Source organism: Lathamus discolor, chromosome 10, assembly GCF_037157495.1.
Source record: "Lathamus discolor isolate bLatDis1 chromosome 10, bLatDis1.hap1, whole genome shotgun sequence".
NCBI classification, from domain to species: Eukaryota; Metazoa; Chordata; class Aves; order Psittaciformes; family Psittacidae; genus Lathamus; species Lathamus discolor.
This window is the reverse complement of record NC_088893.1, coordinates 14,062,893-14,132,415: the sequence shown is the minus strand read 5'-3', so window position 1 is coordinate 14,132,415 and position 69,523 is coordinate 14,062,893. Positions and strand designations below refer to the sequence as shown.

General features: G+C 43.6%; 4 protein-coding genes across 11 annotated transcripts; 2 read left to right on the top strand and 2 right to left on the bottom strand.

The window, feature by feature from the left end:
• Positions 1-46: 46 nt before the first annotated feature.
• On the bottom strand, positions 47-12,775 carry FAXDC2 (fatty acid hydroxylase domain containing 2). 7 transcript variants are annotated; one of them, XM_065690917.1, is made up of 12 exons: positions 12,113-12,605; positions 10,764-10,929; positions 9,674-9,772; positions 9,430-9,494; positions 8,319-8,366; positions 5,712-5,800; positions 5,508-5,611; positions 4,672-4,793; positions 4,149-4,354; positions 3,160-3,265; positions 2,414-2,580; positions 47-1,496 (listed from the first exon to the last, which is right to left on the bottom strand). In XM_065690917.1, exons 5-12 carry the CDS (start codon positions 8,364-8,366, stop codon positions 1,340-1,342), a joined length of 999 nt encoding a protein of 332 aa, XP_065546989.1. In that variant the 5' UTR covers positions 9,430-9,494; positions 9,674-9,772; positions 10,764-10,929; positions 12,113-12,605; the 3' UTR covers positions 47-1,339. The 7 variants fall into 7 exon arrangements, with proteins under 7 accessions (XP_065546989.1, XP_065546985.1, XP_065546990.1 ...); XM_065690913.1 differs by lacking the exon at positions 9,674-9,772 and having other exon boundaries at positions 12,113-12,710; XM_065690918.1 differs by lacking the exon at positions 10,764-10,929.
• A 3,909-nt stretch (positions 12,776-16,684) lies between these two features.
• Positions 16,685-24,795, top strand: CNOT8 (CCR4-NOT transcription complex subunit 8). 2 transcript variants are annotated; one of them, XM_065690772.1, is made up of 7 exons: positions 16,685-16,783; positions 17,975-18,172; positions 19,767-19,960; positions 21,332-21,493; positions 22,304-22,448; positions 23,060-23,170; positions 23,500-24,795. In XM_065690772.1, the coding sequence occupies exons 2-7, from the start codon at positions 18,056-18,058 to the stop codon at positions 23,647-23,649; spliced, it is 879 nt and encodes a 292-aa protein (XP_065546844.1). In that variant the 5' UTR covers positions 16,685-16,783; positions 17,975-18,055; the 3' UTR covers positions 23,650-24,795. The 2 variants fall into 2 exon arrangements, with proteins under 2 accessions (XP_065546844.1, XP_065546845.1); XM_065690773.1 differs by lacking the exon at positions 16,685-16,783 and adding an exon at positions 16,831-16,909.
• Positions 24,796-25,977: 1,182 nt separating this feature from the next.
• On the bottom strand, positions 25,978-42,948 carry GEMIN5 (gem nuclear organelle associated protein 5). The gene is made up of 28 exons (XM_065690974.1): positions 42,767-42,948; positions 42,439-42,593; positions 41,578-41,759; positions 40,934-41,085; positions 40,585-40,716; positions 40,267-40,399; positions 39,634-39,793; positions 38,820-39,032; positions 38,113-38,198; positions 37,525-37,619; positions 36,859-36,995; positions 36,316-36,389; positions 35,151-35,332; positions 34,917-35,056; positions 34,323-34,494; positions 33,885-34,112; positions 33,314-33,427; positions 32,830-32,958; positions 32,166-32,261; positions 31,895-32,032; positions 31,294-31,441; positions 31,069-31,188; positions 30,047-30,257; positions 29,561-29,818; positions 28,781-28,943; positions 27,817-28,390; positions 27,267-27,363; positions 25,978-26,581 (listed from the first exon to the last, which is right to left on the bottom strand). The coding sequence occupies exons 1-28, from the start codon at positions 42,924-42,926 to the stop codon at positions 26,426-26,428; spliced, it is 4,605 nt and encodes a 1,534-aa protein (XP_065547046.1). The 5' UTR covers positions 42,927-42,948; the 3' UTR covers positions 25,978-26,425.
• MRPL22 (mitochondrial ribosomal protein L22) lies at positions 42,752-50,284 on the top strand. Its single transcript, XM_065690975.1, has 7 exons — positions 42,752-43,060; positions 43,149-43,194; positions 44,818-44,956; positions 46,763-46,828; positions 47,348-47,425; positions 48,264-48,333; positions 49,500-50,284. The coding sequence occupies exons 1-7, from the start codon at positions 43,033-43,035 to the stop codon at positions 49,709-49,711; spliced, it is 639 nt and encodes a 212-aa protein (XP_065547047.1). The 5' UTR covers positions 42,752-43,032; the 3' UTR covers positions 49,712-50,284.
• The last annotated feature ends 19,239 nt before the right edge of the window (positions 50,285-69,523 follow it).

Below are 69,523 nucleotides of genomic sequence, written 5' to 3'. Positions count from 1 at the left end.
ATCGTAGAGACAAACCTAAAATGACTCATCACAGACCATGTATCACTTGGGAGGAAAAATCTTGTTAATATGGCCCCGCTGTATATGATCCATCTTCTGTCGATAGTACATAATCTTTGACCCATGTGCTAGGATCATCATCACGTATAAAAGGAAAAGAGGAAAAAAAATGTAAAATACTTGAATGAGAGCTTGTATTATAACATTAATATTATTCAGAGTATCTGCTTTCTAGGCTGATGTGATTCATTATTCTAGTAATGCTTTAGTCCTTTGTAATTTGTGGTAATTATGCTTTTTCCTTTTTAATACAAAAAAAATGTATAAAAATAAAAACTTCAAAAGACAACAGAGCCTGAGCTGTGTTCTGCTGAGCTGGGGGGGGTGAGCAGTCTGCCCTGTGTGTGTGCCCCCGGGGGGCCTGGTCTGAAGATGGTGGGAGATTCATCACTGTTGTCCAAGGCCTCCGGACGGGATGGAGGCTTGAAAAGATCCTGGAGGGAACTGGCAGCATCTTGGCTGTGTAGCTACAAACTGATGTGCGTGAGGCTGTGTTCTGTCGGGTCCTTCCTTAGGGTTCCTCTGCTCTCCACCCATCTTCTTCCCTTGGCAAGTCTCTTTCCGTAGGTTGTCACTGTACATTGGTTTGGGCTGTGTCTCCTTTCGGGGTGTGGGGAATGAGATGCGGCTCAGGAGGAGGCTTCTGCCATGTCGTGCGTCAGCTCCTGGCTCTCCTTCCCTGTCCCATGAGGGGAAACTTGCTGTTTGCAGGCATTGGTTTGTGGAGCACAGATGCGGATGTGATTGCCCTTCATTCAGAGCTGGCACAAAGAAACTGCTCAAGGGAAGTCAGGCCTCTGCATGTGCAGGGTAAAGTGTTTCTAAAGCCCCGTGCCTTCTCATGGGGTTGCATCCCACATCCCAGGCATCCTGACTGTCAGAGTAGAGGGTTTAATCCCGTGTAGTTACCATGATCTGGTTGGTATTTCTATAGAATGCTGCTGAGAGAGGCCAAAGCACGGCCCGTGAACACTGCAGTGTTAAAACCTTCATAATGAGAGCACCCCAGGAACTCCCCACGTGGCCCAGAACACATTGCCCCAGCGCAGGCAGCTGGAACCAAGCAACAGTGCAAGTAATGAAAACACTCAACTTTGTTTAAAAATAGCTTCCTAGAGCAGTGGTTTGTGCCTTGGGGAGAAAATAACAGCAGCAAAAGTGCAGTCATCTCAAGTAGCGTGTTTACATTCAGCTTTGGGCTCTGCTATGTGTGAACAATAACGGGTCCCAATGCAGATACTGTTTGGCACAAATCATTGTCTCTCGCTGCTGCCTTGGCTCACTCTGCCCTCCTGGGCGCGTCAGGAATGCTTTGGGAGAGCGGCGTGAGGCTGAGCAGGACCCTGTGTCTCTCGTAGGCTTTGGTCTGTCTGAACACTGTATCTGTTCCATGCAGGTAATCCAGCACTCCCAGCACTCCGTAGCACTGGTTGAACCTGGGAAACAGGGAATGAGCATCACTGGATGATACTGGGGTTACCCTGACCTCCCTATTTCCATCTCCATTCGGAGCCCTGATGATCCATGCAACTTCTGCCACCGAGAGCATCTCAGCTCTGCAGTGCTGACATGAGGTGAGCTTGAGGATAGGACTGGTAATGAGAACCAGCACTGTGGTGTGGGTGATGTCCAGCACTTGCGTGTTGACAGAGCTGCCACGCTGGCTCTTTCTGCAGGAGGTGCAAGCTGTTGGGGGGAATATGTCTGAACTGGGAGCACATGTGCGAGATGGGAACAGTTCTTGCACTGCTGTGGCATTATATCCCCAGAACAACCTGCTGGAACCCTGCTCTCTCCAGTGTAAGAGGTGGCCTGGAACCTCTGGGTTAACGGGGATTGCCTAAGCAAGGTGTTATCTGATCAGTGTTACTAATCCCCCTCTATGGGAAAGGGACAGAGAGGCTCCTGCAAATCTATTCCAGCTTTGTGGCTTGCCCTTGCTCTGTCTTCATTCTAGATCACATGCAGTTCTCCTGAACTCCTAGGAAGAGCCTTGCACAGAACTGTCTGCTCTATGCTCATGCTGGGGAAAGTCCAGTGGTAGCTGCTACTTCCACCCTACTACGTGCTTTGTTCCCGTATAATCTCCAGGAACTCGGAACACTAGCCTCAGCGTTCGTGCTTTGGAGGAGGTTTCAAAGTCAGCGGCTGGAGGAGGCTGGATGTCAATGAGGTACCCAGCAGCTGTAGGGCTGGAGTCCTCCAAAGCTCCGGTCTCTTTAACTGCTTTAGGAACCAACAGCATTCAGCCAGCTATCGGGATGGGGTAAGCTTCTCCTGTGCAAACCCATCTGACCCTCAGAAAGGAGCTTTGCAGGAGGGGGAGAGGGAGCCGAGCAGTGCCCAGACCTACTTGAGGTGGTGGAAGTCGTGGAACTCCGGTGAGGGCAGGAAGGGCAGGTGGTATCCGCAGTGTGAGATGCTCGTTGTTACCAGAGCGAGGGAGAACCACACTGTGATGGAAACAATGTGAGAGCCCATGAGCATCGGGCCGGTCATGACAGGCAACATGTTGGACAGCTAGAAATGAACAGCAAACTCAGCCTTATTAGTGGGTCCATGACAAGCAGGTTCAAACACCTTACTGAAATCACAGCAGCGTCAAAGAATTAGTGAGCTGAGTTTTACTAACATAGTCCCACCCCAAGCTCTAAACTTGTACTAGAAGTTAGACTTGAGATCAACCCACGGTTGTGAAGGCAGCGTCATTCCAGTAAATCCCCGTGGAGCCTGAGGTCTGAATTTCATCTTGGAATAATCTGAAGCTATTCTTGAGAAACCTCGGTGTAAAAGGGCAGAGCCTGTGGACATGTGCAACAGCATCAATGTGATGATCCGGCTGCATCACCTCATCGTGTCCTACCAGTGGCACAAATGGCTGTTGCTGCCCAGATTAATTATCTGTTGGAGGTCCTTGGATCTGTGCTCTTAAAGCATCCGGTATAAACAGATATTGCAACCCTTCTACAGCCAAGTAGCATTTGGCAGTGCAGCTGAATTTCCTAAGAAAGAAGTGCTGTTTAATTTGCTTCTTACCACTCGTCCTCATCCCATGGAAATCACACTCTATGCAGAGTGACCATGGGAGAATCCACTTACTATGTGCTCTACTGGGTGAGCATAAATGGAGACCACACCGATGGGGGCTGTCCATTCGTGGTGCTTCTTGTGAATGTGCTTATACAGGAGTGGGAGGTGAACAAGCCTAAGCAGAGAACACAGAGAAAGGCAGGGTTTGAGCTCTGCAGGAAAGGTACATAGAGTAACGTAACACAGAATTGCTGCTGGGGACTTGCTCATGCCCCTTCTAACATAACAATTTTGGGAGCAGTGGGAGTAAGAGTGTAGGAGTCCTGGTTTCCCTCTCTGTATTGTATATTGTGGCCTTACTCAACTGATGTGCCCACTGGCTGATGTTAAACTTAAGTCCAGATAAGTCCCATAAATCAGTCCCTGAATGACTCTTGCCCAACCCTGGGAGCATTCCTTAGGGAAAGACGTGCTTTTTATTTTCACTGTTCTGACTTTTCCTGCTGGCAGCTACCAGTCAGAAGTTCAGGTTCTGTGGGTTCTTTGTAAGAAACGGCTTTTTGAGGTTTTTATCTGCATTTGTCCAAAAGGGAAACCTATTGCTGAGAATGCTGCGCTTGCTTCTGCGCAGTCTTCTGCAGGCTCTTTTCTTCCTTGCTTTAGTGCTTAGAAAGCCTGCAGCATCAGGAGCCCTGTTCTGTAGGTGCCGTACAAGTGAACAGTACCTCAGTCATCGACCTCTTGAGCTTTTTTCTTTCAGGACAGTCTGTCTTGTTCTTCTCTTTTCAAGGAACACTGGGTCACAGCTTTGCTGTAAAGCTCTCTGGGCTGTTTCTTCCTTAGCCTTTAAGCTGCTCCACCTCTGTAATTTTACCCATTTTTCTTACTGTAGTTACTGGCAGCACCAAAGCCTCACATTGTAAGGGTGGATTTCAGGACTTGTAAGTCATCTCATATATATATATAAGACGGGTAGAAGAGGGGGGACTGGGACTGCGGCTGTGGTAAGAGATGGGTATGAGCTTAAAGGCATGGAGGAAACCATGTGCTCAGCTGACCTGTGTGTATAATAGAAGAGAATTTCCTCCACTATGGTAAAGACACTCATCTCCAGAAGGAACAAGCGGAAGGTGGGTAACTCCTTGCTGAAGGTGTTGCCCCACCATTTCAGGATGTAGAACATGGGCAGAAGCATGGGCAAGGAGATAAAGACCTGATTGCACAGCGCTGTGTAGAAGGCTTGGCACAACTTCTTTGTGTCCACCTGCAAAAGAGAATTCAGGATTTGAGGCTAAGTCAGGAGCAATGCACCTTTGAATGGGAAGGAGAAAGAGCTCTAAGTTTTGTAGGCAGTTCCCATGTTAGTTTTGTGATCAGCTTTTTAATGAGCAGCCAATTCAGAGCTGATCAGCAGCTTCATCACAAGAACTGCCTTCCTCTCTGCAGTACATATGGAAGATTCAGCTTGGTTATCCTTGAATCCTATCTGGTTGCAAGAGGAAAGCATAACAGGTTCTTCTCCCTGCTCCTAGCTTGAGAGACAGCAGGAAGTGTTTAGCAAGCAGAGTGAGAAATACTTACAGGATCATTCTTGCCCAGCTGAATGCGATAGCGAGTAATGAAAGTTGGCTTTCCTGTTACATCAGCCACCATAAGGATTCCATTGAAGCACCAGAAAGCAAGGGCAGGCACCAGTGCAGCCCCTGTGGCATGAGGAAAGGGCAGAGATGTGTAAATAAATTGAGGCTAAATCAAAAACAAAATACAGTGGCATTGTATCCAAAGGATCCTGCTAGGACCCAGATGTGCCAGATGCACATCCCCTGCACTGAGGTGCTTTAAAATGGAATATGGGTACATTCAGCATCCAAGTAAGACCTAGGAAATGGGAGAAGGTTATAGACAAATGCCTCATAGGTTGAAACGTGCCACAGCTGAGGCCAAGAAAGGGCTTTTCTGGGAGGCTGTGGGATCTTTGTCATGGGTGTTTTTAAATGCAAGTAGGAAAAGGTTGAGTTGGTCTATAGGACCTTTGCAAGATCCCTACCAGGCCTGTTCACCAGCTGTAATCACAGACAGAGAAGTTATATAGGTGCTATGGCAAGAGTGAAATTCACTGATTTTACCTCATTTTTCAGTAATTCTACTGAGTCATTCAGTTCTTACAGGAACAAAGCGTATCCACTTTATGAAGCCTTTTCAGCAGCAGCAGAAAGATCAACCTTTTGATCTGTATAGGGTGTCTAATCTGAAGAGTCCAAAGCCAGCACAGTGGCACTGTGTCAGCTCTGCCTCTCTTTGAAGCTTACGTGTGCTTTTCAGTGAGAGGATTAGTGAGTTTAGGCAGGCATGCCCACGTCCCCCTTTTAGATGTAACACAAGGATGGTTCCTACAGTAGAGAGCTGTTAAAACTCACCGAGTAAGAAGAGTATCGATTCCTTTCCCTCTAACAGGTAGTAGAGCTTTAGCCACGTTGTTTGCCAGAAATGGCCCAAAGTGTCCCAGGTATTCTGCACGTACCTGCAGGAATAAGTGTTCTTGGTTTCCCATCTTTTCATGATCCACTTCCCCTCTCCACAGAAAAGCTTCTCCTCAAGCCTCTTTGTTCAAAACATCTTACCAAGCAGAGCTCTCTAAGGCAGTGAATAGGAGCAGACCTGCTCCGAGGACATATGCAGTGACCTTCATGGCATCCCAGAGCTTCTCTTCCTGTGAGCAAGCAACAAGAGTGAGCATGTGCTGCTGTGCCCTGCACTAGCACTTTCTGTGTTTGAAATGCAGGCGATGAAGGCAGTCCTATGATGGGCTGTTTTGTTTCACAAACTCTCTAAAGAGCACAACAACAAAGCTGTTATGGGACACCGTGTGTGACTGAGCACAGGGGAAGTGCACACACATCCATCTGCCATGCTTACAGAGACCTGAAGGGTCTGACATGGAATTTCTCTGGAATAATCAAAGGGAGAGAAAGGGTCACTGATTTTTCCCTCTTTGTTTTCATCTGGCACACTTCCTGGTACCTGGAGGACTACAGTGTAAGGGGCTTCTGGATAACCACAAGCAGCTGGAAAGAAAGAAAAGGTAAAGAACACCACCTCAATAGCTCCTATCCTCTGTTATTTTCTCCCTCTCAGTATGCAGTTATGCTTCCTCCCTGTAGCAGTCAAGACCTGCTGTGCTCCAGTTAATCCAGAACTACTCCTCTCCACTTTCCTCTTTGCTTTGAAGACTGACTGTGAAGTCAGGCTCATGTGCCCAGAACCTTGCCTGTTCTTTTCCCCACAAGTGTAAGAGAGATTTAATACCTTTCCTTGCATAATGCACTTTGTGTGCCTTTAGGTCATCACAGGTACAACTAAGCTCTAGTACTGAGAGTACCACTTGGCTAATAAGTGCCATCTATATGGAACAGCTGCACACGAACAAGGAGCTAAAATATTCAAAAGTATAAAGTGCTCTAACTCCCTGCTCTCAGTCACAGAAATGTTATCTACTGAACAAGTATTCCTGTGTACAGCATAAGGACATAAAATGTGATGTTACTGTGACTTTTATCACAATAAGGATTTTAACTACAAAAAGCATCTTCAATGTGAGCATTTAAAGATCCAAACCCAAGTTGTTTAGCAAATATATGACAACTGTTTAATTAACTGTCTATCTTTTAGAGTAGCCCAAGGTGGAATTGGTTCTGGAGCTCAGCAATCTTAGTTTGGGTTTTCTTGGGTAGGTGTGCACTGTATTTATCTGCAGAACAAGTGTTTAAAAAGCAATCAGTGCACTTCTAACAGGCTATAGTGTACTAACCAGTGAGTGTCTGTTTCATTACTCTCTGCTTCCTGTTTTTAAACCGTGGTGTTGTGCTGCACAAACAGACTGGAGTAAAAATAGCATGATTCACAGTTGCTGTCCTGCTTGTCTCCTGTCAGAGGACAAACAGCTCACTAATAAATGCTAAATGCAGGTGGGTTTAGGGTAATGCAATATGGAGGAATCCTCTCTGCACAGCTTTCAGTGCTTTAAGATTCGGTAAGAGCTACAGAAGATTAAACACTGCCCACGACTTGTCAGCAATATCTGCCTGTGCCAGGACAGAACTTTGCTCATTAGCACTGAAACTTTCCCTGTTAAAACAAACAACCTTCATCTCTTATCATTCATTTTTAATCGAGTTAGGAACTGGGAGTAGTTTAAAGGACTCTTGCCCTACAGTTTGATGTTTGTGAACCCTGCAGTTTTACATTGGAAGCAATGCAATCAGTTGTCAGCATTATCACTGGTGTATTGAGCTACAGCTGCAAGGTGGGCAAAAGCCACCTATTCCTGCTTCAGAGGGTGTCTGCTGGATTCAGGGTTGGAGATTTGCTCTCTCAGCAGTTTCATACTTCCAATTGCATCTGTGTTATATCTTGTGTTTGCTGAAATAAGACTCTCTTAATCTCTAGACCCTGGAACACCAATTTCTTATTATCTGGAAAAAAGGTTACAAAAGCTATATAAAGCTTTTGTAACAGTCTTAAGGGAATGGTATCCATAAATCCTTCTTCTGGGATGAAGGAAGAACACACCAAAGAAAAAACCCTGGTGTCTTACAAGGTCAGGATTTTTAGTTAGACCAAATAGTATTTCAGCTACTTAGCACCTTCCAGCTGAAGAACTGAGTTTCAAAATCTATTAACTCCTAATGCTCAGCACTGTGTGTGTCCTGCTTTGAGACAGGACGGAGAGTGGCTGAAGCTCAGTACTTAAGCTATTTTAAAAGCCCTTTGGTTTGTTTTGAGGCTGTGTTTTTATTGCATGTGATGAAGTGATTATGTGAGTGAATCCCACACTGTGGAATTACATGAGCTGCAGGAGCATAGAAGTTTATATAGCAAAAAAAAATCTTGTTCATCAAGTCCCAGTGCTAACACTCTGTTTCTCTTCATGCCAACAGCTCCAGCACATTAGTTGCTGAACTTTGATCCATCTTGCCCTTAAAGGGCTTGTAGAAGTTGGAATATTCCTTAAGTGTAGAAGAGGGAAACATAGTTCAGCAGGACCACTTTGAGGACTGGGGTCAGTTAGGTGGCACAGCTTCTGGTTACAGGGAAGTGGTGTGGTCTCTTGCCATACAAGCAAAGATAACAGACCCTTTGGCTGCAGCACACTGGAAGGGAAAAATGCTGGGAAGCTGTTGCTGTAGTGGTAAGAGATGATACTTTAAAAGATAACCTTGAGTCTTTACCTGCTTCTGCTGCTCAGCCATGGTGGGATACCCAGAGACTCTTTTCATCTGAAATAAATGGTGATCTAAGTAAGTGAGCCTTGTACAGCTGGAAAGTGGAAGAATACACTGCTGACAACAGCAAACCCTCTCAGCTTCTAGTTCAGCTGCAAAACTGTCAAGTACTTAATCTCTGTGCTCTGTCCTGTCCCGCTCCCTCCTTCATCTTGGCTACCGAGCACACTGAGCTCTTGAGGAGAGAAATCCCCTTAAGTCCTGATGAGTATTGTCTGCAAGACTAACAGGGATGCAAGGGTAACAAAGACACATGGGAGAACAGCCAAACCCAAAGCCTGTGATCATGGCACTCGTGTGTTGTGGCACAGCTTCCTCCCCTGATCTGGCCCAGAATACATTGCACCCAGTGGGAAATCCAGCCCTTCACTGACTGCAGGGAAATGATACAGAACCTGTGCTCTTCCAGAATGGTGACATGTTGTTAAATTAACAAGGATGGAAACAAAAATCCAGCTACAACAAAGTGAGTTTGTGCCATGAAGAATTAACACAGTAGAGCCCCCCACAGCCTTCACTCTCATGGCAGAGGAACTGTAAGTTACAGCTTAAGAACATGGTAAAAAAATCATCTTTGCTTCAAGTCCTGCTATGGACAGTTTGGCAGTTTAAAGTCCTAAATGGACAAGATCTTGCAATAAATGTCCCTGCATTTGACCATTTGTTGCTGGTTTTGGTAAAAAATAAAATAGAATTAAAATACAACAAGCCCCAAGTGAAGCTGGGGCTTCACTGCTGGCCATGGCCATGGCAAGATCTCTGTATTTCAGGACCTGCTGTTGCTGTCCTAGGGATTATTGTGTAACTGTTTTGATATTGCTGCATTCTTACTATAAATTATAACTAGCAAACGCTAACAAAACATTCCTTAAAGTCTTCTTGGCTTCACCTGAACACAAACACATGAATTCTAATACGACGGCCAGATTACTCATGGCTGCAGAATTAAATACTTTTTGCTTTCCATACTCAGAAGAGTAGTCAAGCAGAGGCAAAATGTGTTACCTAAAGAGAAACAGTTGGAAATGTATTCATTAGAAAGATGATATTCCATTACCTTTCTGACGGTAGCAAGCCTCTTGGGAGTACTCCTCTTGCAGAGTTCCAGCGAGGAGGAATACACTGCCAAAAAGAAGTCCCTATGTTAGCTGAAAGGTTTACAATGATAGCTTTCTGGGTACATCCTTACAAATGCAAGTCAGTTTATTTACAGGAGTTTCCAGCTCTGTTTCCCTGTGTTCCCTATGTTATATCCCTATGTTACTATGCATGTCAAGGAGCATGAGACAAAAACTGGACACCTTCTTTCTGCTCGTATTCCTGTTTTCCCAAGGACAGAAAAGGATGAGGCCAGTCACCACACCACGTACTTCAGTGGAAGAAGCTGATGATAAACGGTTCTGAGAAGAAGAAATATAATTAGGCAAGAAGTGATTTGAAACCTGAAGCCACGGATCTGAACTCCCAACCCCCTATTTCGAAACAGGGCTCTATGTGCTCCTATGGGAAAAGCTCACTTTTGGTAGCAGCCTTGAAAAACATAAGTTAACTCTGCCTCCTTTGGCCAAAGCAGTAGTGAGAGAAGTGCCCTGAGGTGGTGTTGCTTAAAATGAGAATGTGTTAAGGAAGTCACAGTGTCCTAGGACTTCTCATGTTTCCTGAGATCTGGAGTTCCTCGCTATTGGACTTGTGAGCTATTGGAGCCAGTATGAGAGGTCTTCTGTGTATTTTATTTCTCCACTATATCAAGTTTGCCAACATAACCTGATTGAAAAAATATAGTTGGACTCTAAGATATCTTATGAGAAATACCTGAAAGTAGCAACCACAAATAGCTTGCCAGCCTGAACAGAACAGCATAAATCACTTGCCTCAGGACAAACAGATCTTACCGTCATTTCCAAGAGCCCTTCTGCTTGCAGTGATGCATTCACATTACAAAACACGCACTATACACCTATCTTGTCACACAGGGCCTCTCAATGCAGGTGTGCCCACTGCCTCCAAGAAAGCACTACTAATGCTCAAAACATGTCAAGCTTGAATAATCCATTCCTTTATGAGGCTTTGCTCCATTCCAGCTTTCTTAGCAGGTTGTTTGGAGCCCTGAACTGTTGAGTTCTGAGTGTCAGCATGGAGGGAGATTCCAAAGCTTCTCTGGGAAAACTGTCCAGGTATTTGACTACCTTTGCTCTGATTTCCCGCACGCAGTACCTAATCAGAATGTCCCTTGCCCTTTTGCTGTGTTGTCTGCTCTACCACCACCCAGGAGAGAGATGAAAACAGCAATATGTAATGATTCTGCTGACACAGTACAGCAAATAGCATTGTCACAGTTTTCTGTGGTTAAAGAGATTATTCAGCTCTGATAACCTTGTGGTACAACATTACCTCTCAGGGAGGCAGACATAAGAGGGGTATCTCAGCTAGCTCCTTGATGGAAGGCTACTGAAACTTTGCATGTGAATGAGCTCACAAGCAGAGCACAGCAGAGAATGTGATTCTGCTTTGAGGTTTTAGGAGGAGAAAGAGCCATTGCTTGACCGAGTCCCAGATTCTGTGAGTTTAGGAAAGAGTTAAAATTAGAAACATGTTTCTAGTAGTACTCCTTTTAAATAACCAAATTACGATGCAAAGACTTCCAGTTCAAAACAATCCTGTTCATCTCCTTACCCTCTCTCTCCCCAAAATCTCAGTCAAGTCATATTTACAGGATAGAAATTGACATTACGCGCCTTAAAACAAGATAAATTCAATGGATCAGGATTCCCAATACATATCATTGCCTACTTTCTTTTATTGTTGGAACATATCTCTTCTGATTCAGAATACACCAAATACATTAAAAAAGCATTGGTGTAACCAGGGCTCTTTCGGCAAACAAAAAAGCCATTCAGCTGCTTGGCACTGCTCTCATGTTGGCGTGTTACACAGCCCCGAATCAACCAGTGAAGATCTCAGCTGCCTGCAGCTATTTCCAAATATCAGCTAGAACTGCTGCGCACTTAAAGGGGGGTAAAAAAAGGTTCCTTTTTGGTTATTTCAAATTAGTTAACACAAAATTTGATTCAAACTAAATTTTCACCCCTAAAGTAACAGTTTTTCCAATCAGTGCCTTGATGTTAAAGCAGAAACAAAACATACATTGGTCCATAAAGAATTCCAATGCATTTTGTTTAATTATTTCCATTTATTTCATCACTTGTCCAACAGCTGTTCATTAAGTCACGGATGTATTTTCACTGAATTTTCCACTTCAGGTATCAGAAAAAGCCAGTTTGCCTGAGTCATGTTTTAAAATGCTCAACATCATCTGAAAAGGAAAAAACTGCCCTATATTTTATATTTGTTTTAACATTCACATTATTATTTATGTCTCATCTCTGCTGTCCCATCAATTTCTGTTGCCCCAAGCTAAGGCTTCTCCTCATATTGTACCCAGTACTGTGTCCTGACAGCAGCCAGACTATCCTGCTGCCGGCAGGCACAGCTCAGTAATACACTACACTAACACACAGTAATACACTACGCTCCTACTAAGTACATCGCTGTGATGGACTGCCTGCCCACCCCAGCTTCTTGCTATTCCTCCCTCCTGCTTGATTCTTCTGTTGTAAACCTTATTTCACTGGAATCAACCTTTACAGTGCCCAGACAGTGGAAAACAACCCACCTGAAAGGGAAAAAGGCTACAGCCATTCATGAAAGCATAGAAAGGGAAAAACATAAGGACAGCTTACCTGGTCACCCAAAGAGTTTCATATCAGCCATGCTATGTGGGCAGACACAGGACTAGACATAGTGATTGGTGGGTGTCTTGCTGTGCCAAGCACTGCACAGGTCTGAAGGCAGCCAGAGTTCCTAGAAGAGCTTACACTCATCCTTTACACAGACATACATTGCCTTTGAACGACTTCCTCAATGTTTCTATCACATCATTTCAAGCTGCTACGCCCCTGACTTCTGCCTGCCCGTTCTCCTGCTGACGGCAGCCTAGGAGAGGTCCTTTGTGCCCATTCAGAGCCTGGGGTTCAGCTCCTCACCTTTCATTACTGCTGTGGAAACTTTATGAGGGTTTAGGCAAAGGAGACGGGGGTGTGTTTCCAAGCTGTCCCCTCCCAGGCAAGTCATGTGAAGCCAGTGCCATGTCACTGTTACACTGGCAGCGTTCCCGGCGTGCATACACAAGCTGTCACTCGGTTAAGCATTACGCATACATCTCTGCAGGTAAGAGTCTTAATGGCTGTATCTGAGAATAAAAAAAACACCTAACCCTTAAAGATAAATAGTTTTTATAATGCACTAACTCATGTTTTGAGCACAAAATAGCCAGTGCAACTGAATGGGTCAAAAGTGTACTTGCTAAAAGCAATAAGGGTCACCTTGGAATTTGGCAGAACCCCAGCAGTCCAGTTTTCCTGGTGTCTACCAGTTATACCGATGCTGCTGCTATATGGTGTCCTCAACCAGCTACAGGTATAGTTTCCATCTGTAAGGACAAGATGCAAATAGGTTAGAGTGTGGTTGGGCTCAGTTGTCTTTAAATACAATGTTTACAGACCACAAAGTCTGTAATTATGCTGTTGCAAACAGCAAGATGGAATTTGCAGTAGCACTGGTCTTTATTATGCAAATGTGGCCCCAATCTCTGTTACTTACCTCATATACAGTGCTCTATTATGAATTAAGCATGGAGAATTGAGGGTGCTGCTTGCCATAACTTCTGAGATTTATTTTTTCACACAAGGAATAACAAGGAATACCACCTTGGCCTCACTCTCCTGTATGGCCATCCATAGGTGAAGCAACACCTCAAACTAGCACCAGCTATTGCTGTAGAGAGACCTGCAAGCATGAAGAACAGTGATGCCCCATTGCCCTTGTCCCTACCACTACTAACTTCTTTCTGGAAAGAGAGTATTCCCAGAACTCCCCTCACACTGTCCTCTTGGAATGGTAAACATTCGGTGTTGCTTCATTTCACATTTAAGATTGTGTTACTGTTTTATTCATCGCTTTCTCTTGACTAATCCTAACTATTCCCTAGTAGGAAAAGAGTTTGTAATTTTCTGCTGATGCTACCAATTGTTATTTATCATAAGACAGCAGACTCAATAGGCAGGAATGTGATTACTTCCAGCTATTTCCACACGTGCAGAGGGGGAAGTGGGAACTGGCATTTCAAGAGGGGTGCTGTATGAACGTTGTCCTGAGATGACCTTTCTTTGGGCTGGAGCTTGCACTGGGAGGACTGCTCATCCAATAGCCAAAAGTGGATGATAAGCCAGTGAATTTCAGAGAGGTCAGTGCTGCTTTTAAAGTGCTGTTTGATTCCGACATTGATTATGTCTGAAATATTTATACCCAACAGGAACAGGGAGCTCAGCGTATTAGTCATGAGGATGTGAACGTCATTTACCTTGTACTGCAAGTTTGTGTCTAGGGCAGGTGGGCAGCAATCTAAAAGCTGCCTCTGTCAGGTGGCTTGTGTCCTGCTCTGCTGTCTTCACTACAAACACTCCAACCTTAATGCTGAGGCATGCAAGAAGTCTGATCTCTTCTCAGCAGAAAGGCTTTTGGATCCAATGCTTCATAAAATAACTTCTCTTTGTTCACTCTCCATTTCAGCAATAGTCACTGTTTCACTGGTTGAAAAAATCATCAGAAGGATAAAACCTACGCTCTGTCTCTCAGGATTCTGAAAACCCAAACTGATGGCTCCTCTAACATGGAAGAGGAACCTGAACTGAGCACACCTCGCTTCATCATCAATCCCCTGTGTTCTCAACTGTATTCCTATCCAGGTGCCAGGGCAGATGTCTGCCACCACTCAGTACTGCAGTGGCAGGCTTTGGGAGCATCTCTGGGCAACAGAAAGGTTAGGAAAATGCAAATGATGGCTTTGTTGTTAGGGTTCAAACATGTTCAGCAATAGCTGCGTCTTTTAACTCTTTATTCACTTTTTAAGGTTTCCATAAGTAAGTTTTTTACCATTTGTGGTGCTGTTACTAAGCTCTAAAGGAAATGCAGAACTGTTTCAATAGGGCATGATCCAGGACATGGGGCTCCACATGGTGAATGTGAAAATATTGAGCTACAGCCCTTTATTCCACCTTATGATGTATTACATCTACATAAAGCATTTTAACTCTGATGCTAACTACAGATAGAATGGTGTGAGGGCTTTTCAGGAACGTGCTTTGGAGGCTGGACCTGAAAGCAAGTTTGGTTACTTCCAAATACAAGAATTATGGGACTTTCTTAAAGAGCAGGGTGCCTTTTCCTGCTATTCTTCATCCTCATTAGCAGTGATCAAAATTAGCCATGATTGAAACATTCTGATCTCCTTCAGTAAAATACATCCAGCTCTCCCCACCAGTGGTTCTAAACATAGAATCATAGAATCATAGAATAGTTAGGGTTGGAAAGGACCTTAAGATCATCAAGTTCCAACCCCCCTGCCGTGGGCAGGGACACCTCATACTAAACCATCTCACCCAAGGCTCTGTCCAACCTGGACTTGAACACCACCAGGGATGGAGCATTCACAACTTCCCTGGGCAACCCATTCCAGTGCCTCACCACCCTAACAGGAAAGAATTTCCTCCTTATATCCAATCTAAACTTCCCCTGTTTAAGTTTTAACCCATTACCCCTTGTCCTATCACTACGGTCCCTAATGAAGAGTCCCTCCCCAGCATCCTTATAGGCCCCCTTCAGATACTGGAAGGCTGCTACAAGGTCCCCACGCAGCCTTCTCTTCTCCAGGCTGAACAGCCCCAACTTTCTCAGCCTGTCTTCATACGCAAGGTGCATCCTTGAATAGCTTTTTTTCCAACTACGCACAAACTGTTAAACATTACAGGCGCAATTTATCCCAAGTGATTATTTCCTGCAATACATTTCTTATTACAGTAGCAAGGCACACATATTTTTCCTGTCCTGAGATGATCCATCCTCCCTTTTCCCCCTGGATTCACCATACCTTTAAGTGCTGAGTTTATGAGCAAGACAAATGATATCTATGTTTTGTTCTGAATTCTACAGGGAAAAACCCTAACCTTATACTTACAGAGTGCTGTAATCCAACCTGCTCTATGTACATGCTACCAACGTGTGTTTTCTTGCATGAAATCCCAACCTCAAGTGAGCACGGGAAGAAAGGCGATTACATTCTGCCAGTCCAGCAGAGTATTATTATTGCCTAATATATAAATTATGCAACACCAGAGACTGCAGAGCTAAGGTGAAATGGTGGCTATCTATCACCCATGAAGACAAACTGTGAATCAAAGTAGCGCTCAATAATGGGATGTCATAAGATGCTGACAGCACCAAGGTCACTTGATGGAGAGCAGCACATGGAAAAACCTCCTCTTTTCTAGAAGTTACATTTGTGCTGAGGGATGAACATTAAATGCGAGGCACTGAACTATGTCTGAAGGGTAAAAGATGCCACGATTTGGGTTTCCAGATACTTACATGAAAACAGTAGGCACGTAGCTGAGATGGCCAGTTCTGCATCAGTACCAGTACTGCATTATTTGATAGCAAATACAACCCTGTCCAGAACCCTGCACTCTCAAAGAAAGGAAATACTCTCTAAGCTTAATTATAGTAGACAAGCTTCCAAATAAATCGCGTATCTGCTGTCAGCATCAGCTAGCAAAGCAACCTTCCGCAGCTCTGTTACACAAGAAGTTATATTATGCTGCTTTATTGAATACAGACATCTGTGCTAATGTAATTTAAACAGCATTTAAATAGCCATTCAAATATTTAAATAGCAATTTAAATAGCAGTATCTGAACGAGGCATACAAGGATGCCGGGGAAGGACTGCTCATCAGGGACTGTAGTGATAGGATGAGGGGTGATGGTTCAAGCTTAAGCAGGGGAGATTTAGGCTGGATATAAGGGAGAAGCTCTTCCCTGTGTGGGTGGTGAGGCTCTGGCACAAGATGCCCAGAGAACCTGTGGCTGCCCCAGCCCTGGCAGTGTTCCCCAGGCAGAGGGGCACACCTACCACCCTTACCCCCCCCCCCCAAGTGCGGCGAATGGACTCGCCCGGGCTCCCTCTTCGGGAAACCCGGGCGATCCCATTACCCGCCCGGGGGGGTGCGCAGGGCTAGAAGGCTCGGCTGTGGGCAGGCGCACTGAGCGCACACCCCCGCGTGCCGTTCACCCCCCTCCCCTTTTCACCTCCGCGGGAACGCGCGCGCGCGGCCGCTACTCGGCCGCGCGCCACGGGGTGGCTTCCACGGAAGTCTCGCGAGAGGCAAACCAACTCCCCTCCCGCCGAAACCGGCCAAGCGGAACCCCGCCCTTTCCCCTCAGAGTGCTGAATGGGGAGGGGGGGAACGGGCGTATTGCGCATGCGCAGGGGCTGGTCGGGCCCGGGCTTCCGGGCAGGTAGGGGGGTGTGTGTGTAAGGCGGGGGGGGGGTGTGTTACGGATAGGGAATGGCGATGGGGAGCGGCGGAGCAGACGAGTCGCGGGGGGGACAGAGGGCTAGAGCGGCGCCCCGCGCGCGAGCAGGTGCGGGGAGGAGGCTGGACCGGGGCCTCCGCGGCTGGGGGAGAGCTGAGGGAGAGCTGGGGGAGAGCTGGGGGAGAGCTGAGGGAGAGCAGGGGGAGAGCTGGGGGAGAGCTGAGGGAGAGCTGAGGGAGAGCTGGGGGAGAGCTGAGGGAGAGCTGGGGGAGAGCTGAGGGAGAGCTGGGGGAGAGCTGAGGGAGAGCTGGGGGAGAGCTGAGGGAGAGCTGGGGGAGAGCTGGGGGAGAGCTGAGGGAGAGCTGGGGGAGAGCTGAGGGAGAGCTGAGGGAGAGCAGGGGGAGAGCTGGGGGAGAGCTGGGGGAGAGCTGGGGGAGAGCTGGGGGAGAGCTGAGGGAGAGCTGGGGGAGAGCTGGGGGAGAGCTGGGGGAGAGCTGAGGGAGAGCTGGGGGAGAGCGGGCACCAGCGCGGCTCCACCGTAAGCGTTGAGCCCCCCCCCGGCCTCATTGAACCCCCGCGGCCGCATTGTGTTCCCCTGGCAGCGTTGAGCTGCGCCCCGGCCTCATTGAGCTCCCTCCCTCCCGCCTATGACAGAGGCTGGCGTCGTTGTGCCCGTGTTGGTGCAGGGAATGGTGAACAGCCAGCGGTTTACCGCTGAAGCTGCCGTTAGTGTAAACTGAAAGACCTCACCTCGGCGTTTCCCGGGTTACGCCGGAGGAGGTGGTGTCTGTCAGTGCGGTCCGTAAGCGTTGTGTGGCTGTTTCTGAAAGCTGTTCCAGTAGGTGAATGTTAAACATCAGGATTCCCTGCTTGTACAGCTGATGGCCGCAAGTTTCTGATCTTATAACAGGAGAAATAGACGGGGAGAATGATTCTCTTGATGCATAGCTGCTCTGTTAATTGCACGTCTGCTCCTGTAACCTGAACGGATGCTCTAGATCTCTCTCAGTGTGTTTATGGGAGGCAATAAAAGCAAGAAAAAACATTGGTATAAACGTTAATGGGCTATTTTGAAGCTGAAAATGGAAGTGTGACTGACTCCAGCTGATAATTCATTCTTATATGTAGCTATTTCTTCGTATAAAGCATTATTTATTGATCTCTTTAACACAGCACACCGATAAGATCGCACAGTTTGCAATTCAACCCTTCATCTGAATTCAGCATCCTTCCCTTTCCTCCGGTCCCTGCAAGATGCCGGCAGCTCTGGCAGAGAACAGCCAGGTGATCTGTGAGGTGTGGGCAAACAACCTGGAGGAAGAGATGAGGAAAATCCGAGAGATTGTTCTGAGTTACAGCTACATTGCAATGGTAAGTGTTTTATACTGGATCTAGTTGCCTTAGTCAAGGGATTTTGGGGGTAGAGGAAGAAGTTGATTCTTGAGTGAGAAACTGAGTCAAACTGAGCTAGAAGTGGTAAGAAGGTAGAAAGCTGTTCAGTAGAAGCTTTCTGGAGTCTAATACAAGTAGTGCTGAGTATGGATTGAATGGAAGGGGAGAATTATACACCTTAAAAACATGAATTCACTCAATATTTATCTATTCATAATTTATGAGCTTGCACAGCAGAAAAATGAAATGGGCCAGATGTACAATTGCGTATAAATCTTTAGTTCTCCACCACTGTATTTGTCTTTTGAATGTCTTTCTCTGTTTGGTTGTGGGAGGTGCTGTGGTCCTGTAGGACAAAAAGTCTGGAAGTGACAGCTAGTCAGCTGGGCTGCTGACTAGTCAGCTGGGCTTTCAGTGAGCTCAGATGTTGATTCTTAGGGAAGAGAAACATTCTGGCTGTAAGTACAACAGCATGTTCAGAAAGGTCTGTTTAAGAAGACCGGAATCTCCCCCAGGTGGGAGGAATCTCTTCCTGCTCTTAAAGTCTTGGCTGGAGTCGGTTGTTTACATAGATAACTGGGGTTAGTTATGATACTGGAAGTTACACTAATTTTGCTTAGGAACACTAAACTTCAAGATATGAGAAGTCCTAAATAAAAGCATGGCATAAAACCTCATGCCAGCACAGAGTGTGTGGTATTTCAGAGTAGAACACAGCTGTGTAAGTGAATGTGATTTTTTTGTTACCATATGTCAGTGGGAAATGGGCTATCTTGCCTCTGTTTGATCTTGCTGAGAGTGTGCTTGTGACCTGTGTTAGCAGCTATGCTGCCAGAGTGGACACACAGAGATCTTGAACCTGGGAGAGATTTTGCCACATACACAGCACTGGATCCTTCATGAAAGATTTTGCACACACTCTAGTCAGTAGAAGTGACATGACCTCATCTGAGAGTAAAAATAGTGTGAAAATTGGGTTTTCAGCAAAGATAGCTCATGGTCACTGGCCAAGTAAAATGTTTTTCATCTGCTTGATGGTTGCTCTGTTGTTAAGGTCTGTTTTGATTGGTAGTAGTGTTTGTTCATGTAGGCATTGGCTGTTCCTCAAAACCAGGTGGGTTATCACCATCTGGACTGTCAAATGAAGATGGTCAGAGTGCTGAATTTAACTTGTATTTAGAACATGAAAGAACACTGAATAAGTAAGAGTCCATTTTAGTAGATTTAGGGAAAACGAGAGAGTCCTTTGCAAGAAAGGTGTTTAGATAATACAGTAGTGCATACTGGATGAGTTTGTAACATTTTTGTTGTGGAATAAAAACTGCAAGAACTATTACATGAATGGAATGGTTAACAAGTTGTGTGGGGTTTTTTTAGTGTCTGACATGTAGCAGTTTAAAACCTTTATGAATATGAAAAAAGGCTGGGGGGGTGGGGGAAGTGATTTTTACAAAACAATTCAGGGAATGCAGTGCTGAGACCTGTGAGTGTGGAACTGAGTAGACTCTGTATAGAGTGACAGTAATGACTCCTAGTAGAACAAGTGGTGCAATAAGCTTTTTCCTTCTCCTAGGACACGGAGTTTCCTGGAGTTGTTGTAAGGCCGATTGGGGAATTCCGCAGCTCCATAGACTATCAGTACCAGCTCCTTCGGTGTAACGTTGACCTGCTGAAAATTATCCAGCTTGGCCTGACTTTCACAAATGAGAAAGGAGAATATCCCTCCGGGATCAATACCTGGCAGTTCAACTTCAAATTCAACCTCACGTGAGTCTTCTGAGCTCTGGAATAATTGCCTTTTCTCTCCTGCTGAAGTGATGCTTTCCTTTGCAAATATAGGTGTCTGTGTGTTCATTACTGGCAGGTTCTAAGCAATAAATGTTCAGATTCTAACACAGATTTTTGTGGGAAACTGCTGTGGCATGAATGGAGTTTGCAGTATTTCTGGAAGCCAAAGCTGTGCCAGAATCCTATCCTTAATACCCTTTCCCTTGACACCCTTAATACCCTTTCCCTGTAGTTCTGTGTTCCTTAAATTTTTTTTCCAGAACACTGTTAAAGTCTGAAACTTTATATGTGTCGTATACGTATCTATATATGAATATATAGATAAATCTATCTCCTTCTGCTAAAAATACATGGATGTGCTGTTTTCAGCAGAAAGAAAAATACCTCTTTAAAGATCCTTGCTAAAATATAAACTGGGATCTAAAGAAGAATGTTGATCTAGTTGTCACACCAGATTCAGGAGAATGGGTCTTGCTCAATGGAGTGTGGCAGTTGTTCTTGTCTCCTCCATACTGCAATATCCTGGGTTTCAGTTGAAACAAGTTTCATTATCCCTGTCCCTGTAATTGTAAAGTAATTGTAAATTGTAAATTCGGCATAATTACCACTAGAGCTGCCTGGAAATAGAGGGCAAACCCACACATTTCTAGGAAATCAATCAGTGTTTTTATGGAACTGTCATTGGAGAACATGCCAAAACCTCATAGCTAGTGTGTGCTGATCATCTGGTTCTTGAACCCAACAGTTGCAATCTGTACTTCCACAAACTTGTGAGCCTCTTCAAGTATTGAAATCGCAGTGAAGTTTGCATAGTGTGATCACTTCATGTGACTCCATTATCATATTTGGCCTGAATTTTGCTGTGTGTTGTCACGTCCTTCCCTCCCCTAACCCTCGAATGAAACCAACCAGTGTGGAAGTTGGGTTCCTGCTCAGCTCTCCACCAAGCGTCTCATCACTCATCCCTGCCTTCCTTCCTGAGTCAAGTGTTAGGCAATTTTGTTTACTCACAGAGATAGAGCTGGAGATGATGATACGGTGCTGTGTGCTGTGAAGTGAAAAAGAAAAATGTAGACAGGAATGATGCTCAGTGCTTTGGAGTTGCACATCTGCCTACATGAGAGAATTCCCCTTTTCTTTGGGCTCTTATCTATGGTGCTTCCGTTTGTCATGCGGAAGTGACATTTCTCGAAGTCATTCAGTTCTACAGAGGAATCTTTGGAATTTCCAGTAGCAACAGAATTATTGACAGCAGAGCAGGTTGTTAGAGATGTAGGAGGCTGCAGCAGTGGTTTTAAAACTGATGAAATTTGGTAACACCTGAAGTGCAAAGCTGATTTTCTCCTTCAGGGAGGACATGTACTCTCAGGATTCCATAGACCTCCTCGCCAGCTCTGGGCTGCAGTTCCAGAAGCATGAAGAAGAAGGGATCGATACTCTTCATTTTGCTGAGTTGCTTATGACATCTGGGGTCGTGCTTAGTGACAGTGTGAAGTGGCTGTCCTTCCACAGGTAGGTCTGGGATGGTCACTGATGCTGGCAAATGGGAAATCTTTTTGATTGAAATGCTGCTGCTTTTGTCCATGGAGACTGACACAGATTCTAGGGAGAATTACCAGCTCTGCAGCTCTTAAAATGAGCTTAAAGATATGAAGGCCAAGTTTAAGAAGCCAAGGCAGTTGGCAGTTGATTTTTGTACTAGCACTTGCTCTGGTCTGGATTTTGTGTATGCATTGCTTGCAAATCCGTTTGCTGCTACAGTCTTCCTCTATGGAAGAAGCTGAAATACGATTTCTACGCTTAGTAACTTCTGTGCATTGTAAAGTAAGGGTTTTGTTTCTTCTTCCTTATAGTGTTGATGGTGTTCCCAACTTCCATCTTGTGTTTATGTAAATCTGTGTAGCTAAGATATCTTTCTTGTAGAGTTTCAAGCAACTTGATGACAAATCCTCTGGTCCTTGATACCATCGCAAGTGAAAGGACTTGAGAGAGGAGGAGATAGTGACAACAGATGCTTACAGCGTTTCCTGCTTTTCTCTTTTGCCCATAGTTACAGAAACTTGCAGTGTTGGGAAGAAAAGTTTGTTCTTCGCAGTGGCTTAGCTGTTCCACAAGAGGTTAGCGAGGCACCCAGGGAGCATTTGGAAGTCCTACATTGACATAGATGATCAGGGTGAATTCTGGCTCTGATCCAGAGAAGTTTTATGAATGTCAGAAAATGTGAAGGTCTGAAAGCTACAGCACTTAAAACTCTTGTGAAAAACGAGATATTGGTACCGAGTGTAGGTGTTTTCTGCTTATCTGGTTTCTTTTTGTTTTCAGTGGTTATGACTTTGGCTACATGGTGAAGTTGTTGACAGATTCCAGGTTACCAGAAGAGGAACATGAATTTTTCCATATCTTGAACCTTTTCTTCCCATCTATCTATGATGTAAAGTACTTAATGAAGAGCTGCAAAAACCTCAAGGTACTTGTATGTCCCTAGCAAGCAAGTGATGACAGGCATCAACCCTGTAAATTGTAAAGCCAAGTGACAGAACTGCTGCATATGTCATCCTTGAACTGGAATGTGTATAAATGCTCATAGTCACACATAAGCACCTATGACTAAGTTGGTATATCATAGATAATGCCTCTCTGGCTTTAGTCTTATCAATATGTATTTACATAGGGGATGTTCCCATAACCTTCCGGTTTGTGTATCAGTAATGTTAGAGACTAATTACAATGCAGCATTGCTTATCTTCCCCGTGCAAGGTGGAGTATTTCTTACATGAACTGCTCCATGACTTGATTAACTGGTAGACACTCAGAGGCTTGAAAATAACTTATCTACTGAATCACAGCCTTGTTTGAGGGAGGGGAGGGAGAGAGAGGGCCAGCGTTTATAACCTATGAATGTACCCACAGTCATCTCAAGTATCTGCAGCAGGAAAGCAAGGTTCCTGAATTTGGGATGAGTATGCATTCTTGAACAGTATTTACTACTGTGTTTCGCTCAGCACGCTTTGGAAAAGTGTGGCAATTCTGGTAAGAGATGGGTCTTCCAACATAAACACTGTCATGTTCTCATTGCAGGGTGGCCTTCAGGAGGTGGCGGATCAGCTGGATTTGCAGCGAATTGGACGACAGCACCAGGCAGGATCGGACTCTCTCCTCACGGGAATGGCATTCTTCAGAATGAAAGAGGTACTGTGGTGTTTTTCTGTACAATTTTCCTTTCTCCAGTTCCTATCCATAAATGTCAATGTGCACAACGTGGTTTTTCTTTTGGTTTTTTGAGGGGGGGGGGGTGCTTTTTTTTGAGCTTTGTGGCCATCACACTTCAAACTGTCAACAATAGGAAGTGTTGATATTGGGACACACTTGTTTACTCCTCTTTCATGTACCTCCTTTAATTCACATGCTGCATCGTAGAGGTGGCTGACTTCAAATAAGCTGTTTAATTTACATTGGGAGCTTTCTGATTTGCAGGCACAGCTAAACAACACCCATTTCTTCCTTTTCTTAACCTGCAGTTGTTTTTTGAGGATACAATTGATGATGCAAAGTACTGTGGGCGGCTGTATGGCCTCGGCACAGGAGTGGCTCAGAAACAGAATGAAGATGTGGACTCAGCCCAGGAGAAAATGAGCATTTTGGCTATTATCAACAACATGCAGCCATGATGAGCGGCATCCGTCAGCACAACGTGGTTTTACCATAGTGGCAGCTGCTGTCCTCAACCATTTTCCCTAATACTGTCTCAAACAAAAGGCATCTACAGCACATCCAGCCTGCACAAGGCCTGTAGTTCTGCTGAAGAGCAACATCTTCATTTGAAACCCACAAGAGAGTTGACTGAATTCCTAATGCCAGCATTTGTGGTTTGCCATCTTTTTAATACCAAGGGCAAAAGAACATACTGTATATACCTCTGTTTTTTTCCTCTTTATACTGTACAGAATCTGCAAGGAAGGGTAGAATATTGAGTAGGGCTGAGGGTATGGAAATGCAGTGAAAATGGACACAGACATGCACACAGATTTGTAAATTGTGCTTTATAAAGCTTATTTTAAAACTTCCGCATGTTGTGAGGGTGCTTCACCTCATGTGTTGCTTATTTTATCTTGGTGTAGTCTGTGGAAATGTCTCCCTTTGATCACTGCGGAGGTTTGGAAACAGTGACATTAAAAATGATCCTTGCAGCTAAAAATATTCAGAGATTTGCTTGAACAACATTGGGGATGGATATTCCTGGAACTGATTTGAGCAGCTCTCCGTAGTTTCTAATTCTGTGTGGTACAGGTTGACCCACACTGAGCCTCAGCTTAGTTCTTACGGGTATTAAGAAACTGTTCTGGAAATAGCTTGAGGCCTAGAAGTTTGCCTTTGGCAGAGACTTGGACCAATCCTTTGACTTTAGTTTTCACTTAACCTCCAAATTTTATTCTTCTCCTTGCAACACAAGAACTTCAGGATCAATACTTGTTCCTCTTCTCCAGCCCCTAATTTTACTGTCTGTCTGATTAACAACAAATGAAACAGCTCCCTTTCTTTTTATTATAAACATCTGAAGTCATTAGAGGATGAACAATTTGGGATTCTGACTTTTTAAACAATGAGCTATTCTATTTTCAACAGCTCTAATATTTCTTAAAAGCCCCTTTAACCCTTTTGGACATGGCAAGCTTAAAATGTGAAGACTTTATCTTGCATTTTAAACAAGCTTAACTGATCCATGAGTAGGAGATGAGGTTTAGAGCTAGTTTTTCAAATGCTTGTAAATACTACTTGTTTTTAATTTTTGTAAAATAAATTTTTTTTTAAACCAGGTTTTGGTTTGGATTTTCCATCAAGCACTGAAATTCCCAAAATTGAGTCTTTATCTGAAGTTGTGATACATGCTCAAAGATGCTCAACTTTCTTTTACCATTTATGATGTGTTGCTGTGGTAGTTCTTAGTAAAATCTGCTTTTGAGGTTATTGTACAGGAGCTGATGGAGGTTGAGCTCAAGCTCTCTTTGGGGAACTGGTGCTCTCTTCCTGCTCACCTTAGCACAGCTGGTGATGTTGAGTGTTCTTTCAGTGTAGTATTAGCCAAAGCTGTTTCACTCGTGTTCTGTGTGAAGTTCTTGTGCTCCCTCTAAATTTACTGCTTGAAGGGCAAGAGGCTGTTCGGTGAAGCACTGGCTCCCCCTCCTGGTTTGCAAATTCTTTGCACAGACTGTGGCAAGTTGAAGTTAGTGGCAGCAGTTTGCTGCATTAACACATCTTGTAGTATAACCCCCAGCATTCATCTACTGCTCTTCAGGTTGTTCTGAGGCTTTACTCAGCCTGGAGCAGGAAATTATCAGTAGCAAGTCTGCTGGAACAGGTCTTAATCTGATAAATCCATTCCTCCTACTCATATTGTACTTGGAAACCTTTTAGATTCATGACACCCCTTACCCCATCCTACCACATTTTTTTGCTGCATTTAAAAACTGGCTTCTAGAAATTACTAAGATATATGCTGTGGTCACTAAGGCTTATGCAGCCTTCTTCTTTTCTTAAGAAGAGTTAGTTTTGACAACAAGACAGGCAAAGCCCTCCAGGTAAGCTGTAAGAGTGGTTGAAATGTTGAATGGGCAAGACCCTCTAATCTAGGGTTGGTTTTGGCACTTCTAAACCAGCATCTTTTCTAGAGTACTTGATATAGTACCTTAAATTTACCACTGCTGGAGCAGCAAGCAGTTTGTTCAGCCATGGATGTTGCCAAAAGCAGGGACTTATCTTGACCTAGAAAAATCCCTTACCTTTTGCTAGTTGTGCTGGAAACAAATATAGATCTCACCCTCCCTGTTATGTTGCACAGGTGGCTTCACCATGCAAAGCTAAATCACAGCACTCTTGTCTTACCTACTTAACTTTGATTTTCAGAGTATGTTTAATAACAAAACCACCCCAGGCTTATTTTCAGTGCCTGTGCCTTTGACTGATACTGATTTCTATACATCAAATGAAATGCTAGTTCATGCTGGTAGAAGACTTTATTGAAAGGAGGGAAGATAAACTCACAATACTTTTAAGAACAATACTCAGGTAAGGGGTAGTTTGCTTACAGACACCATTGTTTTTCTTCAGGGTAGCTACTAATCCTTCTCTACTGAAAAACACATATAGCTGCTCCAAACTACTTCTCTTGCATGTCAGTAGTAAGAGCTTTCATTAGCATAACTTCCATCAGATAAAAAAGACTATACAAAACTCCTGTATACAGTTCAAGCCCACAACCTACTGCCTTGCAATTTGCTAACACAAACTCCTTAAGGAGTAGTAGTTGACTGCAAGTGAGTCTGTATACACCTGATCTATTGTGATTTTATCCAAAATTACCCCAGCCATCAAAACAAGCCTTCACTTGAAGAAAGAAGAGCTGTGGTAGTGTAGACAGCTCAAGGGAGACAGTGTGGTCTCAAGATGTCATGTCAAGAACCTCCTGCCACCTTTCCTGTAGGCACTGGCACTGCCATGTTTCCTAAGGAGATCCAGAGCCTGTTCCCACAGCTTAGGAGGACACTGGGACCCAGTGTGAAGGAACACAAGGCAGCACTCCAACACATCCGGGAAGGGGAAGATCTGCAAGACAACAAACATGAGGTGATGTCTTTCAATTATAATTGTTCAGCTATAACATACCTGAGGCAGCAGCTCTCTAAAGATACTGCTCTGCAGTTTAGAACAGATGGTCATAAATTGAATGTATTTTTGACTCTTCTTCCAGTGCATGAGCATTACCTGTAACCAGATTTGCCCCCTTTTGCACAATCACCATGATTACCTTTAGTTATAGTATAGACTAGAGAACAGAGGGGATGAGACAACCTAGGCAACACTGTTTTCAAACATGTGGTGTAGTTTTTATAGTTCCTAAAGGCCATTTTATACCTTAAATTTCTGATCTCACTGTTTATCACAATTATTTTGCTAACATAATTAATTCTAAGTAGCAAGGGATTACTTTTAAAATGCATGGGAGAGATTCATTTAGAATACCCTTCCACCACAAACCATTCTATGACTCTATCCCATTAAGTTTTTCCACGCAGGATCTTTACCTATACTTTCCAACTGCATGGAGAAACTCCGGCTTTAAAGAAAGTTACCACCCTGATGCCATGTGTCAATTCTCTCTCAAAACTGCCACAGGATCAGAAAGAAAGTCACTGTGTTCCTTACTTTCTGTATGAAAGGGATTCTATGAGGAGGCTGCCCTTACAAAAAGACTTTTTCCAGAACCACAATGCCTCTCCTGAAAACTTACCTTCAAATTGTCTGGAAATTCTGCTAGTTTGTCCTTTGCTTTCAGAAGTTGCTTTGTGAGCTCAGGTAGTGTAATTGGTTGCTTTACTTCATCCTTACTGTCAAGAAAAGAGGTACTGTGAGCAACTGGTTTGCTTAACTGACCACATCGCCTCTCCTTGTACAACAAGCACAGGAGAGAGCTGGACAAGTGTTAACATGCTCTAGCTCATTCTTGCCAAAGTCCTAAGTAACTGTTCAGCAAAGAGACAGACCTCTTAGATCACACTTGTCCTTTTCATTATCCCTCCCCTTTTCAGGCTGCCCTACGTGTTCACTGTAACAACAGACCCTGTGTATCAGGAAATTCTCCAGCTGCAGTAAGTGAATGCACATGGTGGCTGAGCCCCAGGAAAATGCAGGACTTCTGAAGTGTTGAAAGCTGTATGTTGAAGTGTCCCTGGGTGATGATCTTGAGATTAGAGGCAATCTGAGCTAAGCAAGAAATCTGCTGCACAAACACACACAAACAGCAAAATTTTCAATCCATTAATTCATGTTCTGAAGCTTACCCATTCAGCTGGTTGCTGTCAGAGCATGGTTTGTCTGATTCAGTCTCTGAACTTTGCTCCAGGTTACTTTCCTGGGTGCTTCCAGTTGTGTTTTCCTGGAGATTATTCCTCTCCTGCTGATGCTGACGGATCATATCTGCTAAAATCTGCTGGACCTCAGCTATATCTCTCTGGGTGTTCTGTAAAGCAGCAATCTCATCTACAAGAAGCACTTTGCAGCCATTCACTTCTGACTGTCTGTCTACTAAATCAACCGAGGTAGTTCTTGAGTCACTTTCTGCCTCACTTCTCCGAACAGTTGTATGGCAGCAAGTTTCATCCGTCTGAACTGCACTTTGATCAGAAGTTTCTTCAGAGGAGGACTGACCTGAAACGTAACTCTTCTCAAGACCTGTTTGCTCACTGGGCCACAGCACAGGACCCAAACCAGCCTTTTGTGAGGCAAGGGAGCTTTTAGGTGGGTTCCACCACAGGTCATACAGCAGTCCATAAGCCACAAAGCCCTCTAAACTTCTGCAAGCATCCATGCTCTGAGGATGTGTGCTGTCCAGTTTGTGTCTCAAGTTATCACAGCCTAGTAATGAAAAACAAACACCAAAACCTAAGGATTACAAACAGTTTCTACAACTTTCTGAAGAAAAAGGGATTTGGTAAATTAACAGCTATCCCAGAGATCCAAACCAGAGATTTACTCAGATGCTGGTGGAGTGGTGCAGGAAGCAAGGAAGCAAAGGCAGACATCTTTGGCATCTTTTTAAACACAGTACTCTGTTCTACCATGAGACTGCATGTCTGAATTTTGATGGCCCAATGGCCCTTGCACTAGCCAAATTCCACAGGTTTCCACAGATGTGGGTATGTCTTGCTCCTTCCAAGCATTATTATGCCTATTGATAGTAATGGACACTTACAGGGAAGATCCTCCTGTCTGTCAGTGCCAAGAAATACACAAGAAGAGCCTTACCTTCAGGAAGGATGATCCTGCAAATCTCCTGCATCAGAGTGAAATTACCAGCGTCGTAGCTGCGGGTCACAGCTCCAAGAATACTCTTCACTGCCTCATGCCAAGTAGCGCTCCGATAGCTCAGGGCTGCAAGGCTCAGATCATGGGAGATATGGAAAAGCACCTACAGGAAGCACCAGGGAGCATGGTGAATACTGTAAAGTATGAACATTGAGAAGGAGCAAAGAAACACAGCACTTAACTACAAGCAATTTTAGCAACAGTGCAATTTATGTAGTCATCTTCACACAGGTGATAGAGCACTTCAACATTACTTAGAATGGTAAACTCAGCAGCTGTGCTTGTGTCCTACTAAATAGATGAGAGATGGGAGCACATAAAATGTCAATGACAAGAACTGCAGGAGCACCAGACAATTAACAGACCTTCTGAACTCCAGAGTGTTTTAACAACGAGCAGCCCTGACTCCAACAGCTCGACACAAAGCCCTGAATCAGTGCCGAGCCCACTCAGCTCTGCCAGTCGCAGCCAGTGCACCTCAGTGCTCGTCACTGACACCATCTGTCAGTTCCTACCCTGCACAGAAACAAATGCAGACAAACTGGTGGCTATGCAAGCTGTCCCAGCTGCCTATAATCTATTTCTCCCACACTATAGCCTCATTCTGCAGCAGGGTGCAAACACTAGCCCCTAGGAACGTCTGGCACAGCACCATGGGCTGTGTTTTCCTGCATATGCCATAGTAAAGCCTAGCGTGCACATGGATCTAAATCCATTTACCTGCTTTGGGTGTGTGTTGCTGGTAGAAGGAGGATGCTCAACACTGCGCAGCTGCTCCCATGCACATGTGGCTTGTTCAGTGGTGTCCATGCCCAATACATTCTGCCACACTTCTATCACCATGTCCAAAAATGAGGCCTCTCTGTTGAGCTCCCAGCTGTGGTAGCAGGGAGGCACGGGGCTCTTTCGGTTGCAGGGATTTCTTTCACTAAGGCACTTGCAAAGCAGTTCGTTAAGGCAGAAAACAAGTCTCTGTCCCTTTAACAAGGAAGAAAAATAAATCAATCAAGAGCACTGAGCTGCTGCCCAAAGAAAAGCAATCCCTTATTGACCACAGCAGACAGACAAATGTAAGAACATCATGGCTAGCAGCAGCTTGGTGATAGATTGTTACCCCATCATGGGCCCTATGCCTCTGCAGAGGTACATGTTAATCTGAAGAGAGATCAACACTAAAGAAAGCTGAGAGGAAACTACCAAACTCACAAATAGAGTTTTATGTCGCTGAAGGACTTCCTGAGCTCCCACCCAGTTTCTGGATAGCAGCAGGTCCTGGGCACATCTGAAAGACAAAGTTGCTGACAACTCTTCCTCTCCAGATATCAGCGCAAGCTCAGCAGCAGTTTTAAGGGATGTCACATCCCCCTTTTTTGCCAGCACCTTAACTGCATCATAGGGTGAGGAAGCCCCCAAATAACTGAAAAGAGAGAAAGGCAAGTCAACTTGGTTAGTACTTAAATACTGATTTTGAGTTGTATTGCAGCACATACAATTGGAGATAAACCTGTATTTCCCATGGGTTCTCGCCTTACCAAAGTTTACAACAGACATACGGTGCCTGATCTGCTGCAAAGCTACGAAGGGGAAGTCATATAAAGCCTAATAATCCAGACTGAAACCTCTGGTGGTGTGCACACTGTACATGGCTTGGATAAGGAACAGAAATAGACTCAAGAGAGAAGATTACAGTAGTTTATCCTTAATGCATTACTCTGGATTTCAGCTGAATACTTTCACAAGCATGAACACAAGCAAGAACTGGAATAAGCATCAAGCAAAGGCCATTATTCCAAGCCAAAGTATTTCAAGCAGCGTTAGTAATTTTGGTAGTCACAAATTTGAAACAATCTGACTGGAGGATTATGACCCAGTGATCAGGATACAAGTCCTACACTGCACATTTTCAGTGGAAAGGTTGGGAACATCCCATAGTCTTTTCATAGACATCCTACTCTTGAGTCTTGCTAGACTCTTTTTCAGAGACCTCCAGTAATGCCTATGGAAGAAGCTGGCTCTCCTGTAGTACAGCATTCGGACGTTCTGCTCTGAACTGCCCTCTGGAGCTTCTTTTCCCACCTATGTTAGAGGGAGTCAAGTGAGATCAGGCTCAGAAACCACCTCAGACAAGTAACAACCAGACCAGTTAACAGATTTCAGCCACTACAAACCAAGAACTTTCTTTGTTTCAGGCATGGAACCAATTCTGTCTTCTTCCCAGTCCCACTCACCATTTGGCAGCCATAGCATAATGACCATCCTTTTCTAATACCGCTGCCCAGCTTGTGTAGAGATCCTTCAGAATTGGATCTTCTGGACGCAACCTGGCCTTAGCAATTACAATTGCTTCCCTAATGCACATAAGAGAAGCAAGATAGGGAAGTTAATTGACTGTGTACAAAAAGTGAACCCAAATATCAAATCTAACCCATTAGAAAACATAAATATACAGCAACCTGTAAAACTGGTTCACCCTCAGGAGATCAATGGCCTCATACACTTTATGGATGGAGAGGAGATGGGAGGCAGCCTTCACATACTGCTCCTGAAAACACAGCTGCTTTGCAAAGGCTTCTACTGTCCAAACCCAGGCCTGATACCCAACTGCAAAAGAGAAGGCAAAGTTTTAAAAATGGAAGAACTCGTGCGGGATGACATCATGTACCTCTTCTCCGCCTCAGGCTAGTTTCTTAACCAACTGTAGCGCTTCACTACCAGTAAAGTAAGTTTAAAGCATATTTAAAACATCAGGCAGCTGGAAGGACCACGACATATTACAAAGTACCAACTTTATGCTTGGAAGTAAGGGCCTGCTCCTTCAAGAAGTCCCAAAGGAAGCCACTCTGTTTCCTGCTATCCCAACCTGTGGGTGCCTGTGGAAATATTCAGGTCTCAGTCATAAATAGGATGTGTTTTGTGTTTGATTTTTGTTATCAGGCAGTTAAAGAAGCAACTTCCAGTCTGGAACAATCACGAGTTTCCAACCCTGAGCAATCAGAAGGAGGCTTCTCTTGGCAGCTAATTCCATCTGTTTATGTGTTACAAGACCAAACATACCCATGGGTGAGATGGCCACCAGCTGGTCTGTCAGCTCTCCCCTCTCAGCAGCTGCCTGGAGGACACCCTTCATATCTCCCTTCCACAACATGAGCTGCTGAAAGAGATCTGGATATCCATTTTCCAAGTGATGTTTTCCTGTTGGAAGCAAACACACTTCTTATCAGCTGGAATACAACAGCATTGTTCAAGCATTTTTCCCAATTTGTTTGCTCCTGGAATATATGTTACAATGGACATATTGTCAAAGTGGATTCATTATTCCACTTACCTTCCACATCAATCATTTTGTGCAGAGAAGCCCTGTCTGTGAACAGTCCCAAGTGGATGCGATCCTTGAGGTCAGGGGACACATCTTCATTATGATCTAAACCAGGTAAGAAGAATGAATATTGAAGATTTGGTACAACACCGGGAACTGGGACCTGCCATGTCACTCTACTATTACATTGCACTCAGCTGGTGGCAAACACTTCAGTCTTCTATGTTCTGTCAGATCAGCACCTAGAACTTACTTCTAAGTTTGATCAGGATTATTTATGTGCAGAGCATTTATTCTAAATGAAGCACAGCATATCTCTTTGCATGTTCTAAGGAGCAATACTGTGAGAATACTAACATCTTCCTCATGGTTCATTTTATTCTGCCCATATTATTCCTCTGCAGGTGAAAATACTTTGCATACGAACAGAGAATTCTACTCTATCTCCACAAATCAAAGCCTGGCTGTATCCTACTCAAAACCTGGCTGGAGTGGCTACAGAGTGCTGGAACACTGCAGAAGTCAGGTACGAGACCACAGCTAGTCACACACTTGGATAAAGGGAAGGATTTTAGAAAGATAATGCTTACTGGTCAAAGTCAAGTCCTTGGACGTGTGCTTCTGAATACTTTTGAGCCCCTATCCTCTAAGTGTTTTAGTTTTAGACTGATACCTTTGGTTTTCAGACATGCAGCCAGCCTCAAGCAGTCCTGATGCATTTCGTCTTTTGATCTGTGGTCCAGAAATGTGCTGAAGGGTAGAATAGAACGAGGCTTCCTCTTCTTCAGAGAGGCATCAGGAGCTGAAAAATCAGACATTTTACTTGCTGCTGCAGAGCTACAAGTCCCCTACAGCAGAACTCTCCAGTTCAGGGTATTCCAAACCCCCTCTTCCTCACACAGGAAAACAAAAACCAGATGCCAAGTGCCACATGCACCTCTACTATGACTTCTGAATACTGATCACTTGGCATAATTTTCTGCCCATCTTGCCTGGAATGAAACTAGCAAACACAAGGCAGCATCTAAGCCCACACTGAACAGCTGACAGTCAGGGCAGGTAAAAGAAGCAGCAACTTAAAACGTTCAAGAGATTTTAAAAGAGCTCTGAGAGTGCCTGGAATGAGGACCTTGATGCAGGACCTGAAACATACTAACTTGCTTTTTCTTTAGGTGGATCCTTCTTCACAGGAATGGCTTTCTGGGTCACAAAAGGCTTTGGCAAGCTGAGTGATGAATAATCATATGCAGAGGAAGATGTATCCTTGGACACTGTGGAGGTGATAAAAAAAGGAAACACAATTCATGGAAAAGCCCATAGCAGAACACTTAGATATATTCACATCCTATTACATGGATTCTGAAATATGCAGAAAGCAAGCTTTGCTTTGCCATGGCACCGAACAGCTTTTTAGGGCAAGCAAGTATTAAGAAAACATTACAGAGCTGTCAGAAAGCTGTCAGAAAGCTGAAGGATGTCAACAGACACTAATGAAGGTCCACCAGTATTTTAAGATTTATGACCAGAAGGCAATACTGACCAAAAATGACGTTGTTTCAGCCCAAACTAGTTTAGAAAATGATGAAATACATTCCAGAACCATATTTCCTTCACCAGGAATATTTCAATAGGTATTATGAGAAAATCTCTGTGAAAATAGTGAACTTGATGATGATCTGAGCACTGAACAGTCTGGGAACCATTGAGCTAAGATAATTTGATTATTACCAGTTGTGGAGACTTTATCAGGCAACTCTGCCTCCCGAGCTTCTTTTTCTTCTTCATGGTCCGACACTCCATTTTCCTCTGGCAACATTTCCCTTGCGCTCTCATCTCCATTCATGGCATCACTTGGATCCTGCTTGCCTGGGCTCTTTCCTATAGGTTTTTTCTTCTTCTTGGCTTTGACTTTTGGTTGCATACTTCTTTTCTTCTCCAATTCTATACTCTTTTTGCCTGTAAAAGGTTGCAAGAGTTACCTGGATATTATCTGTAGAGATCAACAATTAGTTTCCAAGTATGGATACAACGCAATTTAAATCTAGACATGGTTCATTCTTTGGAATTCAGCATTGGAACTTATCATATCACATCAATGTGGCAACCCTCTATTTCCCAGTTCCAACATCGTGTTCAGGAAAGGATCTGATGTTTGAATATACTTACCTTGAGGAGGCCGTGTGTGCTCCTGCTTTGAGATGTGCCATTTATGAACAGAAAAATCGTCTGCTCCTGTATAAACAGAATCTGGATCCACTGGTGACCACTGGACACTCAGCAGCCGGCCCTGGTGCCCTCGGTAGTTGCAGAGCGGCTCTTCCTTAATAACATCCCATACCTTAGAAACAAGGAAGAAATCCAGTTAGAAAGTCTCATCTTCCCTAATACTCTGCATTTTCTCCTCAGTGATTTGCACCTGTAGGAGCTTCTCTATGAATGTTGAGCAGGTATTTCAAATACCACCATGGAGAAAAATCATAGCTTCCTTTGTTTGCCTTTGATACATTTGTGTGACATCTTTTTTAAGGATCTAGAAGTGCCAACATGAAAATGGTAACAGCTGAACTTACAAATCAATTTGTGAGTGCAAAACCATACAGATACCTGCAATCAGGTATCCAGAACCAGGAGATGGTTCCCAAGGGTAAATGTGCACTACTTCAGTCATTTATCTCACAAAAGCTTTACTGTTTAGTCAGCTCTAAAACACTATACAATGGATGATCTGAAATACACATCTAAGAGGCTGTGGAGCAATACCTGAGCAGTGCCATCATAGCAAGCAGATACCAATCTTCCCTCATGGTGGGGGCTCCAAGAAAGACTTGTGATTTTAGCTGTGTGCCCAGCCAGAGTTCGAAAAGGCTCTGCTATTGTCAGAGGACTTTCTGAAGTGCTCTCTGAAACCAAAAAGAAAAGCATCACGTATGGGCAGCAAAACAAACTGAGAGTAAACCAGAACAAGATGCCAAAACTTGGGATATAATCTGTTACCTATGACGCTCTTCAGATTATGCACGTAAATAGTGGCATTGATCGAGCCTGAAGCTATCAGGTAACTCAGCTCTGGCTGGCTCCCATGCTCGTGATGCCATCGAATAGCATTAATCAGTTTATGATGCTGCTGGATAGTGCAGAGCAACTTCAAGTTTGGTGACCGGAATATTTCAATTGAACTGAAAAGTAAGAACAACAGTGTAAGAATTCCAGCAGTCAGTGAAAATGGGAATTTTTTGTTAACCTGCATGAGCAGAATTACAGAATATGAAAGAGAATAACTAAATGAGTTTCTTTTCCGGATTCAACTCAAACCCTCACTTAACACATCAGCAAGAGTGCATTTTAATCATGAGTGGATCCTTTAAAAATAATTGAACATGATGACGTGGATCCTCCATGCCAAGAGCAGCTAAACCAACTAAAAGCAAGGAATGCGGTATTATCACAATTCAAATACATCATCAGTGAAAGAACAGAGACAAACCAGGGCAACAAAAAGTACTTTTGCTTCATGACAGAGATTCTGGTCAGATCAGCACATAAACCACCTGTCGTGGTTTAAACCCAACTACAAACCTCTTTCACTCACTTCCCCCCCTTCTTGCCCTCCCCCTGCTCCTGGAGGGATGGAGAGGAGAATCGAAAAGAATGCAACTCCCATGGGTTGAGATAAGAACAGTTTAGTAACTAAGGTATAACACAAATCACTGCTGCTACCACCAATAATAATAATGATAAAGGAAATAACAAGAGGAAAGAATACAACACCTCAACACCAGCCGACCAATGACTCGCCCCACTCCCCCCAGCCAAGCACCGACTGATGCCTCCTCCAACCCTGCAGTCCCAGCCCTTCTGGGTAACTCCCAGTTACACCCTGGGCATGACGTGCTGTGGTATGGATACCTCTTTGGTCAGTTTGGGTCAGGTGTCCTGTCTTTGCTTCCTCCCAGCCTCCCCTCCTCCCTGGCAGAGCATGAGGCTCAGAAAGTCCTTGGCCAGACCAAACATTTGAGCAGCAACTAAAAACATCGGTGTTATCAGCACTGTTTCCAGTCCAAAAAAGCAGAACATAGCACTGCACTAGCTACTAAGAAGGAGAAAAATAACTGCTACTGCTGAACCCAGGACACCACCTTAACCTCCAAGTGACACATACCCATCTTCATTGCCAAGAGCCAGGAGTTTGCCATCTGGCTTCCAGCTGATCTCTGTACGCGCAGGTAGTTTGTGCTGTAGAAAGAAGACACAACTATTGCCAAAAACTCTTCAATCTCTTTCACGTGCATTCAACAGGGCAAGACTGGCAACTGGATGGAGTAGCAATTATTCAGGATATTATTTCAAGTGCTTTGAAACTGGAAAGCTCTGTATGAACTGATTGTTTCCAACAGCCACACACAGCTTTAAAACCAGACTCTACTTCAGTTTCATTTTTCTGGTTAAGAAAATAGAGTAACTGATGCTGGAAACAGATGTGCATGTTGAGATCAGGGGGAAAAGAGACCCCTTTTCAGAGACAAACACAAACTGTTTAAGTGGTTTGAGTCAATACATATCCGAAGTTCATCTGTGGAGACTGTGGGTTTCAAACTTTTCATTTGTTACAGATATATCATGAAAGCAAAAATCAGAAACCTACAACTAGGAACTATGATTTAGTTACCATGAATCCATAAAATCCCCTCAAAACTGTACTCACTTTGATTGAATTAGTGTCTCGGATGACTTTGTTGATGTCATTTGCCTCTCCATTAAGCTTCCAGGGGTTGTGCTGAAAAACAATACCTTCTCCAGCACAACTATATAACGTTACAGAGGGCTGTTCACCTTCTCCTCCTATCCAATGGAGAAAAAAAAAAGCTAAATATACCACATTCTTCATCAGTCTTCCCAGAAGGAATCACTCCTACTATAAATCAAAACATTTTAAAAGGATATAGATATGCTTCAGTTGCCTGTACTGAAACTGACTAAAAAGTTCTCACAATTCAGTTCTCTGCTTCTACCAACAGATCTCTCCATAGAATCATCAGTTCAAATGGCAGAAACAGACTTCTGGAGCTAAGGAACACATATTTGCAGGAAGCCTGTGCAGTTAGTGCTCTGTAACACCCTGAAGTAAGAACAGAGGTGTGGTGCACACGTACTTTCTGAAATTCCTAGATTTCAAACTGGAAAACGTTGTTCTGCTCCCTTGCAAAACTATTAACAGCTCCTTCAGCAGAATGCATCCTTAGCTGCTAGAAAGGATTGCTACCAAGGAAATAGGGCTCCTTTTCCTATGAAAGGATGGTATACCAACATCATGGCATCTGTGTGCTCTGCATGGATGTTCTACTTTGTCACAAGGCATTGGAAGACTCACCAGGAGACAGAGGAGGAGTTGGAGGCCCCCAGGCTAATGTGTATACGGTCTTCTTGTGGTACGTACTGGAGATCTGAGGTGGCTTATTCTTAGCACTGCACAAGAAGATAAGGAAGCAGAGACAGTCAGATTTCAGCAGAGAGGAATACAAAAATAAAAGCAACATATTTCCAGTTGTGAGATAAGACACCAGGTGCTTTAACCTCCTAAAGCCATGGCACAACCAAGCCTTCCTTAACATCTCCTGTAGACACTACTAAAATTGTAACAAAATTGTTCTGATGACCTTTACTTGCATGTTGCTTTTCATTCTCTGAAAATGCCTTTTTGTCTAAAGCCTTCTTTGACTGATGTTCTTGCACAGGGCTTCTCTGGTCATGCAATTTTAAGTAAAGATTGCCTTAGAAGCTAACAAATAATAATGGAGAGATTAAAAGATGCACTGAGAATCCAACTGTTTAACTAGTTTTAACTTAATCCTACTCTTGTCTAACAGTGAAGATATACCCCAGAGAAGACCACCACCCCTCTGCATGGTAACATACCAGCAGGATCTGACACTAATGAATTTGAAAGCTACTTTCTTACCTGCTGGAGAAGGTGTCAAATATGCCAACTTTTCCATCATCTGTTCCAAAAGCCAAGCAGCCTTCCTTAGTTGGATGCCAGGATAACTGCAAGCAAAACAAAAAGAGACTCAGAATGATACAAGCTACAACTACAGCCACTTGATTTGATCACTCTGCTATGAGCAAAGGCTCCCCCCTTGCAGCTACAATGGGATAAGATGAAAAGGATTAAAATCACTGAAATATTATTTGACGTTTGCGTTACAAAATAGAAATAGAGACTGTGGTAGAATGGCGAGAAGACTTTTGGGGTGAGTAACTTCCATGTTTTCCTGCTGCAAGCACTTTCACCGGGCAATAGCCTCTGGCTAACCACTGGTTAAACCCAACTGAAGACATCCATGTTGGGTTTTGAGCGTGTTAAACTTCCTAGCAGAGCAAGGGCAGCCATGGATAAAGAAAGGAAGGATCATGAAGGAGGACAAAAGTCAAAGAGCAGTGAAAAAGCCAGCAGGACTTCAGCTGATTTCACTAGATGTAATGTAAGCATCTAGGGTAGGTGAAAATCTGTTGACAGATTCTAAAATTTATTGTGTACCAAAAGAATCAAGTACAAAAGGAACAACTTGGCTTTATATATTGTCAGTTGGGAAGAACCTTCTTTGGAGTGAAATAAAAAAATGGAAGTGAAAAGATAAAAAAAGAGGGAATCAAAAGGACACTTACTGCTGTAACTTTGGACTTTATGCTTTGCCAGAAGGTTTTAACATCATAAATGTTGTTCATGGACAAAGTATTCCACACCCGGATCATGCTGTCTCCAACACCAATGGCAAGACAGCCCGTGTCCACAGGGGAGAAGGCAAGACTATAGACAAATCCCCCAAGGGAGGGCATGGTCCAGGTACAATCAAGAGTTGATAGGTCCCAGCACTTCACCTAAAGAGTACAGAAAAAGGAATGGTTAGAGAGACTGGTATGACAAGCAACAGCAAAGCATGAGTGAGATAAAAGGTCATATTCAAGGCCTGACATAGTGTGTGGTCTACACCCTGAGGATAACATATCACAGACAGGGCTGCAACAGCTGGAAGACTGTAATGGAACAGACAAAATGACTACATTTTAATCCTATGGTCCTCTGCTAACTTAAAAATACGCCTGGAAAAGGCAGAAAGTTAAAAAACAAACAATACCAAAACCCCTTTAGTTTATACCAACTAAATGATTTTAAGAAGGAAAAAGACCTTTTTAAAATGAAACTGTCAGGAAAAACATGGTAAACTCCCTTATTAAATGCTTACCATTCAAGTCTAGAATGTCGTAACGATTCAAGCCAATATGGCAAGGGTTGAGCTTATAAACTAACAAAAATATACACTATACACATGGACTCAGACAAATTTTAAGCAATGGTGTTACAAAAAGCTGCATTAAACTCACTTTAACAGAAAATCTGTGGTGCTAAATGAGGTAAGCTCACTCAGTCAAACTGTATAGATAGGGCTATTTTTATGTTAACTTTCTGAATGGTTCTTACGTCTCTATCCATTGAAATGGAAAAAAGCAGCTCTTTGTCTTGATGCTTCACAGAACTCAGATTGAACACAATCCGGGAGTGATTTTGTCCTTCTGAAGATCCTAGAAGAGTCCACTTGCGTTTGCCAGACTGAGTCAAATCCCAGAGCAGCAGTTCTCCTCTGCAAGATGTAAATGTGTACTTCATTATTCACTTCAAAATTATAACATAGATTAATATAATAATATATAGACACTGTATTACATGTATACATATTGCAAGTACAAGAGTAATACAGCTTGACGCACAACACATTGTGCAATTATAAGCAGATACACACATGCAGCTGCCACCCTACAAACCATATCCCTAGTTACCACAATGAAAACTGACATGTCATTTCCTCCCAACAGATGGGCAAAACCCCAGTAAGTACCATTAGCAGTCAATATTAAGTTAGATTATCAAACAAATTATAGGACTAGTAGTTTTCTAGAAGTCTGAACTCACACTTTAACCCTTGGTCTGTTTTCTCTCTAGTTACACTGGGAAGGAAGAAGGGGACGTCATCGTTTCCTACCTAGTTCTTCCTTAAGGATCAATAAATGAATCCACAGCTATTGCTGGTACCCAGGCTCTGTGTGCCCTGCTTACCCAAAACAGCTGGATACAATTTCAGTGGGATGACCAGGCGGCCAGTGAACAGTCAGCCAAATGCGCTCCTTAACAGTGGGATCAACAGCTCCACCTCTTCTCTTTGTTGGTGGCAACTTCAAAGTCATTACACCTATGGAAGCAAGAGGGATCATTCAGACCCTCAACATCAAACACATCAACATTCTCAGAGAGAAAAAGAAGTCACGTCAATCTGAAGTATGATCCCCATGCTTTAAACTATCAAGTTAACCAATCAAGGCTGCATTTAGAGAGTTCTTCCACCTACTGTTATCTCACATTATCAGTCTTACTCACTTCTGCCTCTAGTGCAGCTCCATATTCGTATGGTCTGATCTTTGCTTCCTGAAGCCAGGTAACAACCCTTCTTTGTGGTGGTGTCCGGTGTCAGCTCCCCATTTGGACCTTCGCCTTCCTCTGAAGGAACAACTGAATACCATCGAAGTCATGTTATTATACTTGAAAAGTCAAAGCTTTATAGAAATTACCTGAAAATATATTGATTTTTACCAGAATATACAGTATTGAACTTACCAGTTGCCTTTGCTTAGTGACTTACTGACTTTCTATAAGGAATTCAATGTACTAGAAGGACATTCACACAAACTAAACACAACTTTCTGAACTATTAATCAGTTCTACATACCTGGGAGTTCATCTTGCCAAGCAAATAACCTTTCTTCACCAGACACAGGGCACCAGGCCAGACAATGTATTTCATCGTCATGGCCTCTCAGCCGATGCAGTACTTCTCTTTTCCTGCTGATATCAATTATAACCACCATGCCATCCTTGTAGCTAAAACCAGAGATTTAAATTAATGAAGAGATTATCAGATCCTTTTGGAATAATACCTAAGTCAATTTTCAAGCTCTTTACTAGGATCACCATTACTGTATTACAGAGAACCCAAACCACAAGCCACAAGGGGACCAGCAGTAGCATAACGGTCCAGGGGAGCTCCATTTAGCACTGGTGTACCTGCAGCTGTCTTTTCATGAACCAGTATATTTGGCTTAAAGAATGACAGCAATTCATTAGTCATACAGCTTCCAGTCAAGTCTAATTAAAAAATAACAGTTTTAAGGTACTTCAGAGCAGCAAACCAAACCTGAGCCCTTACACTGCTACAGATTTCTGTGTCTGGCAGGTCTACCAAATCTAAATGTTATTTCTAGTTTGTTCTATACCAGAAAACCACTTAAAATTAACCTTACAACTGTGCAGCAAAAATTCACAATAAGGTTCTTGCAGAAGAAGAATGGAAAACAAAACTTAATGAATATTTACCCAATTGCCACCAAGTTTTCATGATGAGGAGAACAAGTGAGACAGAAAACTGTCCGAGGCTCTGGGAAGAACAGCTGGCTGTCACTTCTGTTGTACCAGTAGCAAACAATGACTCCTTTTTCATCACCAGACACAATCAGATCTTTCACAAGAGGTGACCAGTGCAGCGCTGAGATCGCGTTCTGAAGAGAAGAGGATTGAATACTTTTCAAAGCTGTTTTGCTACCATCTAACACGGAATAACAGGTAGAAAATAATCTGTAAGTACACCCCAGCATCAGCTGAGTTTGTTCTAAAGGGTTTCAGTTCTTCTGGGCATTGGCTGATATGGTGTCCTGAGTCAAGATAACTGTTCAAATGTTGGTTCTTAGTCTGTCCTCTGTGGAACACTGACTTGCTGAACAGATTTAAAGCAAGCTAGGTTAAGTGCAATGAGTACAAGCAACAAGCACAGGCGCTTACTGAGCTTTGATGGTAACCAACAATTAAGGTGATGTAACAACACCGCTGGCCTAAGGCTACAACAAAAAACTGGCCAGAAGCGTTCAATGTTTCTTATTTCATTGGTTTTGAAACCATCAAATCCCAGACTGGTTTGGGTTGGAAGGGACCTTAAAACTCACCCAGTTCCAACCCCCTGCCACGGGCAGGGACACCTTCCACCAGAGCACGTTGCTCCAAGCCCCTGTGTCCAACCTGGCCTTGAACAGCGCCAGAGATTGGGCAGCCACAGCTTCTCTGGTTAAACTCAACCGTGGTTACAGCGACATAACCCCACTCTGTGTGCAAGAGCCGAATATCCCTCCCTACCCTGTGCCTTCTTCCGCCTCCCCAGCACCGCGGCCCCCGGTGACACCCCACCTGGTGCCGACTGTGCTCCACCACGGGAGCCAGCGCCTCCGTATCCCAGATTTTGACGCTCCCATCGTCGGAGCTGGTGGCGCAGAGGCTGCTCTGCCCCGGGCAGTGGCAAAACGCGAACCCGGAGATCCTTTCCGTGTGCCCGATCAGCTCTCCTGCACCGACAGAGACCGCCATCAGACCCCCGTGAGCTCCTCAGCATCCCCCCTTCTCCATGGGTCCCGATGCCCCCAACGTGTCCGAGCGGCAGCTCCCGGCGGAAGCGCGGCCCCGTGGCGTTCGTATAAAACACGGAGGCTCAGGGCCTGGCATCCCGCTGTAACGGTACCGTAGAACGCAGGTGCGGCGCCGCCGATCTCCAGCAGGCAGACGCGGTGCCTCGCCGCGAAGCCGAAGAGGCGGCCGTCGCTGCTGGCGTCGCTGCAGCGGCTGCTGTACCAGTTGGGCGAGGCGGGCAGCACCCGCGCCCCTCCGGCCGCCGCCATCATTCCCCCTCTGCCCACCACACGGGCACTGCCGCCAAGCGCCCCGCACGCCGTCGCAAAATAGCACGCCTCGCCGTGCGTGCGAATGCCGTGAAGCGAGGCCGGGAAGATGGCGGCGCGGTGGGCTGCAGGCGCGGGTAAATATGAGGGTCGGGGGCAGAGCGCTGGTGTCAGGAGGGTTTTGCCTGCTCATTCCTCGCTTATTCCTATGCTGGTTCCTTGTAGGTAACGCCTGTGTGCGCGGTCTGCTCGGTTGGGCGCGGCCGGAGAGGTGAGTGTGGCGCTGACGTGATCCTGGAGCTGCGGGGAATAGGCCGCTCCGTGCCCCTGTCGGGTCTTTCTGTGTGCTTGTGGCATGGTGTGGTGTCTGGTGCAGGTCAGAGGAATGTAGTGCATGTTGCTTCTCCCTGCGTTCTCCCTAGTCGGTCCTTTCCTGTAGTTGCTGGTCTTTCCCCTCACTCTGGAGCAATGGCAGAGTGGTGCTGGGGGAGCATTGGTTGCTCCTGGCTGTATCTCTGACTTCAGAGGAAAGGCTGGTGTGGGCTCTCAAAGTGCAGAGCTTTGGTCTTTGCTAGAGCCTGTGGGGGTAAATTGGAGTCACTGTGTCACTGAAGGCAGAAGAAATAGGCATCTGTTTCCTGTGCTTTACTGACTTGCATTTGGACAGTTACATGCTGATGTTGTTTTATTCAGTTCTTCTAGTCTGTGTATGTCTCACTTGTTGCTTATCCATGATGCTTTCTAGAAAGCTTTATTTCCTGTTCCCATTATTTACCCATCTCTAATGTGGTTTTGTTTGTTGCTTGTCACCATTTGCTTACAAGTGTTTGTGTCCTGTTCTAACGTTATGATAGAGCTGCTTTTCATATGAAGCTGGATTACCTTAAAGTGGGGGGAATGCGCGATTCTTTAGTTTGTTAAATGTATTAATGTTCTGTTAATACCAGAAGTTCATTAGTGATTAAGTTGTTCAACAACAAAATTATATTCATGCGCTTGTCAACTATTTCCTTGTATTAGTGGATGATAATGTGTCTGGTTATGATAAATTATTGTTCAGATGAGTGAACATTTTAAGTATTAAGCAAATAAATTGCATTTGTTAAATACTTGGAAAAATATTCTGTAACATTTAAATCTGTATATTCTGCTACTCTGTACTGACAGGATGTGAAACCTTTAAGGTGTACAACGGCCTTTTGAAACTGATCAATATGTACACAAAGCTGTTCAAACCTTAGTCAAATTCAGTTTCTGGTCTTGAACTCTGTAGTTAGGAGTGGCTGCCCTGTACTGCTTTATCTGGTCAGCAGAGGGCAAAACAGAGCTTGGTTTTTCTTCTGAATCTGAGGTGAGCGACTGAGAACTGGAGGTTTTGCTATCCCTGGCTTACATTGATGTGATTGCATTTGGAAAGTAGTTTAGATTATCTTTCCCTTCAAATGTCAGAAGGTTTATAAATTCATATTATTTCGTGGATACTCAGCCCACAGTTGAAAAATGAACTGTTTACTGCCAAAATGTTGTAGGTAAATGTGTACTGGATAGTCTTAGAAAGAAGTAAATGGTTTGTGGTAGTAATAAACCCTCCATAAGGACAAAGAGGTGACTACATCCTGGTGTGACAGTCTTGGAACACTGAATGTGGAACCTCATGCTATGTCACTGTCACCAAGCTACTGTCATGGTTTGCTCTAGGAAGCCTGAGGCTTCTTACTGAATTAAAATGTCCTTTCAATGTGAGCTATAGAGGACTTGAACAGTTTTATTTTGTGAGTACTCAATTGTGCCAGTTCTCTTGTCAGGACAGGTAAGTTCACAAGTTCCCAGATAAACTGGGTAGGGACAAAGAGCCCTGATGTTCAGCAGCAAACACTGTGGTCTTGTCTTGCAGGTGGCTAGCAGCCAGTAGCCTTTTTCCTCTGTCATGCATCCACACATCATGCACAGCTCTGCAGCAAATTGGAAAGTGGGAGAAAAAGAACAGGATTGTTTACCCTCCACAACTGCCTGGAGAACCTCGCAGACCAGCTGTAAGGATGTCCCAGGGAATTTACTTACCTGTTTGTGTTTGGCAGCTTCTGATTAAATTGTGATTGTCTCTTGAGTGACTCAACAAGACATTGGTTTGATAGACTATTTGTCTGTTATTTTAGTTAGTTTGACACACTTATATTGTAAAAGTTAACATCAATTTGAATGTTTCTTATTTAAAAATTATATTGGAGCTTCGCGTTGCAAGTATGTGATGCAAACTGCTGAGGCTTCACTCCGTGTAGAAGTCTCTGAACTACAAGGAGGCAGAAGTTACCAAGGATGCGTCATTATACACTGTTTGTAGTGATAGTAAATAACGAGAGAGGAATGTCACTGTATTGTTGCTTCTGTGCACAAAGATATGTAACTTTCCTTGAGTAGTGGAACTAGCGGTGCCTTTGATGTAGGTACAATAGAGGACGTGCTCTTTTCACTTCTTAATTTCTGTGTTATCAGACCTCAGAATATATAATGCATTGCCTGTTGCTGTGGTCTCCCCTTTAATTAAGCTTTTCGGATGTTTTCTGTCATAGCCATTGCTCAAAACATTCAATATGTACTGAGAGGTTCCAAAGCTCTGTGGGGAGGCATGTGTGAGTCAGATGTGGCATGTTACTGAGGTGTTTTTCTTAGGAAACTGTTTTATATATGCTGTCAGTGGGGTTGTTTCTTCAGTCTGGTGCACAATAACTTGTGTTTTACTAAGCCATAAAGTGCAGCAAAGAATCTAAACATAATTTTGTTACCTGTACGCTCAGTGTAAGGTCTTCTGCTGCTGTTCAAGACAACTTTTTTTGTGAAGTCAGCATATATAACCTGGTCAGATTTTTCAATACAGTCATAATAGGTTGGGTTTTGATAACACCAGGTTTATGCCTGTTTCTCCCTGTCCCTGGGAAGTACAGCTACCTGTGAACAGGAGCAAGCCTCTTAAATTGTGCTTGAAAAGTGAGTGTCCTGTGTTTGATCACTGAAGGGGTTAACCAGTGCCGCTTTCTCTATAGCACAACCTTGGAGAATTTTAGGTTAATTCTTCAGTATTTCCTCACTCTCAAGAACTGATATTTTGAAATTGCATTTTTGTAATTGTTCTTCACAAGGAATTAATGTGCTGTGGCCTCTGCTAGGCTGCAAAGTCTTTGCATCTCAAAAGGATAGGGGGTTTTTGGATGTGCTTTTCTGGGCCATGAGCATTGATTGCTTCTGTGGACATTATGGCCTAGGACATAGAAATACTGTGCTGGCTAATACAGTGTATATGAAAATGCAGTTATCAACCAACTCTGTTATTAAATCAGTTTTTAAGCTGTTTGTAACAAATGCCACCTCTTTAAAAAGAAATACTGATGTTAAAACTTGCTAGTTTTAATCCCTGTTAGTACAGTAATAATGTTAACTGTGTCTTTGAGACAGCTCTTCATGCCAGTCAGACTTGAAACCCTCTTCACTTCTGAAGAGCTAATGAAGTTCACTCTGGAATATTGTTTAGTTGCTGTTCCAGTAAGTTGACTTGACAGCAAGAGTAGTGTTTTTAAGACTGAATGGGCATGTCAGTCCTAGACTGCTTCAAAATGTGGGGAGGAGGAAGTGAAGAGATGATGAAAAAAAGTTTGTGATTGTCTAGCTACTTCTCTTTTTTTAATGCTTTCAGCTTCAAAAGTATGCCTGATCTGGGATGTTCATGGTATAGTAGGAGAAGTCATATTATTCTATTCTTAGTAAGAACATAGTGTAAGACTTATGCTTCATTCTTGTTTTCACGGCAAAATTACTGATCCTTCCACTTCTTTTTTTGCACCTAGGAAATATATCACTGTCGGAGGGAGATAAAATACAGCAAAGATAAGATGTGGTACCTGGCAAAACTGGTAAGCAAGAAGTGCTTTGCCTTGTATTTGTTAGAACACCAAATTTAAGTGCTGTATTTGCCTTAACAGCCTTGTTCAGGCACAGTCTAATCAGCATCTTTGTAATGGAGTCCTGGGGAGAACATGCATCTGTGCAGGCGAGCGGCTGTGTGTGGTTTGGTTTAGCTGCTTTATCCTACTACACTCTCAAATGTGTACCCAGGATCAGGTGCAGATTGTGCACTGTGGAAGCATTTTTGTGTTTGCTTCTGCCTAGTAGTAGCTGGCAAGGGGAGCTTTGAAGGATAGTAATGGACTGCTTTTCTCTTTAAAGAAAAGATAATTAAATGTCTTATCAAGATTTATTGAATATCTAGCTCAGAAGTTCTGTATTTAAGATATTACATTGACGAAATGGTAATTAAAGAAACTCTTTTGATTTGCTTTTTATAATGGCAAAATAATTTCGATACTGTCTTCTGAGTAAAAGAAGGGAAATGTTTGTAATTGCAGAAGGTAACTTTAACACTTTGATTGCAGATAAAAGGGATGTCCATTGATCAGGCTCTGGCTCAGCTGGAATTCAGTGATAAAAAGGGAGCAAAGGTGATCAAAGAGGTATGCAGTAGGATTCTGTAACATTCCTAGTTTCAATAAAACTTTCAAATCAATACCCATCACCAGAAGTTTGGAGATGTTTCTGTGTTTTTCTGTTTCTGTTAAGCGTGTTGGGAGCACAGTCAGATAATGCTTTTGTAGCAGTCATGTAATGTTGTGACTTAGGAATATGCTGAGGTCTCTTGTGCTGGTGGTTTAACTTGTAATAATAATAAAACAATAATAAAACACTGGGTACCTCTCTAACAATGCTTGGTGTTAAGTTCATGGTAAACAATGTAGAATCCTTGCACTAACAGTTGCTACATGGATGTGCTTTGGTTCTTAAAGTTGTGAGAGATGAAAGATAACCATCAGGGAAGGTTCTGTAAAGGCATAAAAGCTTTTCATAGACTGTAGTTACTAGGAGTCTCAAATTACTCATTTTCTTGGCCAAAGCATTGATTTTCTGCCATCATAATGACCAAGTAGGATACTGTATTAGCTGAAAATGTTGAATGGCCTAAGCTCATTTTGCCCATTGTGGAATTTGTTTCCAGTCTGATGTGTAATTAGACAAAGGTCCATGGATGGAAGGCTGACACATGCTAGTGGAAACCGTCTTTTCCACTCCCTTTCCTCCCCAAAAATGTAATAAAATTGTCCACACCTTTTTCAGTCTATATGCAAAGAACATATTTATGTGCAAGATGTTTGTCTTTTAACAATATAGATCTTTAAGGCAGTTACAGAAAAAGTATTCTAGAACTTTGCAATTTGTTCCATGTTATCTGGAGATAAGAAATAGCATTGCTTAAATTCCTACTCAGCATTTCCATTTCTTTTCCTTTTGTTGCAGGTTCTGTTAGAAGCGCAGGAATTAGCAGTAAAAAAGCACAACGTGGAATTCAAATCAAATTTACATATAGGTACTTTTTTCCCCCCTGTTCTTTCAAGTGAGGTTTTGTTGCTTTAAATCAGCTGAAGGGATAGAGGATAGTTTCTAGTACATTTGGTTTTACCAAAACATGAAAGGCACATGTACAGAAGTTAGTGTGGTGTTTGAGCCTTCAACTATCACTTTCTTATAGTTGGTCTCTGACTGGTGTTCTTCTGACACCTGGATGCATTGTTTTTAAGACATATTCATCTTAAAGTTGAATATCTGCTCTCTATGTGAACAGAAAGTCCTGAAGAGGAAGATGATTGACATGATCTTGAAAGACTAGACAACAAGAAGCAAAGAGTTACTACTTTTTATTGTTGGCAGTAGGTGTAGATGCTGGAAGCTTTGCCCATGGCTTAGTACTTCTAGATTTGCAGGATCAGAATGTAAACTTCTGTTTGAAACAGTGTAAATGAATATTGACGGTAGATTTCTTTATAAAAAGGCTTTGCTCTAGATGACTACAAGATAAGTTTGTAATAACTACAGTGCTGTCTAAAAGATGTTAGAGAAATGTTTACTTGTAGGCGGTTTTAGTCCCAAAGGGGAGAAAAATCCCATCCTTCCAAATATGGCATAAATGTTATTAAACTGACCTCATAAGCTTCAAGTAACCTGGACTGGAGAGCAGATTTGATTAGAATTCTTTGGAGCCTTCCAGGCCTCTGCCATAAGAAGGTTTATCTGCTAGTGCAGGACTGGATGTGTAGATAATGAAAATACTCGTGATGAATGCAATAAAGTGAGAAAGGAGAGAAATGGATTCTGTAAGACTTGTGCAGGAATTCATGAGACAAATTGCTGAAAAGCAGTGAAACTAATACCACCTTCAGAAGAGCTATATAACCCAGTCAGTGCTCAGTGTGGTTTCCTTTGTATTTTTCCTTTACTACACATTCATCTTTGCATGCATGCTTTCTAAATTCACATTTTTGATGCTCCTGAAGAGAGTTAATTCAACTCACAGGTTCCTCTAGAGCAGTAATCTGCTAACTATAGTAGAAGAAAGATGGAGGAGGGAATCCTGAATAGAATTAACTTTTCATATGCAGCCATGAAATATGCACTGGCAAGACACTGTTTCATTGCAGATGTGTAGTAGTTGAGTCACTGAACACTCTTCTCTTTCCCTCCTGCGTTTTCTTTCAGCCGAGTCACTGACGGGCAGAGGCCGCTATACGAAGCGGATTCGTTACCATGCCAAAGGCATGTTTGGCATCATGAAAATCGTCAGGTGTCATTACTTTGTGAAGCTGGTGGAAGGTCCCCCTCCTCCTCCAGAGCCACCAAAGACTGGGTTTGACCAAGCCAAAGAATACGTGCAGCAGCTGCGGAGTAGAACCCTTGTTAACACACTGTGACAAACTTTTGTGACTATCTAGGTATTTGTTTGATAATGTAATTATGTAAAAGAATAATTAAAATAATGCTTTAGTAATATCTTTGGTGATGTTGGAGCTGGATGATGCAAGAATGGTCATAAGCTTTTGTTCTTATTTGTTAAGCCATAGGTATGGAAAGGTCTTGGAAAAGCAGCAACAGATGTTACTTTTTCTGAGTTGTTCGAACCAGATCATTCAAGCTCTACCTTGGACTATCAGATCTAGAGTATACAGTGCTGTTATAAAGCTTGACAGGAGCTGTGTTTGTCCTACATTCATGCAGCTGTCTTGGTTATGTATGGTTGGATGTTTTTATTGTAAAAATCAGTGCTTGAGAGTCATGTTGCAAGATCAAGACTTACACTAAAATTGCTAAAATTTGACAAAGTAGCTACAACAATGGAACAAAACAAGTAACAATAATAGCTGAGATTATCAGGCATCAGTTTATGGTTTCTTTATCTGGGCTGTCATGCTTTTTTCTTAGAGTCTCTGCTGTGCATCTTGGGCATTGTGTCTGGGAGTGGGGAATAAAAACCCTTTTAAAGTTCAGGATTTGTCAGTCAGTAGGTGGCAATGTTTAGTTTGTCAGGGAGGGAAGTGGCAGTGTTGAAACTGTTTTTATTCTGACCATGGCCTTAACAGTCTGATATGTGCATGGGGTTCAGGTTGTTCTCTGGAAACTCGATGTGGGCAATAGGCACGGTATGGAGAAAAGCTTGTCTTGCTGAAGAGTGAACTAATGGTTCTGCTTTGGAAACAAATTGCTTTTGTAATGTTGAGGCAAGTAAGATATTTCATGGATTTAATACGGAATGGCTTGTTGAATATACAAATCCAGACTCTGAAAACAATTCCATTTTTATCATTACTCTTTGAAAAGAAAAAGGCTGAGGTCATTAGGGGGGAATCTCATTTCACTCAGTCACATTTTCAACTGGGATGGCCAGAGATCATCATGATAAAAACATCAGCATAAAATGACATCAGCATAAAAAGAATGAGTAGTTGCTTGTTTATGTAAATGTCTGATATTTAGACCTTACTTTTCTATACTGGGAACATTAGAATGTCAGACAAATTGCTTAAATTTGGGTCCTTTTACCACACCAACCAGTGGTAGCTTTTCTTACAGGTGTTTTCTTTGAGCAGTACTTGAATGATGACAAAGGGACAGTTCCTGTAAGGAGACAAATTATCTTTGTGTCTTGATGAAGGTGGTATACAGCTGTTTCTTTTGGCTACCAGAGAAAAGGTCTCATGATGTTAAAGAGTGATTGTGAAGTTACACAAGCAGTACATGCATAGCTCAGGATTGTTAATGCGTGCTTGCTTGCAGTCTGGTTTTCTGCAGTGAATTTCCAGACACATTACCTGCTTTAAACCTCCGATTTAGTAACTTTTTTTCTGAAAGGTTTGTTCCTGATAAAACTATCTCTGCAGTCCCTGATGGGGGATTGAAGAACTGTTTCTGTTGTGCTGTGATAAACAGCTCTGCTTTGCTCTGCCAGCTGCTGTTAAACTCTTTTGTCATACTGAATCTCTTACAAGTTGTAGCAAACTTAAATGACTTAATCTTTTTTTGGAGTCAGTGATCTGGGAGAAGTCTAAGGAATTGCAAAATAAGCCAAGCTTAATAAGCACTTGTCATTTAAGCATGTAAAATCTGGCTTCTAGATATTTTATTCCAGGGCCTGTTTCTCCTGCATGCTCTATGTTTTGCTTTGGTCCCTTGTGGACTTCCAGACAAGGTTGTGTCCTTATAGATATCATCACTCTAGTTATGAATCTGCAGATGGGGAGAGAAGTGAGAATGTTACTTATGTCTTTCCCAGCTTGTTTGTTATGCAGCAAGTGGCCCTGACGCTCTTTAGATAAACAGACCTGGCTTTTAAAATTTTCAGTTGAAAAACAAGGTTCTTCTTTGTCATTCTTGTTTTCTTTCTCAAAATACTAAGTGGGAAGACTGTGGCATGCTTTTCAACATTCCTCTTACTCCTTAGTACCCCTTTCTGCCTTCTTAAGCATAACCTATCATGGATCCTTATGATGCTGGCCAAGGAAGCTCCATGGTCATGTCAGTAACATACAAAGATGGGAGACTTGGTGAGATGAGGGGCTTCAGCTGGCTTATTCTGCCTGGCACTGATGTCTCAAGTGATTTCTGTGATAGAAGCATCAAAACATTGCTATAAAACCCTGTCTGAATCACAGAATCACAGAATCCCAAGGGTTGGAAGGGACCTAAAAAGATCATCTAGTCCAACCCCCCTGCAAGAGCAGGGTAACCTACAGTACATCACACAGGAACTGAACCTTTATAAAATTCAGTAAGATCTAGAGAGAAAACTTTATACTGTCAAGTTCTATATATAAATAAAATTTGGGGGGGGTTGATTCTACTATGCTTTCTTGCCAAGTGATACATCTACACTTCAGTTAAGTATTTGATACGGATTCAGACAGAAAATGCCATGCTAACTTCAACAAGTCTTTAGCAGATGATAGTTTATTACTGTGACCTCCAATAAAAGAACATTCTTAAATGAGCCATCACCAGGAGGGAGGGAGAGTGGCACCTCTACTTGATGCTGATTTTATGAGTGACGTTTGGGGGCACTGTAAACTCACTACTCTTGTATGTATGTGCTGATGTCAGAAGCTGGAGAGGGAACAAGTATGTGTGAAGGTGTAGTAAGGCTTCAGGGTAATCTGAAGAGAGCAGCACTGTGAGCTGTGCTCAGCAATGGGAGGTTTAATTGAGGAAAAGTTAACAAGCCCAACAGCAGGTTTTCACAAGCGTTTTAGAGTATCCAGTGAGAAAGCCGAAGTACTTCTGTCAGCCTGACGGCTTTTTGGATGTTTTGATTATTTTTTCTTCCTTTTTAAAACTCTGGGCAGTTATTGGGGAGGTAGTTCATCAAAGGTAAAAAAAGACTTAGGAACAGCATTATAAAGTGGTCATCAGCTTCTTGACAAATATGGAAGATAAATGTGATAGTGACTGGACCTGTTCAGATCTGTACTGGAAACTGATGTTGTGAGGTGGACTGCATTAGGGCTTGGGTGGTATCTGTGCCCAGACAGGCGTGTTCTGCCCAGTGCTTCAGCTGTGTCGCTGTACGTGGCATGAACTTGTCTAGACCAAGGTCACACAGCACACATCTTCCCATTACTCTTATGTGCACAAACAGGAGATGTGTGACAGTGCTGCCACTGCATTGCAATCAGTTGCTTGGGCAATCCTTCAGTCACTGGAGTGAAGGAACAATAGGAATCACTGTTTGCTTTCTGTCAGTCACTATGAAAACACACTGATGGGATGCTGGAAAGTCATTTACAAACAAAATTCTCCTTTAAATAGAAATATTGTTACTCCTAATATCTTCCATGAACCATAGGAACAAAGTGTGATATTCTTCACCATACAATCCTGTTGAAAATGCCCCTACTTCAAGCTTTTCAAGAACAAGCAGTTATTGCTGAGTGGCATCTGTCCAGCTGCACTTCAGCTATGTAAGTTAAAATAGTTACTAAACAAATGAGACTGTAACAGCAATAATAATCATGCAAGTTAGTGTTTGCTGGAGCCTTACGTAGGGAAAGTAACTTGAGAGAAGAGTTTCAGGAACTGAGTTGAGTACTAGGCTGAAGTAAGGAACACAGTATCTCTTGGGAGTAGTCAGCAAATGCAGAGATAATTTTGTATTGGCTCTATAACATCAACACTCTCTTCTTGTTTCAGGGAAGTTATATGCTAATACAGAGGGTAGACTGCCATTGAAGAGAACATGCCAAGGAGAGTGTAACTTTATATTGGACAAATGAGGCATCCACCTCAGATACTAGCTGAGGAAATTAAGCTGACTGTGTCATACACTTGAACAGAGCATTCTTGAAACTAAGGGTGTGGGCAAAGCATCTGAATAACTGCTGCCTCTGTGGGTGCTACTTCTGTGTATTGTGTAGGAGTTTTGTGTGGTACAATGAATTTTTTCATATATGGACCTAGATTCACTCCTTTTTTTTTTTTTTTCTCCAAATATAATGAAATGGAGGCTTAAACCACATTTGTGTTCATACGATACCTTTATTTTAAATCAGCTTGGATTTAGTACCATTATTAACACTGCATTAAGTCTCTGTTGGAAATCCAGCCACCTCTCTGGTAGCCTGTACTAGTGCTACACTACTCTCCCTTTGAGAACTTCTTACAAAGCCCAGCCTGAGCCTCCCACGCTCTGTTGTCCTCATCCTTCATTCTGTTGCCTGGTGCTACTGAGAAGTGGTTGACTATCCCACTGTAACTCTCCTGTTGCTCTCAGATCACCCTTCTAATAACCTTTTTGGCAGGATGAACAAGTCTGGCTTTAACCTGTCCTCATAGATCTCATTCTCTAGCCCTCATCCTGTACTCTGTAGTTTCCCTGTCTCTGTTGCAGTGGGGAACCTAAAACCAGACTCAGTGTTCCTGGTACAGCTTCAGCAGCACCAGTGAAAGGGAGATAACTTCCCTTGGTCATCTGGCCATGCTTTTAGTGGAGCCAAGTATGCAGTTTGCTATAGCTGTGATGAGAGCATGTTGGCTCACATTCAGCCTGATCATGCAAAAACCAGAACCTTTTTAGGCTGCTCATCAGAACTGCAGTAAGTACCTGTGGCAGCTGTGTCCCAGCTCTTGTTGCTTTCCTGTGTACACTAATGAGGACCCCTTTACCACTAGGCAATTGTTCTGCTGTGTGGATTATAATTGTCTTTCCTAATAGAAAAGTTGCAAAATGGTTTTCTGGCTTCTGTTATTAATCAAACAGGCTAGCTAAGAGTGGAGTAAAGGCATTTGTACATGCTATTATGGTAAACTCCATCAGGGTATGCAGCTAACAAGCAGTGAAATGTGTCTACACCTCTCCTATTGATTATGTCCTTCAGAGCAAGACAAACATGGGCCCTTACTGTATGCTGGCCATGTAAATTAAAACCTTAATTAAGTGAAAACAGAGTGGACTGTGAGGTGCACTGCGCTGGGCCATAAAAGGATTGATGTTCAAAACCAGCTCTTCAAGCTGCCCCCGATTACTTGCCTTCTTTTTCTTCCCACTTAAAATAGTGCCCAGTAGTGCCTCAAGATGAACTCAGTAAATTTTCCCGTGTAGTTTACAAGCTCAAGGTTATGGGCTAGAACAAGCGGTGTCATGCTATAAATCAGGTGTAGTGGAACAGCTTGAGAGAGCGCACAGAAGCCCCCCTTCCCCTCACACAGTGTGTGTCCTAAAACTCTGAAGGTGGAGTTGGCACCAACCCAGAAACCCCCACAAATGGCTGATTAAATCATTAATAATGAGTCTCATCCTGCTGCCCTCTCTTCTGGAGTTTGAATTCCCTGAATCATTCCAGTACAGAGGAATGTACTGGAAAATTCTTCGCAGGGCTGCACATCAGTATTCACCAGAAAGGTGGTGTAGCTGAACCCCACTGTGGCGCAGAACGGAGGTGGGACATGTGCCCTGTGGTAGTTTCCCTTGCAGCAACTAAATGCCTTTTGCCAATGTGCTGCATCATAACTGACAGAGCTTTAGCTTTCTGTCCTGTCCACGTGAATTGGAGAGGCCACCAGAGTGCCTTACTGCTGGCAACCTCTTCGATATGACTGTTGCTAAGTTTCATCCTGAGTGTGCCCAGGGCTCAAGGTAAATGTAGAATGACAGAGATGTATCTGGAGAAATGAGAGTGTGAATCAACTGGAACTTTGGTGCCCCACTTTCCAAGGGGAAAGTGATTTCTAAAGTCGGTGAAAGGAAGGGACAAAATTATGTGAAACTTGGATTTACCTTGGGCTGACTGGAGCCAAGATTAAGGGTCAGAATTCTGGTGCAATGAAACCTCTCTTACCTACAAAAAGTCATTGAAAATTTCTATCCAAGATCAAGGCAATAGCAACTAAACTGTCGGCAAAGCAGCTAGAAATGTCTGGGTTTGTCTCTACTATGTCACATTTGAAAGCTGAGAATCCCACCTATTCTCATCTAATCCTAAGTGTTTCAAAGATACTCTTCATTTTTCTTTCACTTTTATTATCTGTCTCTTTAGGGGGCCTGTGCTCACTACTTCTGTGGGGATGGATGCTTGAAAAGCAATTATTGTTCATCTCCATCTGTTCTGATGCTGGATACGCCTGTCTTTCTGAAGGCTTTCAGACTGTGCTGGGAATGCATTTCTCTTTCTAGTGTTGAGAGATTTGTATTTTTAATAGGTATTTGTTTTATCTATCGCATGCTAGATTTATTCACTTGATAATCTCTCTGCAGCACAGGCAATCTAATCATGTCCTGATCTAGCATGCAGGGCTTTTATTAATTTAACAGTTTGGCTTTTGGATCAGTTAGCCCTCAGAATTAAATCGTGCAGTGTGCTGACTATGCTCCACACCACCAGAACGGAGAGCAGCAGTAACTTGCAGGGAGCCTGCAGCATCTTTAAGGATTTGTGCTCTTAGAAGCTTTCTTTACACATGGAATATATGAATAAGTTACTGTGTGGTGCATGTCTTTCCTTCCTAGACCATACCCTTCTTTAATATGATCGCTTGCTGATAAGTGAGCCTGTGCTCAGTTAACCACTTCTGGGTCTCTCAGGAGCTCTTTTCAGTATCCATCCTCTTTGGTACAAAGCAAAGACATCCTTCATTCTTCAAGGTGTACGTTGTTAAAGTTAGTTGGAAAATGAGGACAGAAAAGCAACAAAAATACTTCCATTAAATAACACTTCTACTCCACTCCAGCACAGTGCAATAAACTCAGTATCACTGTCCTTGAATGTAAGACATCAGTGTTTCTTTCTATCTACAGCATTAACAAACAACAGGTCTTATTCTTTGACATGGAAGCTTCCAATTTATTACCGCTTTTTTAAGACCTCCTTAATTCACATCCTTTATCAGACAGCTCAGTGTCTTTGTTTATCAAAAGTAGGGTTTGGGTGTTTTGCTTATTTCTGATAGCAATTGTGGCATTCCTGGTTTCAGAAGGAGGCTAATAATGCAGTTTCCCAATCTGGTTCCTGGGATAGCAGGGGAATCGGGATGATGACCCAGGAGTGCATCATGTACCTACAAGGTGAAATGCCACAGCAGCCCCAGCAGCAGACAGTTCCTTGGCACAGCTGTGCCTTTGGCAAGCCAACACATTCATGGCACTGACAGCGTAAACATTTTGTGGCAACTGTGCAAAGCAGGCAGCCAATTATTTTACTAATGATTGCTTCTCAGCGCTTTCCTCCTTCAGCTGCCCTCGAGAGGAAAACTTTCTCCTCTCTACTCTGCCCTCTTGGATAATGGCATAAATGGTTTCTTCCTGGAAAAATGCGGTGCTAACACCCGCATGGAAGTTGGCTGTGTAATTATGTGCCTCCTCTGAGTTCCCTCCTTGTCCTCACTTAATTTGTAGATCTTGTCTGTCCTTGTAGCTTTAGCAGGGATAGTCTCAGAGCATGCATCTCTGCTGACCCCTCTCTTGAGCTGTTCAACTGCTTCCTGTAAACCAAAGCAATGGAAGAATTAATGCTTCCAGAGTGTTTCAAACTCTTCATGAGATGCTCGGTGAGGACTTCTCATATGTGTGCGGTGACCTTCTGCTGGCTTGTCTGCGCAGCTGGTCCAGGTTGACTCCAGTAGCTTCAACTGAGGAACATAAGCAGTTTGTGTGTACATGAAGTTCTCAGAGTGGTCAGGCCCATGGGTCAGGTTTATGGCTGTAAGTGTATATATGCAAACACAACGAAAATGTTTGGAATGTATGTGGCTATGTCAGGAGCAGAGTGGTAATCCTTCCTGCTTGAAGGTGTGCTCTTGATTCAGTGAGCTAAAAGTTAGCTGTGCTCTAAACAGAAGTAGCATGGCAGGAATCCCAACTTAAAAAGCTACTTTTGGTTTTGGAAGCCCAGGGGTCATCTCAAGTGAATCTTAAGTACTGAGTTAACTCAGTTTCTGGCTAGCAAATGCCTGCTGGGAATGATTCCCAGCTTCCTTAGCCATCTAGTACTGTTTTCTTAACAGAATCTTGGAAGATTTCTGGTCATTATGACCATGGCATCACTCTGACCCTAATTCTGTTAAATACAACGATAGATAGAAACTGAGCTCCATCCTGTTGGTATTAGATTGCTATGAGCCTCTGAGCTACCTCGATTAAAGCTAGGCAGAGTGTTCAGCAGTGAAAAAGTAACTTCAGATACTGTCCTCCTCCATCAGTTTTAAAAGGAGAGAGGTATTGCTTCCTAATTGAAGAGTATCCTCTACCTCACCACTGTTGTCAGCTATGGAATCCAATACAGAACTTTCATCTAGTGACAGTGATGAAGTGGTTATTAAATGCAATAGAAATCATTCAGGCCCCTTTTGATTAAAAGCTTCACTCTTATCTCTGGCTTCCTAAGTTCTTGGGGAAAAAGCCTGGCAGAAATGCAGAGCTAGGATGAGAAATGCTCCTCTGCTTTGTTTTGGGGGGGGGGGGGGGAAAGGGGCTTTCAAGCACACAAAGGTAGATATTTGCATCTGAAGCAAAGGGTTGATACTTCATCAACTAAATCTTAGTCCTGAGAGGCTGGAGTACCTCTCCTGCCCAGCCTGGCCACAAGGCTTTTGACTAATGATCCAAGTGGATTAAACTGTGTGGAAATGTCACCTTTGGGTACTCATCACGGAGCAAAGCACCAAACATTTGAGAAGTAACCATTACTTTGCATATAACACATGCCAAAGAAAGAGTGTGAAAAGATGTCAGCACCCTTCTATTAGCCAGCTCTTTTGAATACAAACATAAAATGTGAATTTAAGTTGTCTGAAAGGCATTCTAAACTTGATGCTCTCTTTGCCCCAGAAGTGTTCTGCTGATAAGAAACAAATTAAAAACGCAGAGCTTTCAAATAGCAAAAATGCTGCGTATTTGAAATGAAGTTGGTCTTATGTGTGGCATTTTGTACTTAAAAAATAATACTAAATGCACATAAAAATGATTACTGCAAATGGTGAAGACATCAAAGTTTGGCATCAAAGTTAAATGAAAGCACTTGGAAGTCTGTTTGTTTGATCTGTACATAAATAAGCTTAAAAAGAAGCCATTTTTTTTTTCACACAGCCAGAACTGGGTAGCCAGTTCAGATTCCCCTGCATCCCATCGATTCCCAAACTAGGTTAGATCCAAATATGGTCACTGGTTTTTGCTGGGTTGGTTTTTGCTTTTGCCCAGCATGCTTCTATGCCAGTGCACCAGGGAAAATGAGTTGGCAGATGACAGAAGTCACAGGCTCCTATAAAATTCTTCTGGGTTCATATGAGGAATGGAAAAACTAGGATACTGAAATGAAAGCATATTTCCTCTAGTTTTGGAGTGAGGACATCACAATGAAGGTAAGTTGATGAGTCCTTAACCTTGTTGAAGCCAAGGCTTTTATAGTTCACTATAGTTATCTTAGAATCATAGAATCATAGAATGGTTAGGGTTGGAAAGTACCTCAAGATCATCTAGTTCCAACCCCCCTGCCATGGGCAGGGACACCTCACACTAAACCATCCCACCCAAGGCTTTGTCCTACCTGGCCTTGAACACTGCCAGGGATCTTGATTGTGCTTCACCACCAAACATCTAATCCTGGGCTGGCAAGAAGGTGTGAATTAGGAGTATGGGTCAGAGTTCTGTTAATTTATATCAGCTAAGTTTCTGCTTCAGAACTGAGCCATGCTAATGGTCAGTTCACCCTTAGGAAAAAAAACAAAGTAGCTTGATGTGGAGTGTGTAAGGAAAAAACGGGGCTTGACTTCTTTAATGCCCTTCACCCAAAGACCTTTACAGTGATTAACTCCTACAGGAATCTGCATGGCGCAGAAGAACTACTCTGCACTGGGAGCTCTTCTGCTATAGTGCAGATGTAAAATCTTTATCTACAGAGAGCCAAACTTCAGCTCATTTGGTTTGAGAGCAACTAGAAACAAGATTTCAAAGAAACTGCCTTGGCTCCTGTGACTTCTGTTTAGTGGCCTGAACCTTTTGGGATCAACAGACTTTCAAGACATGCTCTCAAAACCACTACAGATTTATCCTGTTTTGTTTGGCCTCTAATCACAGCCTCTCTGAGCACAGACCTTTCACCAGCAGCTGAAGCTGTGTATGCCTCTGTGGTCCAAAGGAAGATGCTCTGTTTTGAAGAGCAACTTGAAAGGCCATACTTCACCTGACACAGGAGAACATGCTGCTGCTTCACCCTGGCCTCTGTTTGTAGTCCTGGAGTCAAACGTACATCCTCGCCGGGAAGGAATGTTATCTCAGAGGAGGCACATCCCAGCCTGTGTGTTTGGAGATGATGACTTCAAGGCCTCTTTTGGGACTGCTGTATGAGGTCCCTGGAGTGCAACCAGCGAGGCAAGTCTTGGTAGAGGGCTTGCCCTTCAAAAACAGCCACAGCCTGAAAGTGCGTGCCTCTGACTTATAAAGCTGTCGCTTTTCCCTGCTGAGGAAGTCAGAATTGTCCTTTTCCCCATGTTCTTTGCCATTAAACAGTTCCACAGGAGGTCCCCAAAACCAATTCATTACCTTGCTAAAGTGGGGTTTCTTCTGCAGAAGCAGCTGAGGTGGCAGGCTGCAGTTGGCACTGTGATCTGCCCAATGCTGCTTATGTGCTGAGCCTCAGTTTCATTAAAGCCCTATGAGAGGGTGGCTGTGCTTGCCATGGGGCGTGGTAGGGATGCGGTCAGCCCCCTCACGGCAGCATGATGCTGGGGCTGTTTTTCAACCTGCTTTCTGGCTCTTGGAGGTGTGCTTATTGTAGTCGCCCCTTGGTGACTGGTTTGTTTTTGTTTTGTACAGGTTACTGCATTCTCCATTGCTTCCATTTAGTGCTCAGTTGAATTTCATGGGCGCCTGCAAAGCATACAAAGGGAGGGCTGAAGGAAAGAGGCTGCAGAAACAGGCAGTGTTGGCACATCACTGTGCTTAAAGTACAATTGGTCTCAGTGTAGAAGCGGATAACAGGCTATCGGTGCAGAGGAAGCCATTTCTCAGGTATGAAATGAGCTCAGAAATGTGCATGGTTCTGCTTTGTGGACAAGAGGGAAAGCCAGGAGGACTCAATGTTATCACCTGCATCTCCCTGGCCTGGCAAAGCTGCTCTTTGGGAGCAGTAAATCTGGTTTCCTATGAATGCAGGAGAGCTCTTGGAATAATCTCATTTTAGGCCCTCTTTAATGGATTCCAGGATGAGCTGCTTGCCACATATAGCTTCTTTACCTACACCTTTGGGGTTGAACCCAGCTGAATATTTAATCCAGTTAAAAGCAAGGTCTCTGCTAAGCAAAAAAAGGCAAGGGAAATAGTGGAAGGCTTCCATGCAAGTGAATGAAACAACAAACCCAGGAGGACTGAATGTTTGTTACTCATACATATTCTTAGAGGTAATTATTGTGATTTCATTCCTGAAAACTGCCTGCCCTAAGAAGAAGTGATTGTATTCTAATAAGTGCTTGTTTATTACACTCGCAGTCACTGAAGTTGAATATGAATGATCAAAATGCCTGTGAGGTGCAGGGCTTTTTTTTTGCCAGGTGTCTGTGAGAAATGAAACCAAGAGGAGAACATGCAGCAAAGCAGGAGGTGCGAAATGTAAGTCAAGAACTGGCCTTTGATCAATGGTCTTGGTCCTCCTGGCCTGGAGATGGGATTCCCAAACCTCCCCTGGGGCATGGGGAAGGGTCTTGCCGAGGAAGCAAGATAACAGTATCCTGCTGTCATCAACTTGTGTAAGGCTGGGGCGTGTTTTTCTCTTAAGAAATAAGGGGAAATCTGGGTGGGAATCAGAATTGGGAATGGCAGGAGGGCAAAAGAAAGAGCGGGTGGGTTGCAGCATATGGCAAAGAGGTGAAAGGGGATGGTTGTGAGGATGGGTAGCATCTGTCTGTCTATAAAGGCCATTGTCTACTCTGCAATTTCCAGGTACTGAAACAGCTTTCAGAAGGGAAGTATGGACAAAGCAAGGGAAGCCTGGAGAACTCCATGCAATTGGCCATATAAGGGGTTAATGGCTTAGCCCTTAAAATGTACCAGAAAATGCAAGGAGGTTTATGTGATGGCTTTGACATACTCTGGCAATAAATGCGGTGTGAAGAGGTTTCCTCTATTTGCTCCAAGCCTTTGACTTTACTCTGTCACTGGGGAACTCAGTGTATGGGAGAGAAACGGATGTGAATTTCTGATGCAAAATATTTGTGTTTTTCTTTAGCATAGTTTACTACAGGAAGGAAGCTTAAGCCTTTTCACTCTGTATCAGCCAGACTTCCCAACAGTGCCAGGATCTGTTGACCAAGTTTGACAGGTGAAGACACATATGGAAGAGAATGAAGTTTATAGAAAACCAGGGACAGGTAGAGCGGAGGTCCTATAAGATCCTATAAGAAAAGCTGTGATAGGCTCCAGAAGAGAGACCTGGTCCTGGTCCTGGTCCTGGACAACTGGAGCTGACACCCTTCTGAAGCACAAAGCCCATCAGTCACTTGACAAAAGCTAGCGGAAAATCCAACTACATTCTGTTTGTGCTAATGTGGGCGAATTCAGGAGAACTATGGAGCCAGAATGTCCTGAAGAGCTGATCCACCTGATTTCAGTGGGACGTCCTCTGCCTAAAATCAGTCCTTGTTTGAGCAGCGCTTGTCCAATTGCAGTCTTCAATTTCCCCCTGGTTCCTGGGAGCTTGCTGCATGCTTGTACAGTTTTGTCTAAGAGAAACGTGAGTCAAATGATTCTTCTTTAAGCCCAAAAACTTGCTGGGTGACTGAACATAGGTGCAGGCATATCCGTATTTTTGATTGCTGGTTATTCATATAAGGTGGTGTAGGTGTATGAGCCTTTTTAGCTGAGTTCCCTGCTGTGTAGTCCTGCTTCTGTCAGAGTATCCCTGTAGAAAAGCACACTTTGGCCCAGTGATGTCTGCACGTTGCTGTTTTCATGCTCATTATTCCCAACATTTACAATTCAGGCATCTTCAGAAAGAAGTGGAAGTTTCTCTTCTACAAAACAAAGAGCACAATGACTTGTGTTAATTATTCCTTCTGGCTTACTCACTCACCAGCTCATATATTACTCCAAGGCTTTTAGTGCCTTGGGCCAAAAAGGGTCATTACAGCACACAGCCTAACGACTTGACCAGAAAAATGTGAGCGAGGGAGAATGAGTCGTTCTCCACTGAGAAACCCTTAATGGATGCCTTGGGAATTCTACAAAGCAGTAGCTCAGAAAACAAACAGGATTGTTCAGTGTTGGATATCACTCCGCTGACATCTATGCTATTACAAAGATTTACAGCGGGACTAATTCAATCCAGCTTTATTCCAGTTTTTCTGTTCCCCCCCATTGACTCACATTGTGGAAGGCAGTCACACCCTCAGAGTTGGGTTTTGCATAATTGAAGCACCAGAACGTACTAAGTGGAACAACTAATGGGGACGGAGCTTTTTCCCTTCCTTCCAGACTGGGTCATCAATAATGAATTAGCAGCAATCTGAGATCAAAGGGGTTCCATTTTCACAGATGAATTTGAGGATTTGGGAGCTGAACAGATGAAATGCAGTTAATGACTCATTCAGGAAGGCAGAGACAGGAGATAAGTGACAGGGGTGGAATTCGGTGTTTGCTTTAATATGTTTTTGAACATGGACATACGTTCTGAAGTGTAAAAATGGATGCTGAGATCAAGTTACTCATATAAAATGATGCTACTACTTCCCCTTGCGGGGCACGGCAGATGGGAATCTGATCTGTAGCATTTTTCTTAATGCTGTTTATGACCTACATATTGAGATGTACTGGAGAAACGCGTTAAGGTTACCCTGTATGTGTTACAGAAAAGGCTGTTTTGAGTTAGTACAAGTTCCATTGCTGGAGAGAAAACGCGTTCCTCCAGCAAGAGCAGTTCAACACATGCTTAAAACAAAAGAACTATCAGGGGCTTAGTTTAAAAGTGGCTACAACCTAATGGAGGGACATTTGAAGGAGCATTCTAAGGTAGGGCTTAGTGCTCCCCCCAGAAGATAACAACGAAGTAGCTTCAAGGTAATGGATGGTGCCACAAAGTCTGAGAAGCCTCAGGGACCAGAGAGTGGTCTGCTGTGACGCCTGCAAGGAAGGAGCATGAACACTCAAAGCAGACAGCCACAGCAGGTGCCTATTGTTTAAAATCAGCGTTTTCTCCTTAAAACACCCTGGTTTGAGCACGTGGGACCCAGGTCAGACCAGGTGAAAAGGTGTTTGTGATTAGGGGCTGGGCGCCTCTCCCCACGGCTGCCCCTCATTGTGGGGTAATGGGCTTAGTAGGGATGGGCAGCAGCACGGGTGAGCCTGGGGTTATCTGGTGGGGAGAAGACGTCGGCTATGGCGCTTCCCTGCAGCCAGAGAGGAGGGATTTCTTAACCCCGAGGGTTGAAGGTAGCAGGATCCTGCAGCGAAGCTTCCCAAGGAGCTGCCCTGCCAAACGTGAGTGATTGGTGTGGAATCGTCCTTAAGCTTATAGAGGAAAAGGTGGGAGAGGGCGAAAGGGGCTGAATGAGAGGAGGGGTTTGGTGCTGCTGGGCTCTGGGACCAGCCTTGGCGTGGTGGCCCCTCTGTGGTTGCCCAGCGTCTGTGCTGTTCTAGCTCTGCGACAGGCTGGCTGCTGTCACGCAGCAGAAAAAGTCAATTATATGCCTTTAGGTACAAAAAATGCTCTATTTTGACCTCAAAATCTCGATTTTTAATCGGGTGTTAGGTAAATTTCATGGTGCGTGTTACTTGTTCTGTTTTATTAATGCCTTATAATTCTGCGGTTCTCGTAAGAAGGGTTTCAGATTAACTTAAATTATTTTGTTTGCTAATGCCTCATGGTGGGACTTTTGAAATGAATGTGAGCCTGTTACTAAATTATAATGGAGCAATTATGAAAATAATGTGTTTATCACAACTGTTGTTGGACTAACACAGAGGGAGCTGCTAATGCCCTCGCTCACCTTTGCTGGTGTATCAATAGAAGATGTGGTTTAGAATACTGACTTTTATGCTCAGTTTAATATTTGGGGAGAAACTTCACTCTTCCCTGAAATGTGGATATTTGCTTTGGAACAAAACCTCCTTTTCTAATGGAGCTGAACACAGGGCCCAAACTTGCTTTAGTTTCTATTCCGAAGTTGTTGTTTGCTTGGGGTTTTTCTTCCCTTTTTCTTGTGGTTTTCAAACACTTTCGAGGCCTCCACCCCCTAACCTTTGCTTCTCTCTGAAGCCAGCTCTGATCTCAGGCAGGTGTGCCCTGTTGCTCCGAGTTGCACAGAGCTTTATTGGTCTCTTTAGCTATAATGAGCGCCTGGAGATGAGAGCATCTCCTCCTACAGAACAGCAAAGAATTTGTTAAAATCAGGCATTTAAATTACTCCTTTTCTCGGTCACTGTCTGCATTTTTTCACGTGGCTCCTATTTCTCCAAGAGCTGTTCTGCTTCCTGGCGATGATTTTGTTCAGCTGTTTGATAAGGTCTGAATCTTTGGGAAAGACACTACAGGGCATGACCTAGATATGTTTTTTTCATAGAAAATCAAATTAATACAATTATTATAACAAAAATACTCAGCCCTTGTTTAAAACTCTGAGCTAGATCTGTTCTTGGTGGCTCTTACCTTCAGACCACAGTGTAAAGTTTCTTTCTCTAAAGCATCTCATGGCAACAGAGCTATTGCTGTAGAAGTTACTGCCCTGTCTGGAGAGGAGTGCGAACTGGTGCACTGAAAGGGGGACAGTGACAAACTTGATGTTTTATTGATTTGCTATCTGGTGGTTTAAGTCTGCTACAGAAATGGGCAGCTCTGACCTCTCGCTTCTGCTGTGCTGTTCAGCCTTTTGGGTCCAGCTAGCAGCTCGGGGAGGCTGTGGGGATGGGGAGCTTCTAGCTCAGGGTATCTTGTTTGAGAAGGGGAAGGTCTCATGAACCTGCTTGTGCTCATTGCTTTGAGTACTTTTGAGTATCGGCTGGGAACATCTTGCCCCTTAGGAAGAGGAATCTGGTTAAAGCAGGCAAATAAGTTGTATGGTTACTTTCAGGCTCATCTTGAAGGCTGCTACCTCCTGGCCGTACGTGTAATCCTGAATGCTTTTGTATAGAGACCTCTTCAGTGGCTTTGGGGTTGTGATCCTATGTGCAGAGGGAGCCCTGCGAACCTAAGTTGGAAATAGAGGGATGCTGTTCTTCATGGGGCCTGATCCAGGGGCCTCTGGAGGTGAAAAGCATGAGCAGAGCTGTCACACTCAGTGGGCTGCAGGGCTGGGGGCTGCTCTGGGAAGTTAACCCCCATTCTTCATCTCTGTATGTCTCTGCATGCTCTGAGGCTCTTCCCTTGTGCTGCCAGAACATGCAGCAATCTCATTCCCTAGAGCGTGCCAGCGATGTGAGTGAGTAGGTCCTATCCCCTCTGTTTCCTGTTTGTTTTATTTGGTGTGTTGTTAACCTTTACTCAGTGCACTTATTTACTTCAGGTTTTAATAGTGTGATAAGGTCACAACAAATTTAGTGGGAGGCATTCTGAGCACTTGCAGCAATAAATCACAGTGTACATCACCCTTGTGCGGTTTAGCCAGAACCAGAGAAATCCAATTTGGTCCATGATATGAAGGCCAAATAAAGCCAGGTATCATACTGAGAAAGCTTTGACGTATGGCTCTGAAGGAACCTGCACACTTCTCGTCTATAAATTAACAGCTATTTTGCAGAGCTGACAAATAGCTGATTCTTGGAACTGGTCCTACTTGTGGCTTTTCCCCCCCCTCTCCTCTTCCATTCGAGTTCCTTGATCTTTCCTTTTAGCAAATCCAAAGAGAAGAAAAAGCAGTCTGTTCTCTAGTGTAGGTTTTAAAACACTGGTGGCATGGACACGTCTCACGAGTGCGATGAACTTGCTGGCAGTGCATGAAACCCTAAAACCTCCGGGGCTCATCTCTGCAGGAACATGTTCTTATCTATCCCTTTATACACTGGTGTTGGGGTTTATTTTCTTGGACAAGACAGCCTCTGCAGGTAGGATCAAACCAGCCTGCAGGTCATCCTAGAAGCTGCCAGGTCCTAGTGACCGGAAGCAAATGGTAGCAAGCTCTGTTTAAGAGCTGTAGATAAAGCACATGGGAATGTGTCGTGGGGCACTAAACTGCACTGGCAGGGAAATGGGCTTGATAACCTGGTGTATATATCCTGCTTTCATTCCTGTTGGTTTATGGCCCCTGCAGTACCCTGGCAGCCCTGCTGTTGTCTGACCTTACCCCTGCCTTTAGCCCAGCAAAATTGCTAGGGTGTTTGAGGGGGGAGGAAGGGATTAGTCGCAGGCAGTAAACGTTGGACTCCTGAACTCTCTAAATAACCCAAAAGGAGATTGATTTTGCTGATGTGTAAAGCTCAGCAACCACCTGGGTTATAAGCTAACATTAAAAATTAAATGCCACTTTCCATGTTATTAAAGGTGGAATAAAAAGGTGTTGTTGCACCTTACCACGTTCAGAGCAAGAAAAAGATGTAGAGCTCAGCAATGCTAAGTGCAGAAGCGGTGTGAGGAGGAAGGACACCATCTGCTTGGGTTTATCCTTGAGAAGTAGTCAAAGAAGGAACACTGAGTGAGAGACAGTGCTGTGATGTCTGCCCAGTCGCAGTAGAGCAGTGCCTGGCTGGGCTGTGTGAGCAGCACACCTGATGGATGCTCAGAGCCTCTATAAAAGCAGGCAAGTCAGGTTTTGCCCAGCACTGATGCCTCTTGCTTGGTGTCAAACACTCCCTGCAAGAGCAGCTCACTGAGTGATAGATTAAAAAGCAGCAAGAGCTCATCAAGGTCTGCATACATCTGTTTTAGGTCAATAAAACCTTGTCAGTGTGGAAGAATGAATTTGCGTGGGGGCTGTGGGTGAGGTGGAGTTCCCTCTCACCACTGCAAGGGTGTTTTGGGTATGTGTAACCATTACTGGTTCTACCATTGTAATCTTGAGTCCTTGCCTGATGTCTTTCTGAAGACTGCATTCCTAGAAATGTCTGATTTGTTTGCTTACAAAGTGTGAGCCTCCTACCTCCGTCTGCATGGGCAGATTTGAGTATCTGACCTGCCTGCATCAGGCTGGGGGAAAAACTAAACCTGTTCTTGTCATCAGGCGCTAGGACTTCTGGAGCAGTGGGGCTGAGAATGCTGACTGTGTACACAGGACCTGCGTAACCTGATGGAGGTCCCTATGAGAGAACGTGGAAGTGGTCATTCCCTGCTGTGAAACCTGGGAAACAGGAGACAGAGGTTTGAATAAATTGTCCATGCCCTTGCTGCGACCTGCCATAGATGCCAAGTTATGGCTGTCACTGGCAAAGAATAGCTGAGAGCAACAGAGTCATTGGGAAATGGGGTACTTGCCTTTAAGCGGGGTCTGTGCCCTTACCCAAAGCACTGGACACCAGACATGATCATGCCAGACTGAAAGCTGCAGCTCCAGAGCATTTTGCATGCAGCGTAGTGTCTCTTGGTCTTTAATGCCTGACTATTCTGATTATCCTCTTTTAATTTTTTGCTGACTAACTACATCCATAAGTTCTTTACTAAAAATCTGCTTAATGCACAGCCATGTTGTAAAGTCAAGCTGCAGTTCCAACATGCCTAATCCTAAAAGAAGCATTTGTTAAAAAAAAGATCCATTTCCCTAGGAAATGTGCTTTGATTCGCGAAACAGAAAACGTATTCCGAGCCGTTCATGTGGCAGGTCACTATTTCACCCTTTTGGTGCAGTAAAAGTTTATTCTTTTAATGGGTTTATTGCTTTTTGGTTATTTGCTTCCAAAGGACTCACTTGAGTGCTGCGGCTCTGATGTGGAATAGAGAAAATTAATTCTTTTCATGGTAGCCTTTTCCTCTCGCAAGCCCTCATTTTAAGTGCAGCTCAACTGCATTACAAATAACAGTATGTGGTCCTAGGGGGAGTACAGAGCCTCTAATTTAATATTGTATCAGAGGCCTTATAATGTCAGCGATGCCAGATTGAGCTTTTCTCTTTCAAGCCCTCTTCCCTGTCCCAAGGGGAGTCATGAGATACCAGGCTGGCTGTTGCCAATGTGTGTGGATGCTGCTAGGGATGTGTGTTCATTCTTCTGGGTTTGGGTTTTCTGGTCCTGTGGCATCCCAGAGGCAAATGGAATTTGTCTGCACAGCATTGGCTTCTGAAACAACTGCTTTTTGTTATTTACTGTGGTTCTCTTTCTGCATTGTCAGTTGCCAGACTTAACACGGGATGCGGGTACCTTGTTCCTACCTGCAGGGCTGGTGGTCATGGGCTGGCCCCTATGGGAGCCCACATGGACCTGGAGGCGATGCTTGGTGAAAGAGGGAAATGGCACCATTTCAGGAAGTCATTTACAATTAAGCTTGTAATCATTACCTTGCTTTGAAAGACTTTGTGAAAGTGTGGGCGTATGGACTTCTTCAGGAGTCAGTTGTTTTCTAGAGGCATATTGTGTGATGGGATAGAAATAAGGAAGCCAGAGTTCTCCCAAATGGTGAATTGCTTTTGGTTCTTCCATTAACAGAAGGTCTCCCTTTCAAGATTACTTTATTAATTGGGCCCTTTATCATCTCTTACATCACCAAGGAAAGTGAAAAGATATCAGCCACTGTGTGTGGCCATGCAGACAGCTACCGGCTGCAAAATTGAGCACTTTCCATCAAAAATTAATTGCATTAGCCCAGATTCCATAAGTAATACAACCAGATCTGCCTGGTACT

Coding starts and splice junctions, on each gene's coding strand:
- CNOT8 (XM_065690772.1), top strand. CDS start 18,056: ATGCCGGCAGCTCTGGCAGAGAACAGCCAGGTGATCTGTGAGGTGTGG. Junction 18,173..19,766: donor GTTACAGCTACATTGCAATG/GTAAGTGTTTTA, acceptor TCCTTCTCCTAG/GACACGGAGTTTCCTGGAGT. Junction 22,449..23,059: donor AGAGCTGCAAAAACCTCAAG/GTACTTGTATGT, acceptor TTCTCATTGCAG/GGTGGCCTTCAGGAGGTGGC.
- MRPL22 (XM_065690975.1), top strand. CDS start 43,033: ATGGCGGCGCGGTGGGCTGCAGGCGCGG. Junction 46,829..47,347: donor TGTGGTACCTGGCAAAACTG/GTAAGCAAGAAG, acceptor CTTTGATTGCAG/ATAAAAGGGATGTCCATTGA. Junction 48,334..49,499: donor CAAATCAAATTTACATATAG/GTACTTTTTTCC, acceptor GTTTTCTTTCAG/CCGAGTCACTGACGGGCAGA.
- GEMIN5 (XM_065690974.1), bottom strand. CDS start 42,926: ATGATGGCGGCGGCCGGAGGGGCGCGGGTGCTGCCCGCCTCGCCCAAC. Junction 31,442..31,894: donor GGTGGCCATCTCACCCATGG/GTATGTTTGGTC, acceptor TCTCTTTTGCAG/TTGGGTATCAGGCCTGGGTT. Junction 28,391..28,780: donor CAGGATCATCCTTCCTGAAG/GTAAGGCTCTTC, acceptor TTTCATTACTAG/GCTGTGATAACTTGAGACAC.
- FAXDC2 (XM_065690913.1), bottom strand. Junction 5,612..5,711: donor GCCTTAGAGAGCTCTGCTTG/GTAAGATGTTTT, acceptor TTATTCCTGCAG/GTACGTGCAGAATACCTGGG. Junction 2,581..3,159: donor CTCACCCAGTAGAGCACATA/GTAAGTGGATTC, acceptor GTTCATTTCTAG/CTGTCCAACATGTTGCCTGT.